The sequence below is a fragment of the Oryctolagus cuniculus genome, chromosome 19 (genome assembly GCF_964237555.1).
Source record: "Oryctolagus cuniculus chromosome 19, mOryCun1.1, whole genome shotgun sequence".
Taxonomy (NCBI): Eukaryota; Metazoa; Chordata; class Mammalia; order Lagomorpha; family Leporidae; genus Oryctolagus; species Oryctolagus cuniculus.
The window spans coordinates 4,496,437-4,568,525 of record NC_091450.1 but is presented as its reverse complement, the minus strand read 5'-3'; positions in this window follow the sequence as shown (position 1 = coordinate 4,568,525).

Genomic DNA, 72,089 nt, shown 5'->3' with positions numbered 1-72,089 from the left:
AGCAGGGAGCTTGTTCAGAAGTGGAGCAGCTGGGACTCAGGCAGTGGCTATACCTGCTATGCCACAGCGCTGAAATGGAGTTGACACTTTTGTACCCCAGGATGTTCACCAGCATAAAGTTGTAATCAGGGTCAGGTGGGACTAGAAGCCAGGCACCCTGAAATGGTCTGTAGGTGTCTAATCTCCTGGTTTAACTGCTAGGTGAGATTTGGGACCCACAAAGTCTTTGAAGTTCCCTTGAGTTCACAGAAACACACACACAGGAGTGACACCATGCAAGACCAACAGCACTAAGGTATGATGACGGCCCAGGTGTCCTCAGCTAAACTGTGGGTGCTGAGCACCTTCTACAGAATGTCCTGAGCTTCCAGGGTGACTAGGGAGATTGAGGTTGGGTCAGCTCCCCATGCAGCTGGAATTTTTCTGCAGAGAAATCCATGACTGATGAGATTTAAACACCCTCAGGTGGTGACCAATGAAGTTGTAACCAGACACCCTCAGATGATATCTCACTTATTCTAATTTGGCACATTGAAATGCCTTTTTCACTTTCTATATACCTTGAATATTAGGACTTACATTGCAACTTGTCACAATTGATTATTTTGATATGGTCATTACTGAGCAGCTAGGATTTCCTAGCTTGTGTAGATAAAATTTAATCTTGTTGATTATTTGATTCTCTTCATTTGGAAGACTTTTCTAAACATGGGTATAGGCTGTTTGATTCTGCAGCATGAGATCTAGGCAGGGCCTGAATAACACTTTTGAGTGGTGATTGGGCTGGAAATGAAATGGGGACCAGTGCCTACCTTTCAGTCTGTGTGCCCTCTAACACTGTGTGCCTGCAGTGGACACAATGATAGGACCTTACATCAGGGTCACATCAACACCACAAATGAAAACTTAAGCATGACTGGTGATCCACAGGAGAATGGAATTCCTCTCTCCAATAGGCATGAGCACCACCCTGAGGAGGGGCTTTAAAAGGCAGATGCAGCACATCTTTGAATACCTTGTTTCTACTTGTGGTTGTGTGATTTTCTTTTAAGATTTTCTTTATTTTACTTGGGAGGTAGAGTTTGAGACAGTAAGAGGGAGAGACAGAGAGAAATGTCTTCCCTACGTTGGTTCACTTCGCAAATGGCTGCAATAGCTAGAGCTGCACCAATCTGAAGCCAGGAGACAGGCACCTCTTTCTGGTCTTCCAAATGAGGGCAGAGGCCCAAGTATCCAGGCCATCCTCCACTGCTTTCCCAGGCCACAGCAGAGAGCTGCATTGGAAGTGGAGAGGCTGGGGCTAGAATCAGCGCCCATATGTGAAGCCTGCGCTGCAGGCAGAGGATTAACCTACTGCACCACTGTGCTGGGCCTGGCTGTGTGATTTTCATCATTTAGCATTGGAGCATGGGTGTGTCATGGTTGGCCATTCCCTAACACCATGGCTGATCTCTACTCAGGTTTGCAGTTTTAGGCAACATTTTGAGCTGCACACACAGAATTTTCCACATGAGGCTGCCCTTCTCACCTCATGGAACTTACAATTTAGACAAGGCAGGCTAGAAAATAAATCTTTCTAAAAACATGGGGCCGGCATTTTGGTGTAATGGGATGCCACCATCCCATTAGGGCACTGGTTCACATCCTGTCTGTTCCACTTCTGATCCAGAACCCTACTAATGAGCCAGGGTAAGCAGTGAAGGATGGCACATGTACTTGGACCTCTGCACCCACATGGGAAACTCAGATAACTCTCCTGGCTCCTGACTTCTGCCTGAACCATCACAGGTAATGGCAGCCATTTGGGAGTGAACCAGCAGAATGAAGACATCTCACCAACTCTCCCACTCTCTGTCTGTAACTCTTTTTCAAATAAACAAAAATAAATATTTCAATATAAAGAAATGGCAGGTATGAAATGCATTATTTCATAAAGAAGCTTTTTTTTTCATTCACTCTTCATTGCATAAGGTCAGAGTTAATGCATTGTGATGGTTCAGTGTGTAAGAACTGAAAATACTGAGAAAGCTCTCCAGGCATAAAATTCACCATGCAGCAAATGAAATTTTGTCTGGTATTTACTTTACAAGGAGAAAGGTGTGGGTGGCCACATGGCCCAACCACCAGTGTCAAGCTCCACCCCCTTCCTAATGGGATTCCTGTTCCTACTTCCCTCCCTGCCCCTGGGCAAAGTTTTAAAAGGACCTGTTCCTGAACATGTCTCTCTCTCTCTCCTTTGCTCTCACCAGGACCATATCCATCCCTATCGACATCTCCATCTCCTGACCACTGTCTCTGTCTGTATCTCTCCCTTATGCTTTCATACTACCTCGTTTCCTTTATTGCCCCTTCCCTCCAGTCTGTCAGGTTTCCCTGAATAAACTCTTTCTCTAAAAAAGAAAGAGAGAGAGAGAGAGGTAATTTATGAGAGAGAAGGCTGCCACAACAACAAAAAAGAAAGTTCTGAGCTTGCATGGAGGGTGATTGTGTTAGAGTGGAAATTAAATATCAGACTACTGTGGGACTCTCAAGTCCTGAATGTGTGTTTTTAACCAAATCTTGAGAACAATAAATTTCCTTTAAGGAACACAAGCATTTTTACATATTTACAGACTTAAATGTAGTCTCCATCAAAAATCATCAAAATAAGCTGGCTAGACATACATGAAACTGTTAAGTAATTTTATTAAACACTCAGGGAGCTCAGAAATGTATCTCAGCACAAATATTTTAAACCACATAACTGTTAAGGAGTAATAGCTGCCAGACTTAAGGACTGACAAAATTCAAAAGCAAAAATTTCCCTATTTGGCATCAGTGAAGTGCCCTCACGTGTGTTTTTCCTGATAAGACTTATGAATGTCTAACCAGTATCTCAAAAGGGATGAACATCACTCATCATCCGGGAGAGGCAAATTAGAACTATAGACAGAGTTTGTCACACTTCTTAAAATGGATGCCTGTTTATTTATTTTTAAAAAGACACATTAGTTTATTTAAGATTCGAAGAGAGAGAGAGAGAGAGAGAGAGCAGGCAGAAAGAGCAAGTCAAAGAGAGGCAGCTGGAGGTCTTGCACATAATCACTCATTCCTCCAAGTTCCTGCCCCAGCTGTGGCTGGGTTGGGCAGAAGTGGGAGCCAGGGATTCTTCAGGGATGCATGCATGGCAGGGATAAAAGATTTGACCAGCGTCAGCTGCCTTGCAGATGCATTCCCAGGAAGCTTGATTGGAAGGGGAGTGTCCGGGAGTCCAAGGGGCCCACTGCAGTGGATTGGGGCATCGCACACCACAGCCTCACCTGCTGCATCATGAATCTCACCCCAGGTGTTATTTTAAAATGTCAAAGACTGCTATAAATCGCCATCTTTGCATTGTTGTGGGGTCCAGCTCCCCACTCATCCACCGCCTCTGCTGCCATGGAATCCCGCAGCTTGGGCCCCAGTCTCTGCACTCTCGCCATGTCAAACCAGACCACCCTGGCCTGACACCCGCTCCCAGGTCACCACCAAGGACTTACAGAGAACAAGGACGTCCTGGACGAGGCTGGAAACTGAAGAGATACCCCTGCCAAATGGGATGCTCATGATGACAATGGGGAGTAGGAGACCCATAAGGAAGTAGAGGAAGAAGGTGGAGAGGAGGAGGGCATGGAGGAAGAGGGCCATGGAGAGGAAGAGGACAGAGATGAAGGGAAGGAGTCTGAGGCAGCTCAAGGAAACGGGCACCTGAAGATGATGAAGATGACTTGGCAGCACAAAAGGAAAACTAAAACATAAAAAAATAAGTAAATTAAAGGCAGCAGTGACCTTCTCCTCTTCCACTTCTGGTCTCAGAATCTCAACGTGATCACTTTGGAGCAGAGGCCGCAGCCTCCCACGGCAGCACCCCCTGCCTACCACGCGCTCTCTGTACCTCCCAACCAAGATCAAGTGTGTTTGCAACAGGGAGGGAAAAAAAAATTCAGCTCTGCTTGTATCTGAAAAGTACTTCAGGAAGGAAAGTTTGTATGTATTTTCCCTTTTTTATGATTTGTATTTGTGTACATTTTTAATGATCTTGGGATGAAAAAGCAGCCTGCAGGGTGTTCTCTGTATGCTTCTGACTGTACTTGTGTTGTGACCAGTTTCATTTATATCTCAAAGTAGAAAAAAAAAAACTGTAAAAGAGCAAAATCAACAACAACAGCAAATCTTGCATCAAGCGTTCCTGCTTTTTTGGTTTTTTGTTTGTTTGTTTGTTTGTACTTAGCTGTACAGTAAGTTTTTGGTTTGTTTGGTAGAATGGGCTAAGCATCTGCTTGTGGTGCCAGAATCCCATCTGCATGCCAGGTTCAAGTCCCACATACCCCTCTTCTAAGCCAGCTCTCTACTATGGCCTGGGAAAGCATTAGAAAGTGGCCCCAAAGCTCAGACCCTTGCACCTGCATGGGAGAGATGGGAGAAACTCCTGGCTCTCAGCTACAGCTCTTTAGGCCATTTCCAGAGGAACCAGCAGAATGAAGACCTTTCTCTCTGTCTCTCCCTCTGTCTGTAACTCTTTCTCTCAAATAAAGAGAATTCCCCCACCACAAGCCAAAGGATTGTTCTTTTTTTCTTTTTTTTGTCTATGAAGTTTCTGCTTACTTTTTGCTTTTGGTGTTTGATGGACTTGTGAAACATGTTATCCAACAAGAAACCAGAATTTTATTTTGCTGAGTTGTTCTAAAAAAAAAAAGATAAGACATGTAGACCAGGATGTGGGTAGAAGAGGACACTTATCCAGTGTTGCTGGAATATATGTTACTACATCCATTATGGAAAACAATGGAGAGGTTTTATCAAACTAAAAATTTAGCCTTCCTCAGAATACTATAACAAATAATTATGAAAGGAATAAGGCAATTTTAAATTAAAACTGCTAATCCAAATGGCCAACAGCCACATGAAAAAATGTTCAAGATCACTAGTAATCAGGGAAATGCAAATCAAAACCACAATGAGGTTTCACCTCACCCCGGTTAGAATGGCTCACATTCAGAAATCTACCAACAACAGATGCTGGCGAGGATGTGGGGAAAAAGGGACACTAACCCACTGTTGGTGGGAATGCAAACTGGTCAAGCCACTATGGAAGTCTGTCTGGAGATTCCTCAGAAACCTGAAGATAACCCTACCATTCAACCCAGCCATCCCAATCCTTGGAATTTAACCAAAGGAAATTAAATTAGCAAACAAAATTGCGGTCTGCACCCTAATGTTTATTGCAGCTCAATTCACAATAGCCAAGACCTGGAACCAACCTAAATGCCCATCAATGGTAGACTGGATAAAGAAATTATGGGATATGTACTCTTTACCATACTATACCACAGTAAAAAAAAAAAAAAAAACAATGAAATCCAGTCATTTGCAACAACATGGAGGAATCTGGAACACATCATGCTGAGTGAAATAAGCCAGTGCCAAAGGGACAAATACCATATGTTCTCCCTGATCGGTGACAACTGACTGAACACCAAAAAGGAAACCTGTTGAAGTGAAATGGACACTATGAGAAACAGTGACTTGATCAGCATAGCCTTGACTGTTAATGAACAACTTAATACATTATAACTCTTAGTATTTTTTGTCTGTTCTACTTAATACTACTGGTTTAATTCTGTAATTAATACACAGTTATTCTTAAGTGTTGAAATTTAACTGAAATGTGATCCCTGTTAAACATAAGAGTAGGAGTAAGAGAGGGAAGAGATGTACAATTTTGGACATGCTCAAGCTGACTTGCCCCAAATGGTAGAGTTAGAAATATACCAGGGGACCCCAATTTAATCCCATCAAGGTGGCATGTACCAATGCCATCTCACTAGTCCAAGTGATCAATTTCAGTACACAATTGATCATAATGAAAGGACTAAGAGTCAAAGGGATCACATAAACAAGTCTAGTGCCTGCTAATACTAACCGATAGAATAAATAAAGGGGAGAGTGAACCAACATGGGAAGCAAGATACTCAGCAGACTCATAGAATGGCAGATGTCCTAAACAGCACTCTGGCCTCAGTACCAGCCCTTTAGGCATTCAGATCCAGCTGAAAGCCCATGAGAGTATTTCAGGAATGGAAAGCCAAGACACTCTGGCAAAAAGAAAAAACCCTAAATGAAAGATCTCTGTGAGTGAGATCCCAGTGGAAAGAACAGGTCTTCAAAGAAGCAGGTACCTTTCTCTGAAGGGAGGAGAGAACCTCCACTTTGACTATGACTTTGTCTAAATTAGATAAGTGTCAGAGAACTCAAAAGGCTTCCATAGCCTTGGAAACTCATGACTGGAGCAAAGGGAGATTGCTGATGCCATAAACAGGAGCGTCAATTTGTAAAGTCAACAACAGGAGTCACTGTGCACTTACTCCTCATGTAGGATCTCTGTCCTTAACATGCTGTATATTGAGATTTAATGCTATAATGAGTACTTAAACAGTATATTTCACTTTGTGTTTCTATGGGGGTGCAAACTGTTGAAATCTTTACTTAATGTATACTAAACTGATCTTCTGTATATATAGAAAATTGAAAATGAATCTTGATATGAATGGAAGTGGAGAGAGAGTGGGAAAGGGGAGGGTTGTGGGTGGGAAGGAAGTCATCGGGGCGGGGGAGCCAATGTAGTCCATAAGCTGTACTTTGGAAATCTATATTCATTAAATAAAAGTTTAAAAGGCGGGGGGGCTTAAATCACAGTGCCGCAATGTGACCTACACTGTCACAATTTTTGAATCTATGCAGATATTTTGCAGAATGCATGTGTTTAACAGACATGTTTTAACCCTCTCTAATTAACTAATTTAGAGACCAGGGGAGAGAGAGAGGTGGGAGAAAGCAAGGGATTCACACAGAGACAGAGGGACAGAGAGGTCATATCTGGTGGTTCATTGTCTTAAGCCTCTTCAGTTAGAGTTGGGACATTGACTGCAGGAGCTGAAATCTCAATCTAGGTTTCTCGTAAGAGTGGCAGGGTTTCAACTACCTGAGTGTTCATTTCTTTGAAGAATTATATATTTTATTTCAAAGGCAGAGTTACAGAGAGAAAAAGGCAGAAACAGAGAGAGAGGGAGGGAGAGAGGGGGGGAGAGAGAGAGATCAATCATCAGCTGGCTTACTCCCTAACTGGTCATAATGGCCACAGCTTGGCTGCTCCAAAGCCAGGAGACAGGAGCTTCTTCTGGGTCTCCCATGAGGGTTCAGAGGCCCAAGTCCTTGGGCCATCCTCTGCTACTTTCCCAGGTGAACAAGCAGGGAGCTGGTTCAGAAGTGGAGCAGCTGGGACTCAGGCAGTGGCTATAGCTGCTATGCCACAGCGCTGAAATGGAGTTGACACTTTTGTATCCCAGGACAGGCATCAGCAGGAAGTTATAATCAGGGGTCTGATGGACTAGAAACTAGGCACCCTGACATGAGCTGGGGGTTTCTAATCTCCTGGTTTAACTTCTAGGTGAGATATCAGCCCCATAAAGGCTTTGAAGTTCCTTGAGTTTACAGATACACACACACACACACACACACAGGAAAACACAGTAGGAAGTCACAGAGCAATAAAGTGAGATCATGGCCAGGTTTCCTCCTCAGCCAGACTGTGGGTGCTGAGCCCCACTGCAGAGCATCGGGGGCTCCCAGGGTGAATGGGGAGAGTAAGTCTGGGGTTAGATACCCATCCCATACAGCTGGATATTCTGCTGCCCAGGTGACCAGGAATTAATGGCCGACAAGGTTTTTTTTTTTTTTTCCTTTAGGGATTTCTTTAATATTTGCAAGTCAGAGTTACACAGAGAGAGGAGAGACAGAGAGAGAGAGAGAGAGAGAAGAGAGAGAGAGAGAGAGAGGTCTTCCATCCAATGGTTTACTCTCCAATTGGCCACATGGCCCAGATATGGGACTATCTGAAGCCAGGAGCCAGGAGTTTCTACTGGGTCTCCCACGTGGGTATAGGGGCCCAAGGACTTTGGCCATCTTCTGCTGCTTTCCCAGGTCACAGCAGAGAGCTGGATAAGAATTGGAGAAGCCAGGTCTTGAAACGGTGCTCATGTGGGATGCTGGTGCTTCAGGCCGGGGTTTGAACCAGCTGAGCCACAGCACCAAGCCTGCACTGTATAAGTTTTTTTTTCCACAGGTAGAATTAGACAGTGAGAGAGAGACAGAGGAAAAGGTTTTCCTTTAAGATTGGTTCACCCCCTAAATGGCCGTTATGGCCGGCACGCTAGGACCGGTGTGCTACGCTGATCTGAAGCCAGGAGCCTGGTTCTTCCTCCTGGTCTCCCATGCAGGTGCAGAGCCCAAGCCTTTGGGCCATCCTCCACTGCCTTACCAGACCACAGAGGAGAGCTGGACTGGAAGAGGAGCAATGGGAAGGATCTGGAGCCCCAACTGGTACTAGAACCTGGGCTGCCAGCGCTGCAGGCAGAGGATTAGCCAAGTGAGCTAAGGCGGCTGCCCTGATGGATTTAAACAACTGTAACCATATCTTGAGGCCAATAAATACCCTTTAAAGAACACAAGCATAGAGAGCAGTGGCCTTACCAACAAAAATAAATGAACAACAACAACAAAAAACCACAGAAGCGTTTTTACATTTTACAGACTTAAATGTAGTCTCCATCAAAAATCATCAAAATAAGCTGGCTAGACATACATGAAACTGTTAAGTAATTTTATTAAACACTCAGGGAGCTCAGAAATGTATCTCAGCACAAATATTTTAAACCACATAACTGTTAAGGAGTAATAGCTGCCAGACTTAAGGACTGACAAAATTCAAAAGCAAAAATTTCCCTATTTGGCATCAGTGAAGTGCCCTCACGTGTGTTTTTCCTGATAAGACTTATGAATGTCTAACCAGTATCTCAAAAGGGATGAACATCACTCATCATCCGGGAGAGGCAAATTAGAACTATAGACAGAGTTTGTCACACTTCTTAAAATGGATGCCTGTTTATTTATTTTTAAAAAGACACATTAGTTTATTTAAGATTCGAAGAGAGAGAGAGAGAGCAGGCAGAAAGAGCAAGTCAAAGAGAGACAGATGGAGGTCTTCCACATAATCACTCATTCCTCCAAGTTCCTGCCCCAGCTGTGGCTGGGTTGGGCAGAAGTGGGAGCCAGGGATTCTTCAGGGATGCATGCATGGCAGGGATAAAAGATTTGACCAGCGTCAGCTGCCTTGCAGATACATTCCCAGGAAGCTTGATTGGAAGGGGAGTGTCCGGGAGTCCAAGGGGCCCACTGCAGTGGATTGGGGCATCGCAAGCCACAGCCTCACCTGCTGCATCATGAATCCCACCCCAGGTGTTATTTTAAAATGTCAAAGACTGCTATAAATCGCCATCTTTGCATTGTTGTGGGGTCCAGCTCCCCACTCATCCACCGCCTCTGCTGCCATGGAATCCCGCAGCTTGGGCCCCAGTCTCTGCACTCTCGCCATGTCAAACCAGACCAGCCTGGCCTGACACCCGCTCCCAGGTCACCACCAAGGACTTACAGAGAACAAGGACGTCCTGGACGAGGCTGGAAACTGAAGAGACGACCCTGCCACATGGAGGCGCTCATGAGGACAATGGGGAGTAGGAGGCGCACAAGGAGGTAGAGGAAGAAGGTGGAGAGGAGGAGGGCGTGGAGGAAGAGGGCCATGGAGAGGAAGAGGATGGAGACGAAGGTGAGGAGGCCGAGGCAGCTCCGGGAAACGGGCACCTGAAGATTTTGAAGACTCGACAGCAGAAAAGGAAAAATAAAACATAAAAAAAAATAAGTAAATAAGAGGCAGCAGTGACCTAGACCTCTTCCACTTCTGGTCTCAGTTCTCAACGTGATCACTTTGGAGCAGAGGCCGCGGCCGCCCGCGGCAGCGCCCCCTGCCGACGACACGCTCTCTGCACCTCCTAACCAAGATCAAGTGTGTTTGCAACAGGGTAGGGAAAAAAAAATTCAGCTCTGCTTGTATCTGAAAAGTACTTCAGGAGGGAAAGTTCCTTTGTATTTTTACTTTTTTTATGATTTGTATTTTTGTTCATATTGTTAGGGAGCATCCATTTTTAATGATCTTGGGATGAAAAAGCAGCCTGCAGGATGTTCTCTGTATGCTTCTGACTGTACTTGTGTTTTGACCATGTTCATTTACATTTCAGAGGAGAAAAAAAACTGTAAAAGAGCAAAATCAACAACAACAGCAAATCTTGCATCAAGCGTTCCTTTTTTTATTGTTTGTACTTAGCTGTACAGTAAGTTTTTGGTTTGTTTGGTAGAGTGGGCTAAGCATCTGCTTATGGTGCCAGAATCCCATCTGCATGCCAGGTTTGAGTCCCACATACCCCTCTTCTAAGCCAGCTCTCTGCTACGGCCTGGGAAAGCGTTAGAATGGGGCCCCAAAGTTCAGACCCTTGCACCTGCATGGGAGAGATGGGAGAAACTCCTGGCTCTCAGCTACAGCTCTTTAGGCCATTTCCAGAGGAACCAGCAGAATGAAGACTCTGTCTCTCCCTCTGTCTGTAACTCTCTCTCTCAAATAAAAAAATTCCCCCACCATAAGCCAGAGATTGTTCTTTTTATCTTTTTTTGTCTATGAAGTTTCTGTTTACCTTTTGCTTTTGGTCTTCGATGGACTTTTGAAACATATTATCCAACAAGAAACCAGAATTTTATTTTGCTGAGTTATTCTAAAAAAAGATAAGACATGTAGACCAGGATGTGGGTAGAAGAGGACACTTATCCAGTGTTGCTGGAATATATGTTACTACATCCATTATGGAAAACAATGGAGAGGTTTTATCCAAACTAAAAATTTAGCTTTCCTCAGAATAGTATAACAAATAATTATCAAAGGAATAAAGCCATTTTAAATTAAAACTGCTATAGATCCTGCAATCCCTATCCTGGGTATAAATCCAAATGAATGAAATCTCTGTGTAGAGAGAGAAGGCACCTCATGAATAATTGTACAGCAATGCTGACTCATAGTGCCAATGTATGGAAACAGTGTACGCATCGGCAGACAGATGAGGGAGTATGTGCTATCCATATGAAATATTATATTTCTAGGTTGCTATGTGGGCATGAGGCGTCCTCATAAGTTTATGGAAAAACAAGATTTACACAAATTAATTTCATATATAGAATTTCATTTGTCTATTTAGTTTTTGACACATAGTGATGAGAAGAAAGGAAGAGAGAGAGAGGGAGAGAGAGAAAATCTTTCATCTGCTGGATCCCTTCCAAATGGCTGAATGGCTGGGGCTTGTCAAGGCAGAAGTCAGGAGCCTGGAATTCCATGGAGAGCAATTACATGATTAATACGGGCGAATGAACTTGGATCATCATCTGATGCTTTGGTAGGCATAGTAGAAGGGAGCTGAATCAGAAGCAGAGCAGCCAGAACTTGAATGCACATCCCTTTATTCAATGATGCTGTTCCAAAATGGGGCTTAAATCACAGTGCAGTGAGAGAGAGTGAGCCAGAGAGAAAGTTCTTCCTTTTCCATTGGTTCACCCCCCAAATGGCCGCTATGCCAGCATGCTGGGGTCGGACCCTGAGCTGATCCAGAGCAAGGAGCTTCCTCCTGGTCTCCCATGCAGGTGCAGGGACCCGGGGCTTGGGCCATCCTCCACTGCCTTCCTAGTCCACAGCAGAGTGCTGGACTGGAAGAGGAGCAACCGGGAAAGAATCCAAAGCCCCAACTGGGTCTAGGACCTGGGGTGCTGGCACTACAGGCTGAGGATTAGCCAAGTAAGCCAGGGCTCCAGCCCTAATTAGGTTTTAAAAAACACCTTCAGGTGGTGACTGTTGAGATTGTAACCAGACATTGTAACCTGATGAGTGAATGTGCTATCCATAAGAAATATTATATTTCCAGGAGTAAGGAGATTCTTCCGGTGCTCCCCTGTGGGTGCAGGGGCCCAAGGTCTTGGGCCATTTTCTAATGCTTTCCCAGGTCACAACAGAGAGCTGGAAAAGTATTGGAGCAGCCAAGTCTTGAACCAGCACCCATAGGGGATGCTGGTGCTTCAGGCCAGGGTGTTAACCTGCTGAGCCACAGTGCCAGGCCTAGACTGATAAGGTGTGAAACAAAGACCTTCAGGCAGTGACTGATGAGAATGTACCCTACACTCTCAGGTGATCTCACTTAATCTAATTTGGCACAATGGAATGCCTTTTATCACATTTCACATACTTTTGAATATTAATATTTATGTTGTGATACAATTGATTATTTTGATATTGTGATTGCTGAACCACTAGGATTTCTTATATATCCTATATATATCCTGTCAATCACCAGTGTAAGCATCAGTTTTCACCTGTGGTGGTGGTGGTGGTGTGACACGGATGTAAGGTCCGTTTTTAGTGTCCAATGCAGAAATACAGTGTGAGAGGACACTGGGACAAAAGGCAGGGGACTGGACCCCATCTCTTCCAGCCCAATTAACACCCAAATGTGTCAATAAGACCCTGCCTAGATTTCCAGCTGCAGAATCAAACAAGCTGCATGTTAACATTTCTAGAACAGTTTTCCACTTGGATCCGGTGCTGTGGCATAGCCAGTAAAGCTGCCACCTGAAGTGCTGGCATGCCATATGGATGCCGGTTCCTGTCCCAGCTACTCCACTTCCTATCCAGCTCTCTGCTGTGCTCTGGCAGAGAAGTGGAGGATGGCCCAGGTCCTTGGGCCCCTGCACCCAAGTGGGAGACCAGGAGGAGGCTCCTGGCTCCTGGCTTCGGATTGGCTCAGCTCCTGCCATTGTAGCCATATGGGGAGTGCACCATCAGATGGAAGAACTTTCTCTGCCTCTGCCTCCACGTAGGTTTGCCTTTCAAATGAGTAAAGAAATCAGTAAAAGAAAGAAAGAGATAAAAGGAAACGTTTTCCATATGAAGAGAATAATCAAAAGGATTAAATTTTATAGACACAAGCTAAGACATCCTAGCCGTTCAGCAATGACAATATCAAAATAATCAATTGTGTCAGGTTCACAACATAAATGTTAAAATTCAAAGGTATGTGAAAAATGAAAAAAGGCATTCCATTGTGCCAAATTAGATTAAGTGAGATCACCTGAGGGTGTCTGGGTACACTCTCATCAGTCACCACTTGAAGTTGTTTGTTTCACAGCTTATCAGTCCAAGCCTGGCACTGTGGCTCAGCAGGTTAACACCCTGGCCTGAAGCACCAGCATCCCATATGTGTGCTTGTTCGAAACTTGGCTGCTCCAATACTTTTCCAGCTCTCTGCTGTTACCTGGGAAAGCTAGAAAATATCCCTAGTTTTGTGCCCTGCACATACGTGGGAGACCTGCAAGAATCTCCTTATTCCTGGAAATATAATATTTCTTATGGACAGCACATTCACTCATTAGTTACAATGTCTGGTTACAATCTCATCAGTCACCACAAGAAGATTTTTTTTTGGTAGGCAGAGTGGACAGTGAGAGAGAGAGTCAGAGAGAAAAGTCTTGCTTTTGCCATTGGTTCACTCTACAATGGCCGCCATGGCCAGCGCATTTCAGCCTGCGCACCGCGCTGATCCAATGGCAGGGGCCAGGTACTTATCCTGGTCTCCCCATGGGGTGCATGGCCCAAGGACTTGGGCCATCCTCCACTGCACCCCTGACCACAGCAGAGAGCTGGCCTGGAAGAGAGAGGGGCAACATGGACAGAATCGGGAAACCAGACCGGGACTAGAACCCGGTGTGCCTGCACCTCGAGGCAGAGGATTAGCCTAGTGAGCCACAGCACCAGCCCTGAAGCTGTTTTTTAAAAGCTAATTAGGGCTGGAGTCCTAGCTCACTTGGCTAATCCTCAGCCTGTGGCCCCAACACCCTGAGTTCTAGTCCTGGTTGGGGCTCTGGAGTTTGTCCTGGTTGCTCCTCTTCCAGTCCAGCTTTCTGCTGTGGACTGGGAAGGCAGTGGAGGATGACCCAAGTCCCAGGGCCCTGCACCTGCATGGGAGACCAGGAGGAAGCTCTTTGCTCTGGATCAGCTCAGGGTCCGACCCCAGCATGCTGGCATAGCGGCCATTTGGGGGGTGAACCAATGGAAAAGGAAGAACTTTCTCTCTGGCTCTCTCTCGCTCACTGTCTAACTCTGCCTTCCAAAAAAAAAAAAAAAAACCTAATCAGTGCAGACCTGGCACTGTGGCTCAGCAGGTTAACACCCTGGGCTGAAGGGCCAGCATCCCATTTGGATGCTGGTTCGAGACCTGGCTGCTCCAATTCTTATCCAGCTCTCTGCTGTGTCCTGGGAAAGCAGCAGAAGATGGCACAAGTCCTTGGTCCCCTATACCCTCATGAGAGACCCGGAAGAATCCCCTGACCTCTGGATTCCAATAGGCCTAGCTCCAGCCCTTAAGGCCAATTGAGGCATAAACTATTGGATGGAAGGCCTCTCTCTCTCTCTCTGCCTCTCCTCTCTCTGTGTAACTGACTTGCAAATATTAAAGAAATCCATAAAGAACAAAAATAAAACCTTGTCGGTCATTAATTCCTGGGCACCTAGGGAGCAGAATGTCCACCTGGATAAGATGGGTAGCTAATCACACACTTGCTCTCCCCAGTCACCCTGGGAGCCCACGATGTTCTACAGGGGTGTTCAGCACCCACAGTCTGGCTGAGGAGGAAACCTGGGCCATGATCATACCTTATTGGTCTGTGACTTCCTACTGTGTCCTGCCAGTGTGTGTATCTATAAACTCAAGGAACTTCAAAGCCTATATGGGGCTTATATCTCACCTAAAAGTTAAACCAGGAGAATAGAAAACCCCAGATCATTTCAGGATGCCTGGTTTCTAGTCCAATCAGACTCCTGCTTATAACTTCTTGCTGATGCATGTCCTGGCATACAAAAGTATCAACTCCATTTCAGCGCTGAGGTATAGCATGTATAGCCACTGCCTGAGTCCCAGCTGCTCCACTTCTGAACCAGCTCCCTGCTTCTTCACCTGGGAAAATAGCAGAGGATGGCCCAAGGACTTGGGCCTCTGAACCCTCATGGGAGACCAAAAAGAAGCTCATGTCTCCTGGGTTTGGAGCAGCCAAGCTGTGGCCATTATGGCCATTTGGGAGGTGAACCAGCTGATGGTTGATCTCTCTTTCTCCTGCTAGTTCGATCTCTCTTTCTTGCCCACTCTGTTTCTGCCTTTGTCTCTCTATAACTCTGCCTTTCAAAGAAAATAAATAATTCTTCAAATAAATGACCACTCGGGTAGTTGAAACACTGCCACTCTTATGAGAAACCTAGATTGAGATTTCAGCTCCTGGAGTCAATGTCCCAACTCTTACTGAAGAGGCTTAAGACAATGAACCAGCAGATATGACCTCTCTGTCCCTCTGTCTCTGTGTGCATCTCTTGATCTCCCTCTCCTTCTCTCTCTCTCCCCCATCTCTAAATTAGTTAATAAATTTGAGTTAAAATGAGTCTGTGGAACACAGGCATTCTGCAAAATATCTGCATAGATTCAAAAATGGTAACAGGGCAGGCCACATTGCGGCACTGTGATTTAAGCCCCATTTTGGAACAGCATCATTGAATAAAGGGATGTGCATTCAAGTTCTGGCTGCTCTGCTTCTGATTCAGCTCCCTTCTACTGGGCCTGCCAAAGCTTCAGATGATGATCGAAGATCATGCACCCATATTAATCATGTAATCGCCCTCCATGCAATTCCAGGCTCCTGACTTCTGTCTTGACAAGCTCCAGCCATTTGGGAGGAAAACCATCATATGAAAAATTATCTCTCTCTCTTTCTCTCTCTCTCTCTCTCTCTCACTCTCTGTCTCTCTCTCTTTCTCCCAAGCCTATGTGTCCATAAATTAAATAAATAAATGAAATTCCATATATGAAATCAATTTGTGTAACTTGTTTTTCCATAAACTTATGAGGAAGCCTCATGCCCACATAGCAACCTAGAAATATAGTATTTCATATGGATAGCACATACTCACTCATCTGTCTGCTGATGGGTACTTACATTGGCACTACTAGTGAGCATTTCTGTATGATTCATGGGGTGCCATCTCTCTCCACACAGAGATTTCATTCATTTGGATTTATACCCAGGATAGGGATTGCAGGATCCATAGCAGTTTAATTTAAAATTGTTTTATTCCTTTGATAATTATTTGGTTTTTTTTTTGACAGGCAGAGTGGACATTGAGAGAGAGAGACAGAGAGAAAGGTCTTCCTTTTGCCATTGTTTCACCCTCCAATGGCCGTTGCAGCCAGCGCACTGCGGCCTTCACATTGCGCTGATCCGAAGGCAGGATTCAGGTGCTTTTCTTGGTATCCCAAGCAGGTGCAGGGCCCAAGCACTTAGGCCGTCCTCCACAGCACTCCCAGGCCAGAGAGCTGGCCTGGAAGAGGGGCAACTGGCACAGAATCTGGCCCCCGACTGGGACTAGAACCTGGTGTGCCATCGCCCCAAGGCAGAGGATTAGCCTATGGAGCCACGGCGCCGGCCTTGATAATTATTTGTTATACTATTCTGAGGAAAGCTCAATTTTTAGTTTTGATAAAACCTCTCCATTGTTTTCCATAATGGATGTAGTAACATATATTCCAGCAACACTGGATAAGTGTCCTCTTCTACCCACATCCTTGTCTACATGTCTTATCTTTTATTTAGAACAACTCAGCAAAATAAAATTCTGGTTTGTTGCTGGATAACATGTTTCACAATTCCATGAAACACCAAAAGCAAAAGTAAACAGAAACTTCATAGACAAAAAAATAAAAAATAAATAAAAAAAGAACAATCCTTTGGCTTATGGTGGGGGAATTTTTTTTTTATTTGAGAGAGAGAGTTTCAGACAGAGGGAGAGACAGAGAGAAAGGTCTTCATTCTGCTCGTTCTTCTGGAAATGGCCTAAAGAGCTGTAGCTGAGAGCCAGGAGTTTCTCCCATCTCTCCCATGCAGGTGCAAGGGTCTGAGCTTTGTGGCCCCTTTCTAATGCTTTCCCAGGCCGTAGAAGAGAGCTGGCTTAGAAGAGGGGTATGTGGGACTCGAACCTGGCATGCATATGGGATTCTGGCACCACAAGCAGATGCTTAGCCCACTCTACCAAACAAACCCAAAACTTACTGTACAGCTAAGTACAACCAAACAACAAAAAAGTTAGAGGAATGCTTGATGCAAGATTTGCTGTTGTTGTTGATTTTGCTCTTTTACAATTTTTTTTACTCTGAAAAGTAAATGAACATGATCACAACACAAGTACAGTCAGAAGCATACAGAGAACACCCTGCAGGCTGCTTTTTCATCCCAAGATCATTAAAAATGGCTCCTCCCTACCAATATGTACACAAATACAAATCGTAAAAAAGGGAAAATACATACAAACTTTCCTTCCTGAAGTCCTTTTCAGATACAAGCAGAGCTGAATTTTTTTTTCCCTCCCTGTTGCAAACACACTTGATCTTGGTTGGGAGGTGCAGAGAGCGCGTCGTCGGCAGGGGGCGCTGCCGCGGGAGGCCGTGGCCTCTGCTCCATACTGATCACGTTGAGATTCTGAGACCAGAATTGGAAGAAGAATAGGTCACTGCTGCCTTTTATTTACTTATTTTTTATGTTTTATTTTTCCTTTTCTGCTGTCGAGTCATCTTCATCATCTTCAGGTGCCCGTTTCCTGGAGCTGCCTCGGCCTGCTCCTCTTCGTCTCCATCCTCTTCCTCTCCATGGCCCTCTTCCTCCACGCCCTCCTCCTCTCCACCTTCTTCCTCTACCTCCTTATGGGTCTCCTACTCCCCCTTGTCCTCATGAGCGCTCCCATGTGGCAGGGGCGCCTCTTCGGTTCCCAGCCTTGTCCAGGACGTCCTTGTTCTCTGTAAGTCCTTGGTGGTGATCTGGGAGTGGGTGTCAGGCCAGGGTGGTCTGGTTTGACATGGCGAGAGTGCAGAGACTGGGGCCCAAGCTGTGGGATTCCATGGCAGCAGAGGCGGTGGATGAGTGGGGAGCTGGACCCCACAATAATGCAAAGATGGCGATTTATAGCAGTCTTTGACATTTTAAAATAACACCTGGGGTGGGATTCATGATGCAGCAGGTGAGGCTGTGGCTTGCGATGCCCCAATCCACTGCAGTGGGCCTGTTGGAGTCCCGGACACTCCCCTTCCAATCAAGCTTCCTGGGAATGCATCTGCAAGGCAGCTGACACTGGTCAAATCTTTTATCCCTGCCATGCATGCATCCCTGATGAATCCCTGGCTCCCACTTCTGCCCACCCCAGCCACAGCTGGGGCAGGAACTTGGAGGAATGAGTGAGTATGTGGAAGACCTCCATCTGTCTTGCTCTAACTTGCTCATTCTGCCTGCTCTATTTCTCTCTCTCTCTCTCTCTCTCTCTCTCTCTCTCTCTTTCTCTCCCCGACTCTTAAATAAACTAATGTGTCTTTTTACTTTGGAAGTTTATATTCATTAAATAATAGTGAAAAAAAATAAAGTAAGCCAATAAAAATAAATAAATAAATAAATAAATAAAGAGGCATCCATTTTAAGAAGTGTGACAAACTCTGTCTATAGTTCTAATTTGCCTCTCCCAGATGATGAGTGATGTTAATCCCTTTTCAGATACTGGTTAGACATTCATAAGTCATATCAGGAAAAACACACGTGAAGGCAGTTTGCTGATACCAAATAGAGAAATTTTTTCTTTTGAATTTTGTCAGTCCTTAAGTCTGGCAGCTATTACTCCTTAAGAGTTATGTGGTTTAATATATATTTCTTATATATTTGCTTTGATTATATTGAGGAATGTTCCTTCTTTACCCAATTTGCTTAGAGTTTCCATCGTGAAAGGGTGTTGAATTTTATCGAATGCTTTCTCTGCATCAATTCAGATAATCATATGGTTTTTCTTCTGCAGTCTGTTAATGTGGTGAATCACATTGATTGATTTGCGAATGTTGAACCATCCCTGCATACCAGGGATGAATCCCACTTGGTCTGGGTGGATGATTTTTCTGATGTGTTGTTGTATTCTATTGGCGAGAATTCTATTGAGGATTTTTGCATCTATGTTCATCAGGGATATTGGTCTATAATTTTCTTTCAGTGTTGCATCTTTCTCTGGCTTAGGGATTAAGGTGATGCTGGCTTCATAGAAAGAATTTGGGGGGATTCCCTCTTTTTCGATTGTTCTGAATAGTTTGAGAAGAAATGGGATTAGGTCTTCTTTAAATGTCTGGTAGAATTCAGCAGTGAATCCATCTGGTCCTGGGCTTTTCTTTGTTGGGAGGGCCTTTGTTACTGTTTCAATTTCTGTTTCAGTTATGGGTCTGTTTAGGTTTTCTATGTCTTCATGGTTCAATTTAGATAGATTGCATGTGTCCAGGAATCTATCCATTTCTGATAGATTTTCCTGTTTGCTGGCATACAAGTCCTTGTAGTAATTTCTGATGATTCTTTTTATTTCTGTGGTGTCTGTTGTTATGTTTTCCTTTTTATCTCTGATTTTATTGATTTGGGTCTTTTCTCTTCTTTTTTTAGTTAGTTGGGCCAATGGGGTGTCAGTTTTGTTTGTTTTTTCAAAAAACCAGCTCCTCGCTTGGCTGATTTTTTGTAATTTTTTTTGGATTCAATCCTGTTAATTTCTCCTCTGATTTTAATAATTTCTCTTCTACTAGATTTGGGTTTGGTGTGCTGCAGTTTTTCTAGGTCCTTGAGATGCGCTGAAGGCTCATTTATTTGGTACCTTTCCAATTTCTTGATATAGGCACTTATTGCTATAAACTTGCCTCTCAATACTGCTTTTGCTGTATCCCATAAGTTTTGATATGTTTGTTGTTATCCTCATTTACTTCCAGAAAGTTTTTGATTTCTCTTTTGATTTCTTGAATGACCCATTGTTCATTCAGGAGCATGTTGTTCAGTCTCCATGTGTTTGCATACTTTCTGGGGTTTCCTGAGTTGCTAATTTCCAGCTTCATTCCGCTGTGGTCTGAGAAGCTGCATGGTAGGATTCTAATTCTTTTAAATTTGCTGAGACTTGCTTTATGGCCTAGTATGTGATCAATCCTAGAGAAGTTTCCATGCACTGCTGAGAAGAATGTAAAGTCTGTAGATGTAGGATTGAAAGTTCTGTAGATATCTGTTAGATCCATTTGGGCAATAGTGTCGATTAAATCTGCTGTTTCCTTGTTGATCTTCTGTCCGGATGATCTGTCTATTTCTGAGAGTGGAGTATTGAAGTCCCCAGTACTATTGTATTGGAATCTAAATCTCCCTTTAAGTCCCTTAACATATCTTTTAAATAGACCGGTGCCCTGTAATTAGGTGCGTATAAATTTATAATAGTTACATCTTCCTGTTGAACTGAACCCTTAATCATTATATAGTGCCCCTCTTTGTCTCTCTTAACAGTTTTTGATTTAACTTTATTTTGTCTGATATTAATATGGCTACACCTGCTTTTTTTGGTTTCTGTTGGCATGGAATATCTTTTTCCAACCTTTCACTTTCAGTCTGCATGCATCTTTGTTAAAGAGATGTGTTTCTTGTAGGCAACAAATAGTTGGATTTTGACCTTATGACAATCAGCCAGTCTGTGTCTTTTAACTGAAGAGTTAAGTCCATTAGTGTTTAATGTGACTATTGATACATACTGACTTTGCCCTGACATTTTCCTGGAGATATGTTCTAGTATATGCTTTGAGCTTCCCATGCTCTTTTACTGGTAGGTGTTCTTCCATTACCTTCTTTCATATTGATGGCCGTGTTTCTGTGTTTCTGAGTGTAGCACATCTTTAAGTATCTTTTGCAGGACTGCATGAGTGGCGGCAAAGTCTTTCAATTTCTGTTTGCTATGAAAGGTCTTTATTTCAACTTCATTCACAAATGAGAGTTTGGCAGGATATAATATTCTGGGCTGGCAATTTTTCTCTCTTAGCACCGGTTAAGCCCCATTTTAGAACAGCATCATTGAATAAAGGGATGTGCATTCAAGTTCTGGCTGCTCTGCTTCTGATTCAGTGCCCTTGTATTATGCCTGCCAAAGCATCAGATGATGATCCAAGTTCATGCACCTGTATTAATCATGTAATCGCCCTCCATGGAATTCCAGGCTCCTGACTTGTGCTTTGACAAGCCCCAGCCATTCAGCCATTTGGAAGGGAACCAGCAGATGAAAGATTTTCTCTCTCTCTCTCTCTCTCTTCCTTTCTTCTCATCACTATGTCTCAAAAATAAATAGATAAATGAATTCTATATATGAAATTAATTTGTGTAAATCTTGTTTTTCCATAAACTTATGAGGAAGACTCATGCCCACATAGCAACCTAGAAATATAATATTTCATATGCATAGCACATACTCACTCATCTGTCTGCCGATGGGTACTTACACTGTTTCCATACATTGGCACTATGAGTCAGAATTGCTGTATAATTATTCATGGGGTGCCTTTTCTCTCTACACAGAGATTTCATTCATTTGGATTTATACCCAGGATAGGGATTGCAGGATATATAGCAGTTTTAATTTAAAATTGCTTTATTCCTTTGATAATTATTTGTTATACTATTCTGAGGAAAGCTAAATTTTAGTTTGGATAAAACCTCTCCATTGTTTTCCATAAGGGATGTAGTAACATATATTCCAGCAACACTGGATAAGTGTCCTCTTCTACCCACATCCTTGTCTACATTTCTTATCTTTTTTTTTAGAACAACAGCAAAATAAAATTCTGGTTTATTGTTGGATAACATGTTTCACAAGTCCATCAAACACCAAAAGCAAAAAGTAAACAGAAACTTCATAGACAAAAAAAGAACAATCCTTTGGCTTATGGTGGGGGAATTTTTTTTTATTTGAGAGAGAGTTACAGACAGAGGGAGAGACAGAGAGAAAGGTCTTCATTCTGCTGGTTTTTCTGGAAATGGCCTAAAGAGCTGTAGCTGAGAGCCAGGAGTTTCTCCCATCTCTCCCATGCAGGTGCAAGGGTCTGAGCTTTGGGGCCCCTGTAGCAGAGAGCTGGCCTAGAAGAGGGGTATGTGGGACTCGAACCTGGCATGCATATGGGATTCTGGCACCACAAGCAGATGCTTAGCCCACTCTACCAAACAAACCAAAACCTAACTGTACAGTTAAGTACAAACAAAAAAAAAAAGTTAGAAGAACGCTTGATGCAAGATTTTCTGCTGTTGTTGATTTTGCTCTTTTACAGTTTTTTTTTCTCCTCTGAGATGTAAATGAACATGGTCACAACACAAGTACAGTCAGAAGCATACAGAGAACACCCTGCAGGCTGCTTTTTCATCCCAAGATCATTAAAAATGGATGCTCCCTAACAATATGAACAAAAATGCAAATCGTAAAAAAGGTAGAAATACAAAGGAACTTTCCCTCCTGAAGTACTTTTCAGATAAAAGCATAGCTGAATTTTTTTTCCCTACCCTGTTGCAAACACACTTGATCTTGGTTGGGAGGTGCAGAGAGCGCGTCGTCGGCAGGGGGCGCTGCCGCGGGCGGCCAAGGCCTCTGCTCCAAAGTGATCACGTTGAGATTCTGAGGCCAGAAGTGGAAGAGGTCTAGGTCACTGCTGCTTTTTATTTACTTATTTTTTTTTATGTTTTATTTTTCCTTTTCTGCTGTCGAGTCATCTTTATGATCTTCAGGTGCCCGTTTCCTGGAGCTGCCTCGGCCTCCTCCCCACGTAACCATCCTCTTCCTCTCCATGGCCCTCTTCCTCCACGCCCTCCTCCTCTCCACCTTCTTCCTCTACCTCCTTGTGCGCCTCCTACTCCCCATTGTCCTCATGAGGGCTCCTATTTGGCAGGGGCGCCTCTTCGGTTCCCAGCTTCATCCATTTCTGCCTTGACAAGCTCCATCCATTCAGCCATTTGGGAAGGGAACCAGCAGATGAAAAATTTTCTCTCTCTCTCCTTCACTCTCTCTCCCTCTCTCTCTATCTCTTTCTCCCTTTCTCCCCATCATTGTGTCAATAAATAAATTAAAGAAAGAAAGAAATGAAATTCTACATAGGAAATTAATTTGTGTTAAATGTTTTCCATAGACCTATGAAGTAGCCTCATGCATACAATGTCACATAGAAATATACTATTTCAAATGGATAACACATTCGGACTCATCCATCTGTCAATGGGTACTTACACTCTTTCCATACACTGGGATTACTAGTGAGCATTGCTGCACTATACATGTGGTTCCATCTCTCTCTACAAAGAGATTTGGTTTCTTTGGATTTATACCCAGGAGAGGGATTGTAGGATCTGTACCAGTTTTAATTTAAAATTGCTTTATACTCTCATAATCGTTTGCTATCATATTATGAGGAAAGCTAAATTTTTATTTTTGGTAAAACCTCTCCATCGTTTTCTGCAATGGCTGTAGTAACAAACATTCCCGCAAAGTACTTGGGTCTCTGAGCTTTTATAGCTATTTGGGGAGTGAGCCAGCTGATGGTTGATCTCTCTCTGTCTCTCTCTCTCTTTCTCTATCTCCTCTGCCTTTGTCTCTTTCTAACTCTGCCTTTCAAATAAAATCAATAAATCTTAAAAGAAGGTAGTTGAAACCCTGCCACTCTCACGAGCAATCTAGTTTGATATTTCAACTACTGGAATCTATATGTCCCATCTCTTTCTTTTTTTTTTTTTTGACAGGCAGAGTGGACAGTGAGAGAGAGACAGAGAGAGAAAGGTCTTCCTTTGCCGTTGGTTCACCCTCCAATGGCCGCCGCTGCAGCCGGCGCACCGCGCTGATCCGATGGCAGGAGCCAGGATCCAGGTGCTTTTCCTGGTCTCCCATGGGGTGCAGGGCCCAAGCACCTGGGCCATCCTCCACTGCACTCCCTGGCCATAGCAGAGAGCTGGCCTGGAAGAGGGGCAACCGGGACAGAATCCGGTGCCCCAACCGGGACTAGAACCCGGTGTGCCGGCGCCGCAAGGTGGAGGATTAGCCTATTGAGCCACGGCGCCGGCTCCCCATCTCTTTCTAAAAGGCTTTTGACCATGAACCAGCAGATATGACCTCTCTGTCCCTCTGGATGGAATTCCAGGCTCCTGATTTCTGCCTTGACAGACCCCAGCAATTCGACCATTTTGGAAGGGAAGCAGCAGATGAAATTTTCTCTCTTTCTCTCTCTCTCTCTTTTCTTTCTTTCTCCCCATCACTATGTGACAATAAATAAATATATTTAAATAAAGAAATGAAAATCTATATATGAAATTCATTTGTGTGAATCTTACTTTTCCATAAAGCTTATGAAGTATCCTCATGCACACATTTAATATAGAAACATAATATTTCATATGGATAGCACACTCTTCTGTACTAAAACTGTTTCCATACATTGGCAATACTGGTGAGCATTGCTGTATTAAACATGGGGTGACATCTCTGTCCACACAGAGATTTCATTTCCTTTGCATTTGTACTCAGAATAGGGATTGTAGCACTTATAATAGTTTTTATTTAAAATTCTTTTATCTATTTGATAATTATTTGTATAATATTCTGAGGAAATCTAATTTTTTATTTTTGGTAAAACCTCTCCATCATTTTCTGCAATGGCTGTAGTAACATATATTCCAGCAACACTGGATAAATGTCCACTTCTACCCACATGCTTGTCTACACAATTCATCTTTTATTTTAGAACAACTCAGCAAATAAAATTCCAGTAGAACATAGAAACACAAAGTGAAATATATTGTTTGAGTACTCATCATAGCATTAAGTCTCAATGTACAGCACATTAAGGACAGAGATCCTACATGAGGAGTATGTGCACAGTGACTCCTGTTGTTGACTTTACAAATTGACACTCCTGTTTATGGCATCAGTAATCTCCCTATGCACCAGTCATGAGTTTCCAAGGCTATGGAAGCCCCTTGAGTTCTCCGACTCTTATCTTGTTTAGACAAGGTCATAGTCAAAGTGGTGGTTCTCTCCTCCCTTCAGAGAAAGGTACCTGCTTCTTTGAAGACCTGTTCTTTCCACTGGGATCTCACTCACAGAGATCTTTCATTTAGGTTTTTTTTTTTTTTGCCAGAGTGTCTTGTCTTTCCATGCCTGAAATACTCTCATGGACTTTTCAGCCAGATCAGAATGCCTTTAGGGCTGATTCTGAGGCCAGAGTGTTGTTTAGGACATCCACCATTCTATGAGTCTGCTGAGTTTCTCGCTTCCCATGTTGGATCACTCTCCCCTTTATTTATTCTATCGGTTAGTATTAGCAGTTACTAGACTTCTTTATGTGCTTCCTTTAACTCTTAGTCCTTTCATTATGATCAATTGTGAACTGAAATTGATCACTTGGACTAGTGAGATGGCATTGGTACATGCCACCTTGATGGGATTAAATTGGGGTCCCCTGGTATATTTCTAACTCTACCATTTGGGGCAAGTCAGCTTGAGCATGTCCAAAATTGTACATCTCTTCCCTCTCTTACTCCTACTCTTATGTTTAACAGGGATCACATTTCAGTTAAATTTCAACACTTAAGAATAACTGTGTATTAATTACAGAATTAAACCAGTCATATTAAGTAGAACAGACAAAAAAATACTACTAAGAGAGATAATGTATTAAGTTGTTCATTAACAGTCAGGGCTATGCTGATCAAGTTACCGTTTCTCATAGTGTCCATTTCACTTCAACAGGTTTCCTTTTTGGTGTTCAGTCAGTTGTCACCAATCAGGGAGAACATATGGTATTTGTCCCTTTGGGACTGGCTTATTTCACTCAGCATGATGTGTTCCAGATTCCTCCATGTTGTTGCAAATGACTGGATTTCATTGTTTCTTACTGCAGTATAGTATTCTAAAGAGTACATATCCCATAATTTCTTTATCCAGTCTACCATTGATGGGCATTTAGGTTGGTTCCAGGTCTTGGCTATTGTGAATTGAGCTGCAATAAACATTAGGGTGCAGACCGCAATTTTGTTTGCCAATTTAAATTCCTTTGGGTAAATTCCAAGGAGGGGGATGGCTGGGTCGAACGGTAGGGTTATATTCAGGTTTCTGAGGAATCTCCAGACTGACTTCCACAGTGGCTTGACCAGTTTGCATTCCCACCAACAGTGGGTTAGTGTCCCTTTTTCCCCACATCCTCTCCAGCATCTGTTGTTGGTAGATTTCTGCATGTGAGCCATTCTAACCGGGGTGAGGTGAAACCTCATTGTGGTTTTGATTTGCATTTCCCTGATTGCTAATGACCTTGAACATTTTTTCATGTGCCTGTTGGCCATTTGGATTTCCTCTTTTGAAAAATGTCTATTGAGGTCCTTGGCCCATCTCTTAAGTGGGTTGTTGGTTTTGTTTTTGTGGAGTTTCTTGATCTCTTTGTAGATTCTGGTTATTAACCCTTTATCTGTTGCATAGTTTGCAAATATTTTTTCCCATTCTGTCGGTTGTCTCTTCACTCTCCTGACTGTTTCTATTGCAGTACAGAAACTTCTCAATTTGATGCAATCCCAATAGTTGATTTTAGCTTTGACTGCCTGTGCCTCCTGGGTTTTTCCTGAAATTCTTTGCCTGTGCCAATATCTTGAAGGGTTTCTCCAATGTTCTCTAATAACTTGATGGTGTCAGGTCGTAGATTTAGGTCTTTAATCCATGTTGAGTGGATTTTTGTGTAAGGTGTAAGGTAGGGGTCTTGCTTCATGATTCTGCACGTGGAAATCCAATTTTCCAAGCACCATTTATTGAATTGACTGTCCTTGCTCCAGGAATTAGTTTTAGATCCTTGTAGAATTATTTATTTTATTTGAAAGGCAGAGCTACAGAGAGAAAGGCAGAAACAGAGAGAGACACAGAGAGAGAGAGAGAGGGAGGGAGGGAGGGAGGGAGGGAAACCAACCATCAGCTGGCTCACTCCCCAAATGGCCATAATGGCCACAGCTTGGCTGATCCAAAGCCAGGAGACAGGAGCTTCTTCTGGGTCTCCCATGAGGGTTCAGAGGCCCAAGTCCTTGGGCCATCCTCTGCTACTTTCCCAGGTGAACAAGCAGGGAGCTGGTTCAGAAGTGGTGCAGCTGGCACTCAGGCAGTGGCTACACCTGCTATGCCACAGTGCTGAAATGGAGTTGACACTTTTGTATCCCAGGATGTTCACCAGCATAAAGTTGTAATCAGGGGTCAGGTGGGACTAGAAGCCAGGCACCCTGAAATGATCTGTAGGTGTCTTACCTCCTAGTTTAACTGCTAGGTGAGATTTGGGACCTATAAAGTCTTTGAAGTTCCCTTGATTTTACAGAAACACACACACAGGAGTGACACAGTAGCAAGGCCAACAGCACTAAGGTATGATCATGGGCCAGATGTCCTCAGCTAAACTGTGGGTGATGAGCACCTTTTACAGAGTGTCCTGAGCTAGAATTTTTCTGCAGAGAATTCAGTGACTGATGAGGTTTAAACACCCTCAGGTGGTGACCAATGAAGTTGTAACCAGACACCCTCAGATGATATCTCACTTATTCTAATTTGGCACATTGAAATGCCTTTTTCACTTTCTATATACCTTGAATATTAGGACTTACATTGCAACTTGTCACAATTGATTATTTTGATATGGTCATTACTGAGCAGCTAGGATTTCCTAGCATGTGTAGATAAAATTTAATCTTATTGATTATTTGATTCTCTTCATTTGGAAGACTTTTCTAAGAATGTGTACAGGCTGTTTGATTCTGCAGCATGAGATCTAGGCAGGGCCTTAATAACACTTTTGAGTGGTGATTGGGCTGGAAATGAAATGGGGACCAGTGCCTACCTTTCAGTCTGTGTGCCCTCTAGCACTGTGTCCCTCCATTGGACACAATGATAGGACCTCTCATCAGGGTCACATCACCACCACAAATGAAAATTTAAGCATGCACTAGTGATCCACAGGAGAATGGAATTCCTCTCTCCAATAGGCATGAGCACCACCCTGAGGAGGGGCTTTAAAAGGCAGATGCAGCACATCTTTGAATCCCTTTTTCTACTTGTGGTTGTGTGATTTTCTTTTTTTATGATTTTCTTTATTTTACTTGGGAGGTAGAGTTTGAGACAGTAAGAGGGAGAGATGGAGAGAAATGTCTTCCCTATGTTGGTTTGCTCCCCAAATGGCTGCAATAGCTAGAGCTGCACCAATCTGAAGCCAGGAGACAGGCACCTCTTTCTGGTCTTCCAAATGAGGGCAGAGGCCCAAGTATCCCGGCCATCCTCCACTGCTTTCCCAGGCCATAGCAGAGAGCTGGATTGGAAGTGGAGCAGCTGGGGCTAGAATCAGCGCCCATATGTGAAGCCTGTGCTGCAGGCAGAGGATTAACCTACTGCACCACTGTGCTGGGCCTGGCTGTGTGATTTTCATCATTTAGCATTGGAGCATGGGTGTGTCATGGTTGGCCATTCCCTAACACCATGGCTGATCTCTACTCAGGTTTGCAGTTTTAGGCAACATTTTGAGCTGCACACACAGAATTTTCCACATGAGGCTGCCCTTCTCACCTCATGGAACTTACAATTTAGACAAGGCAGGCTAGAAAATAAATCTTTCTAAAAACATGGGGCCGGCATTTTGGTGTAATGGGATGCCACCATCCCATTAGGGCACTGGTTCACATCCTGTCTGTTCCACTTCTGATCCAGAACCCTACCAATGAGCCAGGGTAAGCAGTGAAGGATGGCACATGTACTTGGACCTCTGCACCCACATGGGAAACTCAGATAACTCTCCTGGCTCCTGACTTCTGCCTGAACCATCACAGGTAATGGCAGCCATTTGGGAGTGAACCAGCAGAATGAAGACATCTCGCCAACTCTCCCAGTCTCTGTCTGTAACTCTTTTTCAAATAAACACAAATAAATGTTTCAAAATAAAGAAATAGCAGGTATGAAATGCATTATTTCATAAAGAAGCTTTTTTTTTTCCCATTCACTCTTCATTGCAGAAGGTCAGAGTTAATGCATTGTGATGGTGCAGCCTGTAAGAACTGAAAATACTGAGAAAGCTCTCCAGGCATAAAATTCTCCATGTAGCGAATGAAATTTTGTCTGGAATTAACTTTACAAGGAGAAAGGTGTACAACATCTTAACTTTACAAGGAGAAAGGTGTACAACATCTTCGAAGGCATGGAGTGCCGCGGCTCTCCACTGGTGGTCATCAGCCAGGGGAAGATCGTCCTGGAGGATGGCACGCTTCATGTCACCGAAGGCTTTGGGCGCTACATCCCCCGGAAGCCCTTCCCTGACTTTGTTTACAAGCGTATCAAGGCCAGGAGCAGGCTGGCGGAGCTAAGAGGAGTGCCCCGCGGTCTGTACGACGGACCCGTGTGCGAGGTGTCCGTGACGCCCAAGACGGCCACTCCCCCTCCTGGGCCAAGATGTCGCCCGCCAAGCAGCAGGCCCCGCCTGTCCGCAACCTGCACCAGTCTGGATTCAGCTTGTCTGGCGCACAGATCGATGACAACATTCCCCGCCGCACCACCCAGCGCATCTTGGCGCTCCCCGGCGGCCGTGCCAACATCACCAGCCTGGGCTAGAGCTCCTGGCCCCACCGGCTGCCTGGGGACGGGGATGGTACACCTGAGGACATTCTGAGACTTCCTGCCTTCCTTTTCTTTCCTTTTTTTTTTTTTTAAAGAGCCTGTGATAGTTACTGTGGGGCAGCCAGTTCATGGGGCGCCCTGTGGGGCCCTGCTCCGCCGCCACGCGGAGCTCCCGGTGTGGCTCACCGCTTCCCTAGGCATCCACCCACCCGTACACAGAACCGCATCCAACACTCAGACATGCACCACAAAGCAAATCACCAAGAGGGGTCTGCATCGCGAACCTCTGCTGTACTCCGTAGCATCTGCCTTTCACTGAGGGAAGAGAAAGTGAACTGCCCAGAGCTGCCTTCTGCTTTTCTTTAAAAATATATATATATTTTTTTAATTAAAAGTTTTCTTTGTGGGGATGGGGAGGTTCTGGGAGTGGGAGAGTTATCTTTTTTTGTTTAATAGTCCATTGGAAAGTCTAATTTAATGTTAACACAGGGGTTTGAACTGGACATCCTAATGATACAATTACATAACCATCGCGCTGAGTCAGGGGGTTGGCAGAGGGGTCGCGTGGGGCCTCCACACGTCCCCTGCCATCATTTTCTGGATCAGATGTGTTCAATGGGCACGTGTTCTTTTTTTGGCCTCGTTTTTGCTGCATACCGAATCTTTTGAGGATTCTCTTCTCTCTCCACCATTTTCTTGTGTGTGTGTACTGCATTCTCTCTCTGCCTCTAGCTTTTTCATTCATGAACATTTTCACGTCTCTCTTCCCGTTGTGTTTTCTTTGGCCCTCATCTCTGAGACAGTGGATGTCTCTTCTCTGGCTGTCTTTCCACCTCACCCAGTCTCCCATTTTACGGTGGTCCCAGGAACTGCCTGGAAGGACTCCAGCTTTGCCACTGTTGCCATGGTAATCTGTCATCCTAGTCCATGTAAGACTGGTGCTACCCTCTGCCATCGCGAGGCCACACATTTGAATCCGAGACCCTGGTCAGGCGCAGGGTCAGGCGCAGGGCCAGGCTGGGTTGCACTGCCCACGCGATCGCACATGGGCCTAGAATGGAACCGCAAACAGCGCCCAGATGCGGAAGTTGGAGGCTGCACACCTTGCGCAGGTTTTCTCTGGGCAATGCTGATTGGCTGAAGTCACAGACCCTTAGGTCCAGCCTTGTAACCCAGTTGAGTCAACGGCCACTGGCGACTACCTGCTTAGAGTGCTAAGCCAGCAGGGGTCTGGCTCCCCAGTCCTGCAGTTTCCTGGGCATGTATCTAGACCACACTGAGGCTCCTCACCTTGGGGAGAACAAAAAGTTTTTTTTGTTTTGTTTTGTTTTATCCAATTATTTCTAAAGACATAATGCAATATAGGGAGGCCTTATAAATTCAGAAAACCCTTGGATATTTTGACCTAAGTTCGTTTTACTTTGCAAGAGGAAAAGTCAGTTTTAGCACTGCTACTATGTCACATCGGCTCTGTTTTGGGGAGAAAACGTTACCAGTTAGACGTGTGTGCCCCTCAGAGACCTAGGGTGACCCCGGCTCCTTGTCTCAGTGACGCTTTCCCACCGGCTCCCTCCTCCGTGTCCAGTCCTGTCCTTGCTGACTTGTGTGGCAGGGCCTTCCAGCTGTGCCCGCGGGTTGTTAGGAACAATGCTGTGCTCGCAGGCTTCTGTAAAGCCAGATCCGCTGTCCTAAAGCGTAACATCCCAAAGTAGGCCATCACACCATCCACTCGCCTCTCCTCACGTTATGCCTTTGGGGTTATGGTTGGGGTGTGGAACTTTGTTGTTATTGTTTTATTTGTTATTTTAAAGGTAAATTGCACTTTTTAAAAAATAATTGGTTGACAATATATTTGCTTCTTTTTTTCCTCACCTGCACTTAGAGAAAATTTGAACAAGTTGGAAAAAAAGTTTTGTTTCAATTCTAAGAAACACTTGCAGCTCTTCAGTATTCACTTGAGTCTTCCTATTTTTTTTCCTGTACCAGATCATGGCAATTTTGGTTGTTCAATTGTTTTCTTAAGAAATGATGGCCGGCGCCGCGGCTCACTAGGCTAATCCTCCGCCTAGCGGCGCCGGCACACCGGGTTCTAGTCCCGGTCGGGGCGCCGGATTCTGTCCCGGTTGCCCCTCTTCCAGGCCAGCTCTCTGCTGTGGCCAGGGAGTGCAGTGGAGGATGGCCCAGGTGCTTGGGCCCTGCACCCAATGGGAGACCAGGAAAAGCACCTGGCTCCTGGCTCCTGCCATCGGATCAGCGCGGTGCGCCGGCCCCAGCGCACGGGCCGCGGCGGCCATTGGAGGGTGAACCAACGGCAAAGGAAGACCTTTCTCTCTGTCTCTCTCTCTCTCACTGTCCACTCTGCCTGTCAAAAAAAAAAATGATTTAAAACCTGAAAATTCCCCAGGCTGTGTAAGCATGTTTACTTGTTGGCTTGCTTTGTGTGTGGTGTTCAATGAATGTCATATGTAAATGCTAAAATGCTAAAATAAACTGACAGTGTCTCAGAACTGATTAACTGCAGTGACTTGGTGCTCTAAAACAGTGTAGGATTGAATAATAGATGGTTTTTAATCCTTGAAATTGAAATTGTGATGTGACCCCTGAGTGGAGGAACTTCCAGTGCTAACGCTAATAATGTGTGTAGCCTGAAGAGTACTTTTTTTTTTGTAACCACTGTCTTAATGTCAAAATAATTATGGTAAATACAAGTCTCGTGTTTATGATTCTTAAGAACTCTGTGTTATATTACCATGGAACACCTAATAAAGCAAAACGTGGTTGTTAAAAAAAAAAAGACTGAAAATACTGAGAAAGCTCTCCAGGCATAAACTTCTCCATGCAGCAGATGAAATTTTGTCTGGAATTAACTTTACAAGGAGAAAGGTGTGGGTGGCCACATGGCCCAACCACCAGTGTCAAGCTCCACCCCCTTCCTAATGGGATTCCCTGTTCCTACTTCCCTCCCTTCCCCTGGGCTGAGTTTTAAAAGGACCTGTTCCTGAACATGTCTCTCTCTCCTTTGCTCTCTCCAGGACCATCTCCATCCCTATCCACATCTCCATCTCCTGACCTCTGTCTCTGTCTCTGTCTCTGTCTCTCCCTTATGCTTTCATACTGCCTCTTTTCCTTCATTGCCCCTTCCCTCCAGCCTGTCAGGTTTCCCCTAATAAACTCTTTCTATAAAAAAAGAGAGAGAGAGAGAGAGGAAATCTATGGGAGAGAGAGAAGGCTGCCACAACAACAAAAAAGAAAGTTCTGAGCCTGCATGGAGGGTGATTGTGTTAGAGTGGAAATAAAATGTCAGCCTACTGTGGGACTCTCAAGTCCTGAATGTATGTTTTTAACCATATCTTGAGAACAATAAATTTCCTGTAAGGAACACAAGCGTTTTTACATTTTACTGACTTAAATGTAGTCTCCATCAAAAATCATCAAAATAAGCTGCCTAGACATATATGAAACTGTGAAGTAATTTAATTAAACACTCAGGGAGCTGAGAAATGTATCTCAGTACAAATATTTTAAACCACATAACTCTTAAGGAGTAATAGCTGCCAGACTGACAAAATTCAAAAGAAAAAAATTTCTCTATTTGGTATCAGCGAAGTGCCTTCACGTGTGTTTTTCCTGATACGACTTATGAATCTATAACCAGTATCTGAAAAGGGATTAACATCATTCATCATCTAGGAGAGGCAAATTAGAACTATAGACAGAGTTTGTCACACTTCTTAAAATGGATGCCTCTTTATTTATTTATTTATTTATTTTCATTGGCTTACTTTATTTTTTTCACTTTTATTTAATGAATATAAACTTCCAAAGTAAAAAGACACATTAGTTTATGTAAGAGTCGGGGAGAGAGAGAGAGAGAGAGAGAGAGAGAGAGAGAGAGAAATAGAGCAGGCAGAATGAGCAAGTCAAAGAGAGACAGATGGAGGTCTTCCACATAATCACTCATTCCTCCAAGTTCCTGCCCCAGCTGTGGCTGGGTTGGCAGAAGTGGGAGCCAGGGATTCTTCAGGGATGCATGCATGGCAGGGATCCAAGATTTGACCAGCGTCAGCTGCCTTGCAGATGCATTCCCAGGAAGCTTGATTGGAAGGGGAGTGTCCGGGACTCCAACAGGCTCACTGCAGTGGATTGGGGCATCGCAAGCCACGGCCTCACCTGCTGCATCATGAATCCCACCCCAGGTGTTATTTTAAAATGTCAAAGACTGCTATAAATCGCCATCTTTGCTTTGTTGTGGCGTCCAGCTCCTCACTCATCCATCGCCTCTGCTGCTGCGGAATCCCGCAGCTTGGGCCCCAGTCTCTGCACTTTCGCCATGTCAAACCAGACCACCCTGGCCGGACACCCGCTCCCAGATCACCACCAAGGACTTACAGAGAACAAGGACGTCCTGGAGGAGGCTGGGAACCGAAGAGACGCCCCTGCCAAATGGGAGCGCTCATGAGGACAATGGGGAGTAGGAGGCGCACAAGGATGCATTGGAAGAAGGTGGAGAGGAGGAGGGCGTGGAGGAAGAGGGCCATAGAGAGGAAGAGGATGGAGACGAAGGGGAGGAGGCCGAGGCAGCTCCAGGAAACGGGCACCTGGAGATGATGAAGATGACTCGACAGTAGAAAAGGAAAACTAAAACATAAAAAATAAGTAAATAAGAGGCAGCAGTGACCTGTTCCTCTTCCACTTCTGGTCTCAGAATCTCAACGTGATCACTATGGAGCAGAGGCCGCCGCCACCCGCGGCAGCGCCCCCTGCCGACGACGCGCTCTCTGCACCTCCCAACCAAGATCAAGTGTGTTTGCAACAGGGTAGGGAAAAAAAAAATTCAGCTCTGCTTGTATCTGAAAAGGACTTCAGGAAGGAAAGTTTGTATGTATTTTCCCTTTTTTACGATTTGTATTTGTGTACGTATTGGTAGGGAGCAACCATTTTTAATGATCTTGGGATGAAAAAGCAGCCTGCAGGGTGTTCTCTGTATGCTTCTGACTGTACTTGTGTTGTGATCATGTGATCATGTAAATACATTTCAGAGTAGAAAAAAAAACTGTAAAAGAGCAAAATCAACAACAACAGCAAATCTTGCATCAAGCATTCCTCTAACCTTTTTGGTTGTTTGTTTGTACTTAGCTGTACAGTAAGTTTTTGGTTTGTTTGGTAGAATGGGCTAAGCATCTGCTTGTGGTGCCAGAATCCCATCTGCATGCCAGGTTCGAGTCCCACATACCCCTCTTCTAAGCCAGCTCTCTTCTACGGCCTGGGAAAGCATTAGAAAGGGGCCCCAAAGTTCAGACCCTTGCACCGGCATGGGAGAGATGGGAGAAACTCCTGGCTCTCAGCTACAGCTATTTAGGCCATTTCCAGAAGAACCAGCAGAATGAAGACCTATCTCTCTGTCTCTCCCTCTGTCTGTAACTCTCTCTCTCAAATAAAAAAAAAATTCCCCCACCATAAGCCAAAGGATTGCTCTTTTTTTCCTTTTTTTGTCTATGAAGTTTCTGTTTACTTTTTGCTTTTGGTGTTTGATGTACTTGTGAAACATGTTATCCAACAAGAAACCAGAATTTTATTTTGCTGAGTTGTTCTAAAAAAAAGATAAGACATGTAGACAAGGATGTGGTAGAAGAGGACACTTATCCAGTGTTGCTAGAATATATGTTACTACATCCATTATGGAAAACAATGGAGAGGTTTTATCAAAAATAAAAATTCAGCTTTCCTCAGAATAGTATAACAAATAATTATCAAGGCCAGCGCCGTGGCTCCATAGGCTAATCTTCTGCCTTGGGGTGATGGTACACCAGGTTCTAGTCCCAGACGGGGGCCAGATTCTGTCCCAGTTGCCCCTCTTCCAGGCCAGCTCTCTGCTATGGCCTGGGAGTGCAGTGGAGGATGGCCCGAGTGCTTGGGCCCTGCACCTGCTTGGGAGACCTAGAAAAGCACCTGAATCCTGCCTTCGGATCAGCGCGATGTGAATGCTGCAGTGCGCTGGCTGCAACGGCCATTGGAGGGTGAACCAACGGCAAAAGGAAGACCTTTCTCTCTGTCTCTCTCTCTCAATGTCCACTCTGCCTTTCAAAAAAAAAAAAAAAACAAATAATTATCAAAGGAATAAAACAATTTCAAATTAAAACTGCTATAGATCCTGCAATCCCTATCCTGGGTATAAATCCAAATGAATGAAATCTCTGTGTGGAGAGAGATGGCACCCCATGAATCATACAGAAATGCTCACTAGTAGTGCCAATGTAAGTACCCATCAGCAGACAGATGAGTGAGTATGTGCTATCCATATGAAATACTATATTTCTAGGTTGCTATGTGGGCATGAGGCTTCCTCATAAGTTTATGGAAAAACAAGTTACACAAATTAATTTCATATATGGAATTTCATTTATTTATTTAATTTATGGACACATAGGCTTGGGAGAAAGAGAGAGAGACAGAGAGAGAGAGAGAGAGAGAGAGAAAGAGAGAGAGATAATTTTTCATATGATGGTTTTCCTCCCAAATGGCTGAAAGGCTGGAGCTTGTCAAGACAAAAATCAGGAGCCTGGAATTGCATGGAGGGTGATTACATGATTAATATGGGTGCATGATCTTGGGTCATCATCTGATGCTTTGGCAGGCCCAGTAGAAGGGAGCTGAATCAGAAGCAGAGCAGCCAGAACTTGAATGCACATCCCTTTATTCAATGATGCTGTTCCAAAATGGGGCTTAAATCACAGTGCCGCAATGTGGCCTGCCCTGTTACAATTTTTGAATCTATGCAGATATTTTGCAGAATGCATGTGTTCCACAGACTCCTTTTAACCCAAATTTATTAAGTAATTTAGAGATGGGGGAGAGAGAGAGAAGGAGAGGGAGATCAAGAGATGCACACAGAGACAGAGGGACAGAGAGGTCATATCTGCTGGTTCATTGTCTTAAGCCTCTTCAGTTAGAGTTGGGACATTGAGTCCAGGAGCTGACATCTCAATCTAGGTTTCTCATGAGAGTGGCAGGGTTTCAACTACCCGAGTGGTCATTTCTTTGAAGAATTATTTATTTTATTTGAAAGGCAGAGTTATAGAGAGACAAAGGCAGAAACAGAGTGGGCAAGAAAGAGAGATCGAGCTAGAAGGAGAAACAGAGATCAACCATCAGCTGGTTCACCCCCCAAATGGCCATAATGGCCACAGCTTGGATGATCCAAAGCCAGGAGACAGGAGCTTCTTTTTGGTCTCCCATGAGGGTTCAGAGGCCCAAGTGCTTGGGCCATCCTCTGCTACTTTCCCAGGTGAAGAAGCAGGGAGCTGGTTCAGAAGTGGAGCAGCTGGGACTCAGGCAGTGCCTATACATGCTATACCTCAGCGCTGAAATGGAGTTGATACTTTTGTATGCCAGGACATGCATCAGCAAGAAGTTATAATCAGGAGTCTGATTGGACTAGAAACCAGGCATCCTGAAATGTCTGGGGTTTTCTATTCTCCTGTTTTAACTTTTAGGTGAGATATAAGCCCCATATAGGCTTTGAAGTTCCTTGAGTTTATAGATACACACACTGGAAGGACACAGTAGGAAGTCACAGACCAATAAGGTATGATCATGGCCCAGGTTTTCTCCACAACCAGACTGTGGGTGCTGAGCCCCACTGCAGAGCATTGTTGTCTCCCAGGGTGACTGGGGAGAGCAAGTTTGTGGTTAGCTACCCATCTTATCCAGGTGGACATTCTGCTGCCCAGGTGCCCAGATATTAATGGCCGACAAGGTTTTATTTTGTTCATTATGGATTTCTTTAATATTTGCAAGTCAGAGTTACACAGAGAGAGGAGAGGCAGAGAGAGAGAGAGAGAGAGAGAGAGAGAGTCCATCCATCCAATAGTTTATGCCTCAATTGGCCTTAAGGCTGGAGCTGGGCCTATTGGAATCCAGAGGTCAGGAGATTTTTCCGGGTCTCTCACAAGGGTACAGGGGACCAAGGACTTGTGACATCTTCTGCTGCTTTCCCAGGTCACAGCAGAGAGCTGGATAAGAATTGGAGCATCCAGGTCTCGAACCAGCACCCAAATGGGATGCTGGACCTTCAGGCCAGGTGTTAACCTGCTGAGCCACAGTGCCAGGCCGGCACTGATTAGGTTTTTTTTTTTTTTTTTTTTGGAAGGCAGAGTTAGACAGTGAGCGAGAGAGAGCCAGAGAGAAAGTTCTTCCTTTTCCATTGGTTCACCCCCCAAATGGCCGCTATGCCAGCATGCTGGGGTCGGACCCTGAGCTGATCCAGAGCAAAGAGCTTCCTCCTGGTCTCCCATGAAGGTGCAGGGCCCCGGGACTTGGGTCATCCTCCACTGCCTTCCCAGTCCACAGCAGAAAGCTTGACTGGAAGAGGAGCAACCAAGACAAAATCCAGAGCCCCAACTGGGACTAGAACTCAGGGTGTTGGTGCCACAGGCTGAGGATTAGCCAAGTAAGCCAGGGCTCCAGCCCTAATTAGCTTTTAAAAAACACCTTCAGGGTTGGAGCTGTGGCTCACTAGGCTAATCCTCTGCCTCGAGGCGCAGGCACACGGGTTCTAGTCCCGGTCCGGGCGCCCGATTCTGTCCATGTTGCCCCTCTTCCAGGCCAGCTCTCTGCTGTGGTCAGGGAGTGCAGTGGAGGATGGCCCAAATCCTTGGGCCATGCACCTCATGGGAGACCAGGATAAGTACCTGTCCCCTGCCATTGGATCAGCGCGGTGCGCAGGCTGAAATGCGCTGGCCACGGCAGCCATTGTAGAGTAAACCAATGGCAAAAGGAAGACTTTTCGCTCTGACTCTCTCTCTCACTGTCCACTCTGCCTACCAAAAAAAAAAAAATCTTCTGGTGGTGACTGATGAGATTGTAACCAGACATTGTAACTAATGCGTGAATGTGCTATCCATAAGAAATATTATATTTCCAGGAGTAAGGAGATTCTTCCAGGTCTCCCACGTGGTTGCAGGGCACAAAACTTGGGATATTTTCTAGCTTTCCCAGGTAACAGCAGAGAGCTGGAAAAGTATTGGAGCAGCCAAGTCTCGAACCAGCACACATATGGGATGCTGGTGCTTCAGGCCAGGGTGTTAACCTGCTGAGCCACAGTGCCAGGCTTGGACTGATAAGCTGTGAAACAAACAACTGCAAGTGGTGACTGATGAGAGTGTACCCAGAAACCCTCAGGTGATCTCACTTAATCTATTTGGCACAATGGAATGCCTTTTTTCACTTTTCACATACCTTTGAATATTAACATTCATGTTGTGAACCTGACACAATTTTTAATTTTGATATTGTCATTGCTGAATGGCTAGGATTTCTTAGCTTGTGTCTATAAAATTTAATCCTATTGATTACTCTCTTCATATGGAAAACATGTCATTTTATCTCATTCTTTCTTTTACTGATTTCTTTACTCAGTTGAAAGGCAAACCTACATGGAGGCAGAGGCAGAGAGAGAAAGTTCTTCCATCTGATGGTGCACTCCCCATATGGCTACAATGGCAGGAGCTGAGCCAATCCGAAGCCAGGAGCCAGGAGCCTCCTCCTGGTCTCCCACTTGGGTGCAGGGGCCCAAGGACCTGGGCCATCCTCCACTTCTCTGCCAGAGCACAGCAGAGAGCTGGATAGGAAGTGGAGTAGCTGGGACAGGAACCGGCATCCATATGGCATGCCAGCACTTCAGGTGGCAGCTTTACCGGCTATGCCACAGCACCGGATCCAAGTGGAAAACTGTTCTAGAAATGTTAACATGCAGCTTGTTTGCTTCTGCAGCTGGAAATCTAGGCAGGGTCTTATTGGCACATTTGGGTGGTAATTGGGCTGGAAGAGCTTGGGTCCAGTCCTCTGCCTTTTGTCCCAGTGTCCTCTCACACTGTATTTCTGCATTGGATACTAAAAAGAGACCTTATATCCACATCACACCACCACCACCACCACAGGTGAAAACTGATGCTTGCACTGGTGATTGACAGGAGAAAGGAATTCCTCCCTCCAATAGGCATGAGCCCCACCCTCCGGAGGGGCTTTAAAAGGCAGATGGAGCAGGGCTATCCTCCCTCTCTGCACACTTGAGCCTGGAACCTTGAACTTCAGGATGGCACAGGAAAGTGCAGACCAGGAAGCTCTTGGGCTGTCAGTTGAGCTGCCCTCTTCCCCACTAAGGTCTTTTCAAGATGGGGGCACAGATGAAGAGGAGCAACCACCACAAGGACAAGGTGAGATACTGTTTTCTGATTTCCCTGAGAGCTGCCTGTAAAGTCAAGGTAGGTCCTTGGGATGTCAGGGTGAGTGTGGAAGGTGGTTTGGAACCTGGCAACTGGTCTCTGTGTGTGTGTGACGGAGGGTTTCATTTCGAAGTGGGAAATGGGAAGTAGCTGGTAGCTCCAGGGGCCTATTGAGAAATGTGGCAGCAATGAACCTATGGAACTCTAATGTGCTCATTATCCTTTGATCCTGGCTTAACTGGCTCAGCCAACAGGATGCCAGAAACATGAAATCTGAGACAAAATGGGGGCCGGTGGGATAAAATGCATACATGTTATTAGGTTTTCATTCTCATGACAAATATCTGAGACATGTTACTAAAGAAGGAACGTTTATTTCAAACCACATTTTGGAAATTCACAAGAAAAGCCTTCATGTCCCTAATAGTTCATGACCCAAATGCTCTGGCATTTTATGAGGGTAGGGGAGGATTCAGAAGGAGTATGGAGGAAAACTCACATGACAACCCAATCTGTCAGGGAGCTTTCTGTGCACGTGATCTCTCCTTATTCAGATACCAAGATTTCAACAGCCGGGCTCCCCCTTCCCAACATCACCCAGTCTAAACATTGTCCACATCTCAGGTTATTCCCCACCCTTGATCCATTTCTATTTTCATTAGTTTTCCCCTTAATACTTTTTATTAAAGAGATTTATTTATTTATCTGAAAGAGGTACACAGAAGGAGAAGGAGAAGCAGAATTTGAGAGAGATCTTCCACCTGCTGGTTCACTCCCCAATTAGCCGCAACAGCCAAAGCTGTGCTGGTCTGTAACCAGGAGCCAGGAGCTTCTTCAACAGCTCCTTCAAGGGTGCAGGGGCTCAAGAATTTGAGCTATCTTCCACTGCTTTCCCAGGCCATAGCAGAGAGCTGGATTGGAAGTGGAGCAGCTGGGACTCGAACCAGTTCTGTAATGGGATGGCAGCACTGCAGACCGTGGGTTTTCCTACTATGCCACAGAGCTGGCCCCTTCCCCTTAATACTTGAAATATTAAGTTACAATTTTGTAGACAAAGAGATTCACAAACAACCTTTGGAGGACACAAATTTTATATACATGGGGAATTTTTATTTTATTTCATGGGGAAACTCAGTCATACGTACTCTCTTTTGCTGTAGGATCCAAGCCCAGTCCACATGAGGAGAAGTCCCAGGAAAGGAAGCTCAGAGGCAGAAGCAGCATTGCCAGAGCAGGTAAGTTCAGACTCACCCGGAGCGAGAAGGTCATAGGGTGCTGTGGCACAGTCTTCTCTGGGAGACAGGGGCCCTGAGACCAGATGGGTCAGCAGCACCTCAGAGATGCTGGGGTACGGGGACCAGAGGGGAAGGGAGCACTGGTGGGAGGCGCTGCTCCCTGTGTCCTGGGTAGACCTGGGCTGTGGCTGTGCCTTTGGAGGCAGGCACTCCAACTCCCTGTGTTTTGCAGAATCAGAGTCCAGCTGTGACGGGGTGAGTTCCAGCAAGAAGACAATCAGTTCCGAGGACAGCAGCCACACGGGGACAGGTAGCATCGTGCTTTCTCTACCTCGAGGGTCAGGACCAGCGAGCTTATCCAAGGTTGGGAAGGGAGGGGTTGTCAGAGATTGAGAGCAGTTTCGAGATCCTGAGAGCATGTGAGGGGGAGGATGGGTGCTGCCTGGGTTCCTGCTGGAGTCCATTGTGGGGAAGGAAGTGCAGGATTCGGTGGGGTTCACGTGAAGGGGGCAGGACTTAGGTTTTAGGGCCCAAGGAGCTGTGCTGAGTGTCTCCCGTGTGTCTGCAGGCAGCTGTGTGCATGAGCTCAGCGTGACTTTGCAAAAGAAAGCAAAACCTTCGGACGATGGAAATGACAGAGGAATTGAGGAGGCGCATGCGGAACCTCGCAGGGGATCCTCCAGGGCCCGCTCTGGGCACAAGAGGAGGCGCAGGTCCAAGACCCAGCAGACCACCCACCGCCCCTTCGGAAGAGCCTGGTAACCTCCCTGCGCTCTCTGAGGCCATTTATGAAGATTTAGCCAAGGTGCAGGCGCAGCAGGCACAGTTCCTGCTGACCCAGGACCAGCTGTTTGCGCTGGCACAGCTCCGCGGGCCTCCATGCAGCGCCATGCAGAGCTGCTATGCGCTGGCCTCGCAGGCGGCCTGGGCCTTCCCTGCCCAGGGCTGGCTCCTCCCGGCCCAGGCCCAGGTCCCGGGCGAGACACCGGCCCCTGCCCCGGCCTCGGAGTTCATGCCTGCTGTCCAGTCGCTGGCACCGGCTCAGACCTACTCCCAGGAGGGGGAAGGCCAGCCCTCTGCAGAGCAAGAAGAACCTGAGGCTCACAGGGCATCAGACTAATCTTGTGCTGGGGAGCCCGCATGGTGGACACTAGAGGGCGCATCTCTGACACACAGAAAGACTTGCTGCTGCTACTTCTGCGCAAGCCCAGCAGAGACCCTGTCGTGGGGATGAGCTGAGGCCTGAGGGAATCTGGGTGGCCATAGGAAAGGAACTCGAGCGACTTCCTCGGAATCAGGAACCTGTTCTTTCCTTGAGGATGTCATGACAGAAGAATGTCGGTTTTCACATTACCAATCTGAATCCTTGTAACTGATTTGAATTTTTAAATGAAGCACATATTAAGAGGTCATCATTGACACTTGTGCATTTTTGTCAATGTAAAGTTTTCTACCTGGAGAAGTTCTGGGGAGGTGGGAGGAGCAATGCCCAGGAGGACTCTGAGGGGAGATGACAGGGTGGGCCTGCGTTTAAAAGTGTATTAGAAGGGTGTGCCTTTGTTCTATTTTTACGTTTTCTATTTTTGTGCATATTGGTAGGGGTTAGCCAATTTTAATGATTTTGGGATGACCAAACTAGCATTCAATTTGTTTTTGTATGCTTTTTCTGTACTTGTGGTGTGAATTCTTCATTAACATATCAAAGGAGAAAAAATCTTTGTAAAATATCTAAAGCAACAACAGAAAACCTTGTGTCAAGCATTCCTTTTTTTTGTATGTACTAGCTGTACTGTAAGTAGTTGTTTAGTATGAGATAGTTAAAAAGGCCAAAGGTAGGGGCCAGCAATGTGGTAGAGTGGGCTAAGTGTCTGCCTGTTGTGCCAGAATCCCATATGGGTACCAGGTTGGTGTCCCAGATGCCCCTCTTCTAAACCAGCTCTCTGCTATGGCCTGGAAAAGCAGTAGAACATAGCCCAGATGCTTGGGCCTCTTCACCTGCATGGGAGACCTGCAAGAAACTTCTGGCTCTCAGCTACTGCCATTTAGGCCATTTCCTGAGGGACCAGCAGGTGGAACCTTTCTGTTTCTCCCTCTGTCTGTCTATAATTCTATCATCAAATAAATAAATAAAATCCCCTCCACACAAAAGCCAAAGGTTTCCCTTTTTTTTGTCTATGTAGTAGTTTTTGAGTTTTTTATTTTTCACATTCTTGACATAGGTGTGAAACATTTTATCTTAAAATAACTGGAATTTATTTTGCTGAGTTGTTCTAAAATAAATGATAAGATGTGTAGACAAGGATGTGGGTAGAAATGGACACTTATCCAGTACTGCTGGAATATATGTTACTACAGCCATTGCAGAAAGTAATGGGGAGGTTTTACCAAAAATAAAAATTGAGCTTTCCTCAGAATATTATACAAATAATTATCAAATAGATAAAACAATTTGAAATAAAAACTATTATAAATGCTACAATCCCTATTCTGGGTACAAATGCAAAAGGAAATGAAATCCCTGTGTAGAGAGAGATGTCACCCCATGTTTAGTACAGCAATGCTCACCAGTAGTGCCAATGTATTGAAACAGTTCAAGTACCTATTGGCAGACAGATGAGTATGTGCTATCCATATGAACTATTATATTTCTATATTAAATGTGTGCATGAGGATACTTCATAAGCTTTATGGAAAAGTAAGATTCACACAAATGAATTTCATATATAGATTTTCATTTCTTTATTTAAATATATTTATTTATTGTCACATAGTGATGGGGAGAAAGAAAGAAAAGAGAGAGAGAGAGAGAGAGAGAGAGAGAGAGAAAATTTCATCTGCTCCTTCCCTTCCAAAATGGTCGAATTGCTGGGGTCTGTGAAGGCAGAAATCAGGAGCCTGGAATTCCATCCAGAGGGACAGAGAGGTCATATCTGCTGGTTCATGCTCAAAAGCCTTTTAGAAAGAGATGGGACATATAGATTCCAGTAGTTGAAATAACAAACTAGATTGCTCATGAGAGTGGCAGGGTTTCAACTAACTTCTTTTAAGATTTATTGATTTTATTTGAAAGGTAGAGTTAGACAAAGGCAGAGGAGATGGAGAAAGACAGAGAGAGAGAGAGAGAGAGAGAGATCAACCATCAGCTGGCTCACTCCCCAAATAGCTATAAAAGCTCAGAGGCCCAAGTACTTTGCTGGAATGTTTGTTACTACAGCCATTGCAGAAAACGATGGAGAGGTTTTACCAAAAATAAAAATTTAGCTTTCCTCAGAATATGATATCAAACAATTCTCAGAGTATAGAGCAATTTTAAATTAAAACTGGTCCAGATCCTACAAACCCTCTCCTGGGTATAAATCCAAAGGAACCAAATCTCTTTGTAGAGAGAGATGGAACCACATGTATAGTACAGCAATGCTCACTAGTTATCCCAGTGTATGGAAAGAGTGTAAGTACCCATTGACAGATGGATGAGTCCGGATGTGTTATCCATTTGAAATAGTATATTTCTATGTGACATTGTATGCATGAGGCTACTTCATAGGTTTATGGAAAAACAGATTCACACAAATTAATTTCCTATGTAGAATTTCATTTCTTTCTTCCTTTAATTTATTTATTGACACAGTGATGGGGAGAAAGGGAGAAAGAGAGAGAGAGAGAGGGAGAGAGAGAGAGAAAATTTTTCATCTGCTGGTTCCCTTCCCAAATGGCTGAATGGATGGAGCTTGTCAAGGCAGAAATCAGGAGGTGGGAATTCCATTCAGGGCTCTTTCAAGATTAATGCAAGCTCAAAATTTTGGATCATCATCTGATGCTTTGGTGGGCACAGTAGAAGGGAGCTGAAACAGAAGCAGAGCAGTCAGAACTTGAATGTGAATCCCTTTATTCAATGATGCTGTTCCAAATTGTGGCTTAACTCACAGTGCTGCCATGTGGCCTACCCAGTTACAATTTTTGAATCAAAGCAGATGTTTTAAATAATGCATGTATTCCACAGACTCATTTTAACCTTCACTAATTAATTAATTTAGAGACCAGGGGAGAGAGAGAGAGAGAGAAGGAGAGGGAGATCAAAAGATGCACACAGCGGCAGAGGGATGGAGAGGTCACATCTGCTGGTTCATTGTCTTAAGCCTCTTCAGTTAGAGTTGGGACATTGACTCCAGGAGCTGAAATCTCAATCTAGGTTTCTCAGGAGAGTGGCAGGTTTTCAACTACCTGAGTGGTCATTTCTTTAAAGAATTATTTATTTTATTTGAAAGGTAGAGCTACAGAGAGACAAAGGCAGAAACAGAGAAAGCGAGAGAGAGAGAGAGGGAGAGAGAGGGAGGGAGGGAGAAAGAGAGATGAACCATCAGCTGACTCATTCTCCAAATGGCCATAATGGCCACAGTTTGGCTGATCTGAAGCTGGGAGACAGGAGCTTCTTCTGGGTCTCCCATGAGGGTTCAGAGGCCCAAATCCTTGGACCATCCTCTGCTACTTTCCCAGGTGAACAAGCAGGGAGGTGGTTCAGAAGTGGAGCAGCTGGGACTCAGGCAGTGGCTACACCTGCAATGCCACAGTGCTGAAATGGAGTTGACACTTTTGTATCCCAGGATGTTCACCAGCATAAAGTTGTAATCAGGGGTCAGGTGGGACTAGAAGCCCGCCACCCTGAAATGATCTGTAGGTGTCTAATCTCCTGGTTTAACTGCTAGGTGAGATTTGGGACCCATAAAGTCTTTGAAGTTCCCTTGAGTTCACAGAAATACACACACAGGAGTGACACAGTGGCAAGGCCAACAGCACTAAGGTATGATCATGGCCCTGGTGTCCTCTGCTAAACTGTGGGTGCTGAGCACCTTCTACAGAGTGTCCTGAGCTTCCAGGGTGACTAGGGAGATTGAGGTTGGGTCAGCTCCCCATGTGGCTGGAATTTTTCTGCAGAGAAATCAGTGACTGATGAGGTTTAAACACCCTCAGGTGGTGACCAATGAAGTTGTAACCAGACACCCTCAGATGATCTCACTTATTCTAATTTGGCACATTGAAATACCTTTTTCACTTTCTATATACCTTTGAATATTAGGACTTACATTGCATCTTGTCACAATTGATTATTTTGATATGGTCATTACTGAGCAGCTAGGATTTCCTAGCACGTGTAGATAAAATTTAATCTTTGTGATTATTTGATTGTCTTCATTTGGAAGACTTTTCTAAACATGTGTACAGGCTGTTTGTTTGATTCTGCAGCATGAGATCTAGGCAGGGCCTTAATAACACTTTTGAGTGGTGATTGGGCTGGAAATGAAATGGGGACCAGTGCTTATCTTTCAGTCTGTGTGCCCTCTAGCACTGTGTCCCTCCATTGGACACAATGATAGGACCTCTCATCAGGGTCACATCACCACCACAAATGAAAACTTAAGCATGACTGGTGATCCACAGGAGAATGGAATTCCTCTCTCCAATAGGCATGAGCACCACCCTGAGGAGGGGCTTTAAAAGGCAGATGCAGCACATCTTTGAATACCTTGCTTCTACTTGTGGTTGTGTGATTTTCTTTTTTTTATGATTTTCTTTATTTTACTTGGGAGGTAGAGTTTGAGACAGTAAGAGGGAGAGACAGAGAGAAATGTCTTCCCTACGTTGGTTTACTCCCCAAATGGCTGCAATAGCTAGAGCTGCACCAATCTGAAGCCAGGAGACAGGCACCTCTTTCTGGTCTTCCAAATGAGGGCAGAGGCCCAAGTATCCAGGCCGTCCTCCACTACTTTCCCAGGCCATAGCAGAGAGCTGGATTGGAAGTGGAGCAGCTGGGGCTAGAATCAGCGCCCATATGTGAAGCCTGTGCTGCAGGCAGAGGATTAACCTACTGCACCACTGTGCTGGGCCTGGCTGTGTGATTTTCATCATTTAGCATTGGAGCATGGGTGTGTCATGGTTGGCCATTCCCTAACACCATGGCTGATCTCTACTCAGGTTTGCAGTTTTAGGCAACATTTTGAGCTGCACACACAGAATTTTCCACATGAGGCTGCCCTTCTCACCTCATGGAACTTACAATTTAGACAAGGCAGACTAGAAAAGAAATCTTTCTAAAATTATGGGGCCAGCATTTTGGTGTAATGGGATGCCACCGTTGCATTAGGGCACTGGCTCACATCCTGTCTGTTCCACTTCTGATCCAGAACCGTACTAATGAGCCGGGGTAAGCAGTGAAGGATGGCACATGTACTTGGACCTCTGCACTCATGTGGGAAACTCAGATAACTCTCCTGGCTCCTGACTTCTGCCTGAACCATCAGAGGTAATGGCAGCCATTTGGGAGTGAACCAGCAGAATGAAGACATCTCGCCAACTCTCCCACTCTCTGTCTGTAACTCTTTTTTAAATAAACAAAAATAAATGTTTCAAAATAAAGAAATGGCAGGTATGAAATGCATTATTTCATAAAGAAGCTTTTTTTTTTCCCATTCACTCTTCATTGCAGAAGGTCAGAGTTAATGCATTGTGATGGCACAGCCTGTAAGAACTGAAAATACTGAGAAAGCTCTCCAGGCATAAAATTCTCCATGTAGCAAATGAAATTTTGTCTGGAATTAACTTTACAAGGAGAAAGGTGTGAGTAGCCACATGGCCCAACCACCAGTGTCAAGCTCCACCCCCTTCCTAATGGGATTCCCTGTTCCTATTTCCCTCCCTGCCCCTGGGCTAAGTTTTAAAAGGACCTGTTCCTGAACATGTCTCTCTCTCTCTCCTTTGCTCTCTCCAGGACCATCTGCATCCATATCTCCATCTCCATCTCCTGACCTCTGTCTCTGTCTCTGTCTCTATCTCTCCCTTATGCTTTCATACTGTCTCTTTTCCTTCATTGCCCTTCCCTCCAGCCTGTCAGGTTTCCCCTAATAAACTCTTTCTCCAAATGAGAGAGAGAGAGAGAGAGAGAGGAAATATATGAGAGAGAGCGAAGGCTGCCACAACAACAACAAAAAACAAAGTTCTGAGCCTGCATGGAGGGTGACTGTGTCAGAGTGGAAATAAAATGACAGACTACTGTGGGACTCTCAAGTCCTGAATGTGTGTTTTTAACCATATCTTGAGAACAATAAATGTCCTGTAAGGAACACAAGCGTTTTTACATTTTATTGACTTAAATGTAATCTCCATCAAAATTCATCAAAATAAGCTGGCTAGACATACAAGAAACTGTGATATAATTTTTTAAACCATCACATAGCTGAGAAATGTATCTCAGTACAAATATATTAAACCACATAACTGTTAAGGAGCAATAGCTGCCAGACTTAAGAACTGACAAAATTCAAAAGAAAAAATTTCCCTATTTGGTATCAGCAAAGTGCCTTCATGTGTGTTTTTCCTGATAAGACTTATGAATGTCTAACTGGTATCTGAAAAGGGATTAACATCACTCATTATCTGGGAGAGGCAAATTAGAACTATAGACAGAGTTTGTCACACTTCTTAAAATGGATGCCTCTTTATTTATTTATTTATTTTTATTGGCTTACTTTATTTTTTTTTCACTTTTATTTAATGAATATAAACTTCCAAGGTAAAAAGACACATTAGTTTATTTAAGAGTCTGGGAGAGGGAGAGAAAGAGAGAGAGAGAGAGAGAGAGAGAGAGAGAGAAATAGAGCAGGCAGAATGAGCAAGTTAGAGATAGGCAGCTGGAGGTCTTCCACATAATCACTCATTCCTCCAAGTTCCTGCCCCAGCTGTGGCTGGGTTGGGCAGAAGTGGGAGCCAGGGATTCTTCAGGGATGCATGCATGGCAGGGATCCAGGATTTGACCAGCATTAGCTGCCTTGCAGATGCATTACCAGGAAGCGTGATTGGAAGGGGGAGTGTCCGGGACTCCAACAGGCTCACTGCAGTGGATTGGGGCATCGCAAGCCACAGCCTCACCTGCTGCATCATGAATCCCACCCCAGGTGTTATTTTAAAATGTCAAAGACTGCTATAAATCGCCATCTTTGCTTTGTTGTGGCGTCCAGCTCCTCACTCAACCATCGCCTCTGCTGCTGCGGAATCCCGCAGCTTGGGCCCCAGTCTCTGCACTCTCGCCATGTCAAACCAGACCACCCTGGCCTGACACCCGCTCCCAGATCACCACCAAGGACTTACAGAGAACAAGGACGTCCTGGACAAGGCTGGGAACCGAAGAGACGCCCCTGCCAAATGGGAGCGCTCATGAGGACAATGGGGAGTAGGAGGCGCACAAGGATGCATTGGAAGAAGGTGGAGAGGAGGAGGGCGTGGAGGAAGAGGGCCATGGAGAGCAAGAGGATGGAGACGAAGGGGAGGAGGCCGAGGCAGCTCCAGGAAACGGGCACCTGAAGATGATGAAGATGACTCGACAGCAGAAAAGGAAAACTAAAACATAAAAAATAAGTAAATAAGAGGCAGCAGTGACCTGTTCCTCTTCCACATCTGGTCTCAGAATCTCAACGTGATCACTATGGAGCAGAGGCCGCCGCCACCCGCGGCAGCGCCCCCTGCCGACGACGCGCTCTCTGCACCTCCCAACCAAGATCAAGTGTGTTTGCAACAGGGTAGGGAAAAAAAAAATTCAGCTCTGCTTGTATCTGAAAAGTACTTCAGGAAGGAAAGTTTGTATGTATTTTCCCTTTTTCACGATTTGTATTTGTGTACATTTTTAATGATCTTGGGATGAAAAACCAGCCTGCAGGGTGTTCTCTGTATGCTTCTGACTGTACTTGTGTTGTGACCATGTTCTTTTACATCTCAGAGGAAAAAAAAAACTGTAAAAGAGCAAAATCAACAACAGCAGAAATCTTGCATCAATCGTTCCTCTTTTTTTTTTTTTGTTTGTGCTTGGCTGTATAGTAAGTTTTTGGTTTGTTTGGTAGAGTGGGCTAAGCATCTGCTTGTGGTGCCAGAATCCCATATGCAAGCCAGGTTCTAGTCCCACATAACTCTCTTCGAGCCAGGTCTCTGCTACGGCCTGGGAAAGCATTAGAAAGGGGCCCCAAAGTTCAGACCCTTCCACCTGCATGGGAGAGATGGGAGAAACTCCTGGCTCTCAGCTACAGCTGTTTAGGCCATTTCCAGAGGAACCAGCAGAATGAAGACCTTTCTCTCTGTCTCTCCCTCTGTCTGTAACTCTCTCTCGCAAATAAAAAAAATGCCCCCACCATAAGCCAAAGGATTGTTCTTTTTTTCTTTTTTTGTCTATGAAGTTTCTGTTTACTTTTTGCTTTTGGTCTTTGATGGACTTGTGAAACATGTTATCCAACAAGAAACCAGAATTTTATTTTGCTGAGTTGTTCTAAAAAAAGATAAGCCATGTACAAGGATGTGGTAGAAGAGGACACTTATCCAGTGTTGCTGGAATATATGTTACTACATCCATTATGGAAAACAATGGAGAGGTTTTATCCAAACTAAAAATTTAGCTTTCCTCAGAATATTATAACAAATAATTATCAAAGGAATAAAGCAATTTTAAATTAAAACTGCTATAGATCCTGCAATCCCTATCCTGGGTATAAATCCAAATGAATGAAATCTCTGTGTAGAGAGAAAAGGCACCCCATGAATAATTGTACAGCAATGCTGACTCGTAGTGCCAATGTATGGAAACAGTGTAAGTACCCATCGGCAGACAGATGAGTGAGTATGTGTTATCCACATGAAATATTATATTTCTAGGTTGCTATGTGGACATGAGGCTTCCTCATAAGTTTATGCAAAAACAAGATTTACACAAATTAATTTCACATATAGAATTTCATTTATCTATTTATTTTTTGACACATAGCGATGAGAAGAAAGGAAAAGAAGGAGAGAGGGAGAGAGAGAAAATCTTTCATCTGCTGGTTCCCTTCCAAATGGCTGAATGGCTGGGGCTTGTGAAGGCAGAACTCAGGAGCCTGGAATTCCATGGAGGGCTATTGCATGATTAATACGGGCACATGAACGTGGATCATCATCTGAAGCTTTGGCAGGCATAGTAGAAGGGAGCTGAATCAGAAGCAGAGCAGCCAGAACTTGTAAGCACATCCCTTTATTCAATGATGCTGTTCCAAAATGGGGCTTAAATCACAGTGCCGCAATGTGGCCTGCCCTGTTACAATTTTTGAATCTATGCAGATATTTTGCAGAATGCATGTGTTCAACAGACTCATTTTAACCCTCACTAATTAACTAATTTAGAGACCAGGGGATAGAGAGAGTTGGGAGAAAGCAAGGGATTCACACAGAGACAGAGGGACAGAGAGGTCACATCTGCTGGTTCATTGTTTTAAGCCTCTTCAGTTAGAGTTGGGACATTGACTCCAGGAGCTGACATCTCAATCTAGGTTTCTCATGAGAGTGGCAGGGTTTCAACTACCCGAGTGGTCCTTTCTTTGAATAATTATTTTATCTGAAAGGCAGAGTTATAGAGAGACAAAGGCAGAAACAGAGAGAGACAGAGAGCGAGATCAACCATCAGCTGGCTCACTCCCCAAATGGCCATAGCTTGGCTGATCCAAAGCCAAGGAGACAGGAGCTTCTTCTGGGTCTCCCATGAGGGTTCAGAGGCCCAAGTCCTTGGGCCATCCTCTGTTACTTTCCCAGGTGAACAAGCAGAGAGCTGGTTCAGAAGTGGAGCAGCTGGGACTCAGGCAGTGGCTATACCTGCTGTGCCACAGTGCTGAAATGGAGTTGACACTTTTGTAACCCAGGACATGCATCAGCAGGAAGTTATAATCAGGGATCTGATTGGACTAGAAACTAGGCACCCTGACATGAGCTGGGGTTTCTAATCTCCTGGTTTTTAGTTTTAGGTGAGATATCAGCCCCATAAAGGCTTTGAAGTTCCTTGAATTTACAGATACACGCACACAGGAAAACACAGTAGGAAGTCACAGAGCAATAAGGTGAGATCATGGCCCAGGTTTCCTCCTCAGCCAGACTGTGGGTGCTGAGCCCCACTGCAGAGCATCATGGGCTCCCAGGGTGAATGGGGAGAGTAAGTCTGGGGTTAGATACCCATCCCATACAGGTGGACATTCTGCTGCCCAGGTGGCCAGGAATTAATGGCCGACAAGGTTTTTTTTTTTTTTTCCTTTAGGGATTTCTTTAATATTTGCAAGTCAGAGTTACACAGAGAGAGGAGAGGCAGAGAGAGAGAGAGAGAGAGAGAGAGAAGAGAAGACAGAGAGAGAGGTCTTCCATCCAATGGTTTACTCCCCAATTTGCCCTCATGGCCCAGATATGGGACTATCTGAAGCCAGGAGCCAGGAGTTTCTTCTGGGTCTCCCACGTGGGTATAGGCGCCCAAGGACTTGACTTTGGCTATCATCTGCTGCTTTCTCAGGTCACAGCAGAGAGCTGGATAAGAATTGGAGCAGCCAGGTCTTCAAACAGTGCCCAAATGGGATGCTGGCGCTTCAGGCCAGGGTTTGAACCAGCTGAGCCACAGCACCAAGCCTGCACTGAATAGGTTTTTTTCTTTCTTTCTTTGTTTTTTACAGGTAGAGTTAGGCAGTGAGAGACAGAGAAAAAGGTCTTCCTTTAACCTTGGTTCACCCCCCAAATTACCACTACGGCCGGCAAGCTGGGGCCGTCATGCTACGCTGATCTGAAGCCAGGAGCCTGGTTCTTCCTCCTGGTCTCCCATGCAGGTGCAGAGCCCAAGCCTTTGGGCCATCCTCCCCTGCCTTACCAGACCACAGAGGAGAGCTGGACTGGAAGAGGAGCAATGGGAAGGATTTGGAGCCCCAACTGGTGCTAGAACCTGGGGTGCCAGTGCTGCAGGTGGAGGATTAGCCAAGTGAGCTAAGGCGCCTGCCCTGATGGATTTAAACAACTGTAACCATATCTTGAGGGCAATAAATATCCTTTAAAGAACACAAGCATAGAGAGCAGTGGCCTTAAAAACAAAAACAAATGAACAACAACAAAAAAGAACCACAGAAGCGTTTTTACATTTTGCAGACTTAAATGTAGTCTCCATCAAAACTCATCAAAATAAGCTGGCTAGACATACATGAAACTGTGAAGTAATTTTTTAAACCATCACATAGCTGAGACATGTATCTCAGTACAAATATTTAAAACCTCATAACTGTTAAGGAGCAATAGCTGGCAAACTTAAGGATTGACAAAATTCAAAAGCAAAAATTTCCCTATTTGGCATCAGTGAAGTGCCCTCACGTGTGTTTATCCTGATAAGACTTATGAATGTCTAACCGGTATCTGAAAAGGGATTAACATCACTCATCATCTGGGAGAGGCAAATTAGAACTATATACAGAGTTTGTCACACTTCTTAAAATGGATGCCTCTTAATTTATTTTTAAGAAGACACATTAGTTTATTTAAGAGTCGGAGAGAAAGAGAGAGAGAGAGAGAGAGAGAGAGAGAAATAGAGCAGGCAGAATGAGTAAGTCAAAGAGATACAGCTGGAGGTCTTCCACATAATCACTCATTCCTCCAAGTTCCTGCCCCAGCTGTGGCTGGGTTGGGCAGAAGTGGGAGCCAGGGATTCTTCAGGGATGCATGCATGGCAGGGATCCAAGATTTGACCAGCGTCAGCTGCCTTGCAGATGCATTCCCAGGAAGCTTGATTGGAAGGGGAGTGTCCAGGACTCCAACAGGCTCACTGCAGTGGATTGGGGCATCGCAAGCCACAGCCTCACCTGCTGCATCATGAATCCCACCCCAGGTGTTATTTTAAAATGTCAAAGACTGCTATAAATCGCCATCTTTGCTTTGTTGTGGCATCCAGCTCCCCACTCATCCACCGCCTCTGCTGCTGTGGAATCCCGCAGCTTGGGCCCCAGTCTCTGCACTCTCGCCATGTCAAACTAGACCACCCTGGCTTGACACCCACTCCCAGATCACCACCAAGGACTTACAGAGAGCAAGGACGTCCTAGAGGAGGCTGGGAACCGAAGAGACGCCCCTGCCAAATGTGAGCGCTCATGAGGACAATGGGGAGTAGGAGGCGCACAAGGAGGTAGAGGAAGAAGGTGGAGAGGAGGAGGGCATGGAGGAAGAGGGCCATGGAGAGCAAGAGGATGGAGACAAAGGGGAGGAGGCTGAGGCAGCTCCAGGAAACGGGCACCTGAAGATGATGAAGATGACTCGACAGCAGAAAAGGAAAACTAAAACATACAAACATAAGTAAATAAAAGGCAGCAGTGACCTAGTCCTCTTCCACTACTGGTCTCAGAATGTGAATGTGATCACTTTGGAGCAGAGGCCGCCGCCACCCGCGGCAGCGCCCCCTGCCGACGACGCGCTCTCTGCACCTCCCAACCAAGATCAAGTGTGTTTGCAACAGGGGAGGGAAAAAAAAAATTCAGCTCTGCTTTATCTGAAAAGTACTTCAGGAAGGAAAGTTTGTATGTATTTTCCCTTTTTTACGAATTGTATTTCTGCACATTTTTAATGATCTTGGGATGAAAAACCAGCCTGCAGGGTGTTCTCTGTACGCTTCTGACTGTACTTGTGTTGTGACCATGTTCATTTACATTTCAGAGGAGAAAAAAAAAAACTAAAAGAGCAAAATCAACAACAGAAAATCTTGCATCAAGCGTTCCTCTAACATTTTGTTTGTTTGTACTTAGCTGTACAGTAAGTTTTCTGTTTGTTTGGTAGAGTGGGCTAAGCATCTGCTTGTGGTGCCAGAATCCCATCTGCATGCCAGGTTTGAGTCCCACATACCCCTCTTCTAAGCCAGGTCTCTGCTACGGCCTGGGAAAGCATTAGAAAGGGGCCCCAAAGTTCAGACCCTTGCACCTGCATGGGAGAGATGGGAGAAACTCCTGGCTCTCAGCTACAGCTGTTTAGGCCATTTCCAGAGGAACCAGCAGAATGAAGACCTTTCTCTCTGTCTCTCCCTCTGTCTGTAACTCTCTCTCACAAATAAAAAAAATGCCCCAACCATAAGCCAAAGGATTGTTCTTTTTTTCTTTTTTTGTCTATGAAGTTTCTGTTTACTTTTTGCTTTTGGTCTTTGATGGACTTGTGAAACATGTTATCCAACAAGAAACCAGAATTTTATTTTGCTGAGTTGTTCTAAAAAAAGATAAGACATGTACACAAGGATGTGGGTAGAAGAGGACACTTATCCAGTGTTGCTGGAATATATGTTACTACATCCATTATGGGAAACAATGGAGAGGTTTTTATCCAAACTAAAAATTTAGCTTTCCTCAGAATATTATAACAAATAATTTTCAAAGCTGGTGGCATGGCTCAATAGGCTAATCCTCTGCATTTTGGCAATGAAACACTGGGTTCTAGTTCTGGTCTGGGTGCCGGATGCTGTCCCGGTTACCCCTCTTCCAGGCCAGCTCTCTGCTATGGCGTGGGTTTGCAGTGGAGGATGGCCCAAGTCCTTGGGACCTGCACCTGCATGGGAGACCAGGAAAAGCACCTGAATCCTGGCTTCGGTTCAGCACAATACACCGGCTGCATTCAATGGCAGCGGCATCATTGGAGGATGAACCAACGGCAAAAGGAAGACCTTCTCTCTGTTTCTCTCTCACTGTCCACTCTGCCTGTCAAAAAAAAATAATTATCAAAGGAATAAAACAATTTTAAATTAAAACTGCTATAGATCCTGCAATCCCTATCCTGGGTATAAATCCAAATAAATGAAATCTCTGTGTAGAGAGAGATGGCACCCCATGAATCATACAGAAATGCTCACGAGTAGTGCCAATCTAAGTACCCATCGGCAGACAGAGGAGTGAGTATGTGCTATCCATATGAAATATTATATTTCTAGGTTGCTATGTGGACATGAGGCTTTCTCATAAGTTTATGGAAAAACAGGATTTACACAAATTAATTTCATATATGGATTTTCATTTATTTATTTAATTTACGGACACACAAGCTGGGGAGAAAGAGAGAGAGACAGAGACGGAGAGAGAGAGAGAGAATCTTTTATGTGCTGGAGTGTGTCAAGGCAATATTCAGGGACCTGGAATTCCATGGAGGGCTTTTGCATGATTAATACGGGCAGGTGAACATGGATCATCATCTGATGCTTTGGCAGGCATAGTAGAAGGGAGCTGAATCAGAAGCAGAGCAGCACATCCCTTTATTATTATTCAATGATGCTGTTCCAAAATGGGGCTTAAATTACAGTGCCGCAATGTGGCCTGCCCTGTTACAATTTTTGAATCTATGCAGATATTTTGCAGAATGCATGTGTTCCACAGACTCATTTTAACTCAAATTTATTAACTAATTTAGAGATGGGGGAGAGAGAGAGAAGGAGAGGGAGATCAAGAGATGCACACAGAGACAGAGGGACAGAGAGGTCATATCTGCTGGTTCATTGTCTTAAGCCTCTTCAGTTAGAGTTGGGACATTGACTCCAGGAGCTGAAATCTCAATCTAGGTTTCTCATGAGAGTGGCAGGGTTTCAACTACCTGAGTAGTCATTTCTTTGAAGAATTATTTATTTTATTTGAAAGGCAGAGTTACAGAGACACAAAGGCAGAAACAGAGTGGGCGAGAAAGAGAGAGCGAGCGAGAAACAAAGATCAACCATCAGCTGGTTGACCCCCCAATGGCCATAGTGTCCACAGCTTGGATGATCCAAAGCCAGGAGACAGGAGCTTCTTCTGGGTTTCCCATGAGGGTTCAGAGGCACAAGTACTTGGGACATCCTCTGCTACTTTCCCAGGTGAACAAGCAGGAAGTTGGTTCAGAAGTAGAGCAGCTGGGACTCAGGCAGTGGCTATACCTGCTATGCCACAGTGCTGAAACGGAGTTGACACTTTTGTAACCCAGGACATGCATCAGCAAGAAGTTATAATCAGGGGTCTGATTGGACTAAAAACCAGGCACCCTGAAATGAGCTGCAGGTTTCTAATCTCCTGGTTTAACTTTTAAGTGAGATATAAGCCCCATATAGGCTTTGAAGTTCCATTGATTTTACAGATACACACACTGGAAGGACACAGTAGGAAGTCACAGAACAATAAGGTATGATTATGGCCCAGGTTTCCTCCTCAGCCAGACTGTGAGTGCTGAGCCCCACTGCAGAGCATCGTGGGCTCCCAGGGTGACTGGGGAGAGCAAATTTGTTGTTAGCTACACATCTTACACAGGTGGACATTCTGCTGCCAAGGTGCCCAGGAATTAATGGCCAACAAGATTTTATTTTTGTTCATTATGGATTTCTTTAATATTTGCAAGTCAGAGTTACACAGAGAGAGGAGAGTCAGAGAGAGAGAGGCCGTCCATCCAATAGTTTATGCCTCAAGTGGCCTTAGGCTGGAGCTGGGCCTATTAGAATCCAGAGGTCAGGAGATTCTTCTGGGTCTCCCACGAGGGTACAGGGAACCAAGGACTTGTGCCATCTTCTGCTGCTTTCCCAGGTCACAGCAGAGAGCTGGATAAGAATTGGAGCATCCAGGTCTCGAACCAGCACCCAAATGGGATGCTGGCCCTTCAGCCCAGGTGGTAAGCTGTTGAGCCACAGTGCCAGGCCTGCACTGATTAGGGTTTTTTTTTTTGACAGACAGAGTTAGACAGTGAGAGATAGTTAGCCAGAGAGAAAGTTCTTCTTTTTCCATTGGTTCACCCACCAAATGGCCGCTATGCCAGCATGCTGGGGTCGGACCCTGAGCTGATCCAGAGCAAGGAGCTTCCTCCTGGTCTCCCATGCAGCTGCAGGGCCCTGGGGCTTGGGCCATCCTCCACTGCCTTCCCAGTCCACAGCAGAGTGCTGGACTGGAAGAGGAGCAACTGGGACAGAATCCAGAGTCCCAACTGGGACTAGAACCTGGGGTGCTGGTGCCACAGGCTGAGGATTAGCCAAGTGAGCCAGAGCTCCAGCCCTGATTAGGTTTTAAAAAACACCTTCAGGTGGTGACTGAAGAGATTATAACCAGACATTGTAACCTGATGAGTGAATGTGCTATCCATAAGAAATATTATATTTCCAGGAGTAAGAAGATTCTTCTGGTGCTCCCATGTGGGTGCAGAGGCCCAAGGACTTGGGCCACTTTCTAATGCTTTCCAAGGTCACAGCAGAGAGCTGGAAAAGTATTGGAGCAGCCAAGTCTCCAACTAGTCGCATAGGGGATGCTGGTGCTTCAGGCCAGGGTATTAACATGCTGCGCCAAAGTGCCAGGCCTGGACTGATAAGGTGTAAGACAAACACCTTCAGGCAGTGACTGATGAGATTGTACCCTACACCCTCAGGTGATCTCACTTAATCTAATTTGGCACAATGGAATGCCTTTTATCACTTTTCACATATATTTGAATATCAACATTTATGTTGTCATACAATTTATTATTTTGATATTGTCATTGCTGAACAGCTAGGATCTTGGTTGTTTCTATAAAATTTAATCCTATTGATTATTCTCTTCATATGGAAAACATTTCCTTTTATCTATTTCTTTCTTTTACTGATGTCTTTACTCATTTGAAAGGCAAACCTACGTGGAGGCAGTGGCAGAGAGAGAACATTCTTCCATCTGATGGTGCACTCCCCATATGGCTTCAATGGCAGGAGCTGAGCCAATCTGAAGCCAGGAGCCAGGAGCCTCCTCCTGGTCTCCCACTTGGGTGCAGGGGCCCAAGGACCTGGGCCATCCTCCACTTCTCTGCCAGACCACAGCAGAGAGCTGGATAGGAAGTGGAGTAGCTGGGACAGGAACCAGCATCCATGTGCCATGGCAGCACTTCAGGTGGCAGCTTTACTGGCTATGCCACAGCACCGGATCCAAGTGGAAAACTGTTCTAGAAATGTCAACATGTAGCTTGTTTGATTCTGCAGCTGGAAATCTAGGCAGGGTCTTATTGACACATTTGGGTGGTAATTAGGCTGGAAGAGATGGGGTCCAGTCCCCTGACTTTTGTCTCAGTGTCCTCTCACACTGTATTTCTGCACTGGACACTAAAAACAGACCTTACATCCACATCACACCACCACCACCACCACAGGTGAAAACTGATGCTTGCACTGGTGATTGACAGGAGAAAGGAATTCCTCCCTCCAATAGGCATGAGCCCCGCCCTCTGGAGGGGCTTTAAAAGGCAGATGGAGCAGGGCTATCCTCCCTCTCTGCACACTTGAGCCTGGAACCTTGAACTTCAGGATGGCACAGGAAAGTGCAGACCAGGAAGCTCTTGGGCTCTCAGTTGAGCTGCCCTCTTCCCCACAGAGGTCTTTTCAAGATGGGGGCACAGATGAAGAGGAGCAACCACCACAAGGACAAGGTGAGACTCTGTTTTCTGATTTCCCTGAGAGCTGCCTGCAAAGGCAAGGTAGGTCCTTGGGATGTCAGGGTGAGTGTGGAAGGTGGTTTGGAACCTGGCAGCTGGTCTGTGTGTGTGATGGAGGGTTTCATTTCGAAGTGGGAAATGGGAAATAGCTGGTAGCTCCAGGGGCCTATTGAGAAATGTGGCAGCAATGAACCTATGGAACTCCAATGTGCTCATTTCCCTTTGATCCTGGATTAACTGGCTCAGCCAACAGGATGCCAGAAACTTGAAATCTGAGACAAAATGGGGGCCAAGGGGATAAAATGCATACATGTTATTAGTTTTTCATTCTCATGACACATATCTGAGACATGTTACTAAAGAAGGAACGTTTCTTTCAAACCACATTTTGGAAATTCACAAGAAAAGTCTTCATGTCCCTAATAGTTCATGACCCGAATGCTCTGACATTTTATGAGGGTAGGGGAGGATTCAGAAGGAGTATGGAGGAAAACTCACATGACAATCCAATCTGTCAGGGAGCTTGCTGTGCAAGTGATCTCTCCTTATTCAGATACCAAGATTCCAACAGCCGTGCTCCTCCTTGCCAACATCACCCAGTCTAAACATTGTCCACGTCTCAGGTTATTCCCCAACCTTGATCCATTTCTATTTTCCGTAGTTTTCCCCTTAATACTTTTTATTAAAGAGATTTATTTATTTATCTGAAAGAGGTACACAGAAGGAGAAGGAGAAGCAGAGTTTGAGAGAGATCTTCCATCTGCTGCTTCACTCCCCAATTGGCAGCAACAGCCAGAGCTGTGCTGGTCTGTAACCAGGAGCCAGGAGCTTCTTCCACATCTCCTTCAAGGGTGCAGGGGCTCAAGAACTTGAGCTATCTTCCACTGCTTTCCCAGGCCATAGCAGAGAGCTGGATTGGAAGTGGAGCAGCTGGGACTCGAACCAGTACCATAATGGGATGGCAGCACTGCAGACCGTGGGTTTTCCTACTATGCCACAGAGCTGGCCCCTTCCCTTTAATACTTGAAGTATTAAGTTCGAGTTTGTAGACAAAGAGATTCACAAACAACCTTTGGAGGACACAAATTTTAGACACATGGGGAATTTTTATTTTATTTCATGGGGAAACTCAGTCATACGTACTCTCTTTTGATGTAGGATCAAAGCCCAGTCCACATGAGGAGAAGTCCCAGGAAAGGAAGCTCAGAGGCAGAAGCAGCGTTGCCAGAGCAGGTAAGTTCAGACTCACCCGGAGTGAGAAGTTCATAGGGTGCTGTGGCACAGTCTTCTCTGGGAGACAGGGACCCTGAGACCAGTTGGATTAGCAGCACCTCAGAGATGCTGGGGTACGGGGACCAGAGGGGAAGGGAGCACTGGTGGGAGGCGCTGCTCCCTGTGTCCTGGATAGACCTGGGCTGTGGCTGTGCCTTTGGAGGCAGGCACTCCAACTCCCTGTGTTTTGCAGAATCAGAGTCCAGCTGTGACGGGGTGAGCTCCAGGAAGAAGACTATCAGTTCCAAGGACAGCAGCCACACAGGGACCGGTAGCATCGTGCTTTCTCTACCTTGAGGGTCAGGACCAGGGAGCTTATCCAAGGTTGGGAAGGGAGGGGTTGTCAGAGATTGAGAGCAGTTTCGAGATCCTGAGAGCATGTGAGGAGGAGGATGGGTGCTGCCTGGGTTCCTGCTGGAGTCCATTGTGGGGAAGGAAGTGCAGGATTCGGTGGGGTTCACGTGAAGGGGGCAGGACTTAGGTTTTAGGGCCCAAGGAGCTGTGCTGAGTGTCTCCCGTGTGTCTCTGCAGGCAGCTGTGTGCAAGTGCTCAGCTTGAATTTGCAAAAGAAACCAAAACCTTCCGAGGATGGAAATCACAGAGGAATAAAGGAGGCGCATGCGGAACATCTCAGGGGATCCTCCAGGCCCTCTCTGGGCACAAGAGGAGGCGCAGGTCCAGGTCCCCAGCAGACCACCCACCGCCCCTTCGGAAGAGCCTGGTGACCTCCCTGCGCTCTCTGTCTGAGGCCATGAAGATTTAGCCCGGGTGCAGGCGCAGCAGGCGCAGTTCCTGCTGACCCAGGAGCAGCTGTTTGTGCTGGCACAGCACCGCGGGCCTCTATGCAGCGCCATGCAGAGCTGCTATGCGCTGGCCTCGCAGGCGGCCTGGGACATCCCTGCCTAGGGCTGGCAACTCCCTGCCTCCTCCCGGGCCCCGGCCCCTGCCCCAGACCCGGAGCACATGCCTGCTGTACAGTCGCTGGCACCTGCTCAGACCTCCTCCCCGGAGGGGGAAGGCCAGCCCTCTGCTGAGCAGGAAGAACCTGAGGCACACAGGGCATCAGACTAATCTTGTGCTGGGGAGCCCGCATGGTGGACACTAGAGGGCGCTTCTCGGACAGACAGAAAGACTTGCTGCTGCTACTTCTCTGAAATCCAAGCAGAGACCCTGTGGTCAGGATGAGCTGATGCCTGAGGGAATCTGGGTGGCCATAGGAAAGGAACTCGAGCGACTTCCTGGGAATCAGGAAGCTGTTGTGTCCTTGAGGACGCCATGACAGAAGAATGTCGGTTTTCACATTACCAATCTGAATCCTTGTAACTGACTTGAAGTTTTAAATGAAACACATATTAAGAGGTCATCATTGACACTTGTGCATTTTTGTCAATTTAAAGTTTTTTGTCTGGAGAAGTTCTGGGGAGGTGGGAGGAGCAGTGCTCAGGAGGACTCTGAAGGGAGATGACAGGGTGGGGCGGCTTTTCAAAGTGCATTAGAAAGTATGTCCCTTTGTTTTATTTTTATGTTTTTTATTTTTGTATATATTGGTAGGGGTTAGCCAATTTTAATGATCTGGGATGACCAAACTAACCTTCAATTTTTTTTTTCTGTATGCTTTTTCTGTACTTGTTTTGTGAATTCTTCAGTAACATATCAAAGCAGAAAAAATCTTTGTAAAATATGTAAAGGAACAACAGAAAACCTTGTGTGAAGCATTCCTTTTTTTGTATGTACTTAACTGTACTGTAAGTAGTTTTTTAGTATGTGATAGTTAAAAAGGCCAAAGGTAGGGGCCAGCAATGTGGTAGAGTGGGCTAAGTGTCTGCCTGTTGTGCAAGAATCCCATATGGGTACCAGGTTCGAGTCCCAAATGCCCCTCTTCTAAACCAGCTCTCTGCTATGGCCTGGAAAAGCAGTAGAACATAGCCCAGATGCTTGGGCCTCTTCACCTGCATGGGAGACCTGCAAGAAACTTCTGGCTCTCAGCTACTGCCATTTAGGCCATTTCCTGAGGGACCAGCAGGGGGAACCTTTCTGTTTCTCCCTCTGTCTGTCTATAATTCTATCATCAAATAAATAAATAAAATCCCCTCCACACAAAAGCCAAAGGTTTCCCTTGTTTTGTCTATGTAGTTGTTTTCGAGTTTTTTATTTTTCACATTCTTGACATATGTTTGAAACATTTTATCTTAAAATAACTGGAATTTTATTTTGCTGAGTTGTTCTAAAATAAAAGATCAGATGTGTAGACAAGGATGTGGGTAGAAGTGGACACTTATCCAGTGTTGCTGGAATATATGTTACTACAGCCATTGCAGAAAATGATGGGGAGGTTTTACCAAAAATAAAAATTGAGCTTTCCTCAGAATATTATACAAATAATTATCAAGTAGATAAAACAATTTGAAATAACAACTATTATAAATGCTACAATCCCTATTCTGGGTACAAATGCAAAAGGAAATGAAATTCCTGTGTAGAAAGAGATGTCACCCCATGTTTAGTACAGCAATGCTCACTAGTAGTGCCAATGTATCGAAACAGTTCAAGTACCTATCGGCAGACAGATGAGTATGTGCTATCCATATGAACTATTATATTTCTATATTAAATGTGTGCATGAGGATACTTCATAAGCTTTATGGAAAAGTAAGATTCACACAAATGAATTTCATATATAGATTTTCATTTATTTATTTAAATATTGATTTATTGTCACATAGTGATGGGGAGAAAGAAAGAAAAGAGAGAGAGAGAGAAAATTTCATCTGCTGCTTCCCTTCCAAAATGGTCAAATTGCTGGGGTCTGTCAAGGCAGAAATCAGGAGCCTGGAATTCCATCCAGAGGGACAGAGAGGTCATATCTGCTGGTTCATGGTCAAAAGCCTTTTAGAAAGAGATGGGACATATAGATTCCAGTAGTTGAAATATCAAACTAGATTGCTCGTGAGAGTGGCAGGGTTTCAACTACCTTCTTTTAAGATTTATTGATTTTATTTGAAAGGCAGAGTTAGACAAAGGCAGAGGAGATGGAGAAAGAGAGAGAGAGAGAGAGAGAGAGAGAGAGATCAACCATCAGCTGGCTCACTCCCCAAATAGCTATAAAGGCTCAGAGGCCCAAGTACTTTGCTGGAATGTTTGTTACTACAGCCATTGCAGAAAACGATGGAGAGGTTTTACCAAAAATAAAAATTTAGCTTTCCTCATAATATGATACCAAATAATTATGAGTTTATAAAGCAATTTTAAATTAAAACTGGTACAGATCCTACAATCCCTCCCCTGGGTATAAATCCAAAGAAACCAAATATCTTTGTAGAGATAGATGGAACCACATGTATAGTACAGCAATGCTCACTAGTAGTCCCAGTGTATGGAAAGAGTTTAAGTACCCATTGACAGACGGATGAGTCCGCATTGTTATCCATTTGAAATATTATATTTCTATGTCACATTATATGCATGAGGCTACTTCATAGCTTTATGGAAAAACAGATTCACGCAAATTAATTTCATATGTAGAATACTTTATTTTTTCATTCTTTAATTTATTTGACACAGTGATGGGGAGAAAGGGAGAAAGAGAGAGAGAGAGAGGGAGAGAGAGAGAGAACATTTTTCATCTGCTGGTTCCCTTCCCAAATGGCTGAATGGATGGAGCTTGTCAAGGCAGAAATCAGGAGCTGGGAACTCATTCAGGGCCCTTACAAGGTTAATACAAGCTCAAAATCTTGGATTGTCATCTGATGCTTTGGCGGGCACAGTAGAAGGGAGCTGAAACAGAAGCAGAGCAGTCAGAACTTGAATGTGAATCCCTTTATTCAATGATGCTGTTCCAAATTGTGGCTTAACTCACAGTGCTGCCAAGTGGCCTACCCAGTTACAATTTTTGAATCAAAGCAGAAATTTTAAATAATGCATGTGTTCCACAGACTTGTTTTAACCCTCATTAATTAACTAATTTAGAGACCAGGGGGGATAGTGAGGTAGAGAAGGAGAGGGAGATCAAAAGATGCACACAGAGGTAGAGGGATGGAGAGGTCATATCTACTGGTTCATTGTCTTAAGCCTCTTCAGTTAGAGTTGGGACATTGACTCCAGGAGCTGAAATCTCAATCTAGGTTTCTCATAAGAGTGGCAGGGTTTCAACTACCCGAGTGGTCATTTCTTTGAAGAATTATTTATTTTCTTTGAAAGGCAGAGTTACAGAGAGACAAAGGTAGAAACAGAGAGAGACAGACAGACAGAGAGAGACAAAGAGGGAGGGAGGGAGAGAGATCAACCATCAGCTGGCTCACTCCCCAAATGGCCATAATGGCCACAGCTTGGATGATCTGAAACCGAGAAACAGGAGCTTCTTCTAGGTCTCCTATGAGGGTTCAGAGGCCCAAGTCCTTGGGACATCCTCTGCTGCTTTCCCAGGGGAACAAGCAGGGAGCTGGTTCAGAAGTGGAGCAGCTGGGACTCAGGCAGTGGCTACACCTGCTATGCCACAGTGCTGAAATGGAGTTGACACTTTTGTATCCCAGGATTTCACCTCCATAAAGTTGTAATCAGGGGTCAGGTGGGACTAGAAGCCAGGCACCCTGAAATGATCTGCAGGTGTCTAATCTCCTGGTTTAACTGCTAGGTGAGATTTGGGACCCATAAAGTCTTTGAAGTTCCCTTGAGTTCACAGAAACACACACACAGGAGTGACACAGTGGCAAGGCCAACAGCACTAAGGTATGATCACGGCCCAGGTGTCCTCAGCTAAACTGTGGGTGCTGAGCACCTTCTACAGAGTGTCCTGAGCTTCCAGGGTGACTAAGGAGATTGAGGTTGGGTCAGCTGCCCATGCGGCTGGAATTTTTCTGCAGAGAAATCAGTGACTGATGAGGTTTAAACACACTCAGGTGGTGACCAATGAAGTTGTAACCAGACACCCTCAGATGATCTCACTTATTCTAATTTGGCACATTGAAATGCCTTTTTCACTTTCTATATACCTTTGAATATTAGGACTTACATTGCAAACTTGTCACAATTGATTATTTTGATATGGTCATTACTGAACAGCTAGGATTTCCTAGCATGTGTAGATAAAATTTAATCTTTTTGATTATTTGATTCTCTTCATTTGTAAGACTTTTCTAAACATGTGTACAGGCTGCTTGTTTGATTTTGCAGCATGAGGTCTAGGCAGGGCCTGAATAACACTTTTGAGTGGTGATTGGGCTGGAAATGAAATGGGGACCAGTGCCTACCTTTCAGTCTGTGTGCCCTCTAGCACTGTGTGCCTGCATTGGACACAATGATAGGACCTCTCATAAGGGTCACATCACCACCACAAATGAAAACTTAAGCATCACTGGTGATCCACAGGAGAATGGAATCCCTCTCTCCAATAGGCATGAGCACCACCCTGAGGAGGGGCTTTAAAAGGCAGATGCAGCACATCTTTGAATACCTTGTTTCTACTTGTGGTTGTGTGATTTTCTTTTTTTTTAGGATTTTCTTTATTTTACTTGGGAGGTAGAGTTTGAGACAGTAAGAGGGAGAGACAGAGAGAAATGTCTTCTCTACATTGGTTTACTCCCCAAATGGCTGCAAGAGCTAGAGCTATTTGCAGAGGAACTAGCAGAACCAAGAACTTTCTGTCTCTCCCTCTGTCTGTAACTCTATCTCTCAAATAAAGAAAATTCCCGCAACACAGGCCAAAGTATTGTCCTTTTTTTCTTTTTTTGTCTATGAAGTTTCTGTTTACTTTTTGCTTTTGGTCTTTGATGGACTTGTGAAACATGTTATCCAAAAATAAACCAGAATTTTATTTTGCTGTTGTTCTAAAAAAAAGATAAGACATTTAGACAAGGATGTGGGTAGAAGAGGACACTTATCCAGTGTTGCTGGAATATATGTTACTACATCCATTATGGAAAACAATGGAGAGGTTTTATCCAAACTAAAAATTTAGCTTTCCTCAGAATATTATAACAAATAATTATCAAAGGAGTAAAGCCATTTTAAATTAAAACTGCTAATCCAAATGGCCAACAGGCCCATGAAAAAATGTTCAAGAACACTAGCAATCAGGGAAATGCAAATCAAAACCACAATGAGGTTTCACCTCACCCCGGTTAGAATGGCTCACATACAGAAATCTACCAACAACAGATGCTGGTGAGGATGTGGGGAAAAAGGGACACTAACCCACTGTTGGTGGGAATGCAAACTGGTCAAGCCACTATGGAAGTCAGTCTGGAGATTTCTCAGAAACCTGAATATAACCCTACCGTTCGACCCAGCCATCCCACTCCTTGGAATTTACCCAAGGAAATGAAATTGGCAAACATACAAGCAGTCTGCAGCCTAATGTTTATTGCAGCTCAATTCACAATAGCCAAGACCTGGAACCAACCTAAATGCCCATCAACGGTAGACTGGATAAAGAAATTATGGGATATGTACTCTTTAGAATACTATACCGCAGTAAAAAACAACAATGAAATCCAGTCATTTGCAACAAAATGGAGGAATCTGGAACACATCATGCTGAGTGAAATAAGCCAGTCCCAAAGGGAAAAAGATCATATGTTCTCCCTGATTGGTGACAACTGACTGAACACTAAAAAGGAAACCTGTTGAAGTGAAATGGACTCTATGAGAAACGGTGACTTGATCAGCATAGACCTGACTGTTAATGAACAACTTAATACATTATCCCTCTTAGCAGTTTTTTTGTCTGTTCTACTTAATACTACTGGTTTAATTCTGTAATTAATACACAGTTATTCTTAAGTGTTGAAATTTAACTGAAATGTGATCCCTGTTAAACATAAGAGTAGGAATAAGAGAGGGAAGAGATGTACAATTTGGGACATGCTCAAGCTGACTTGCCCCAAATGGTAGAGTTAGAAACATACCAGGGGATTCCAATTCAATCCCATCAAGGTGGCATGTACCAATGCCATCTCACTAGTCCAAGTGATCAATTTCAGTTCACAATTGATCATAATGAAAGGACTAAGAGTCAAAGGGATCACATAAACAAGTCTAGTGCCTGCTAATACTAACCAATAGAATAAATAAAGGGGAGAGCGATCCAACAGGGGAAGCGAGATACTCAGCAGACTCATAGAATGGCGGATGTCCTAAACAGCACTCTGGCCTCAGAATCAGCCCTGAAGGCATTCCAATCTGGCTGAAAAGCCCATGAGAGTATTTCAGGCATGGAAAGCCAAGACACTCTGGCAAAAAAAAAAAAAAAAGGACGTAAATGAAAGATCTCTGTGAGTGAGATCCCAGTGGAAAGAACAGGTCTTCAAAGAAGGAGGTACCTTTCTCTGAAGGGAGGAGAGAACCTCCACTTTGACTATGACCGTGTCTAAACAAGATAAGAGTCGGAGAACTCAGAGGGCTTCCATAGCCTTGGAAACTCATGACTGGAGCATAGGGAGATTACTGATGCCATAAACAGGAGCATCAATTTGTAAAGTCAACAACAGGAGTCACTGTGCACTTACTCCTCATGTAGGATCTCTGTCCTTAACATGCTGTACATTGAGATTTAATGCTATATTGGGTACTTAAACAGTACTTTTCACGTCTATGTGGGTGCAAACTGTTGAAATCTTACTTAATGTTTACTAAACTGATCTTCTGTATATATAGAAAATTGAAAATGAATCTTGATATGAATGGAAGGGGAGAGAGAGTGGAAAACAGGAGGGTTGTGGGTGGGAGGGAATTCATTGGGAGGGGGGAGCCAACGTAGTCCATAAGCTGTACTTTGGAAATCTATATTCATTAAATAAAAGTTAAAAAAATACAAACCCAGACTAAAACTCAGCTGCTTTGCACTTATTATCAGGATTTCTTAGCGTACATACACAGTGTAGAATGTTTGCTATGAATGAAGAAAAGAAGCACCACTGAGCACTACTGGAATTACAATTTAGTAGCTAAAGGAAAGTCAGTTTCTTATAAACCTTTGTTAATCTTGGGGCTTGGTAAGAATAGAACTAAGCAAACCAATAATTTTTAAAAATTTTTTTCTCAAAAATTCAATTTAAGCCCATCGCCTGAAAAGAGGAAAAACCAGGGTAAAGAATTGGCATGGTACATTTAACTGCAGTATTCTCTATGCAAATACAAGCATTTGAGTGCACTGAGAGCTGTTTGGCAAGGTAATATCACTTTAATTTTTACAATTATGTAACAAGGATAATGACACTTCCTATGAGATGTGGAAACTGCAGTAACTGTTCCTCTTCCCGCTTCATATATATATAAATATATGTGTAATATATATTTATGTAAATGTTACATAGGGAGAACTCAGAGTATAAGATTTAGTAGAGATGGATTACTGAATGAAAGAGCACACTGCATTTCATTTGATATCACATAAGCAACATCAGTATTTTCAGTACATCTCTACTGTGGTGAATAGTTACACAAAACACACTTCTCTCTACAATACATTGAGAAATTGAAAGTATAAGAACAGGAAAGTCAGACAGGTGTTTGGCACAATGGTTAAGACACCACTTGGGATGCCTACATCCCTATAGGAGTGCCTCTGCTTTAGTCTCAGCTCTGCTCCCTATTCTAGCTCCCACAAACACACACTCTGGAAACAGCAGATGATGGTTCAAGTACTCAGATCTTCGCCATCCATGAGGAAGCCCCATTTTGAGTTCTGGGCTCCTGGCTTCAGCTATTGTGCGAATTTGGAGAGTGAACTAGTAGATTAAAGATTCTCTCTCTCTCTAATTCTGCCTTTCAAATAAATAAATCCTTTTTTAAAACAAAAATTAAAACTGCTATAGATCCTGCAATCCCTATCCTGGGTATAAATCCAAATGAATGAAATCTCTGTGTAGAGAGAGAAGGCACCCCATGAATAATTGTACAGCAATGCTCACTAGTAGTGCCAATGTATGGAAACAGTGTAACCCATTGGAAAGACAGATAAGTGAGTATGTGCTATCCATATGAAATATCATATTTCTAGGTTGCTATGTGAGCATGGGGCTTCCTCATAAGTTTATGGAAAAGCAAGATTTACACACAAATTAATTTCATATATAGAATTTCATTTATCTATTTATTTTTTGACACATAGTGATGAGAAGAAAGGAAGAGAAGGAGAGAGGGAGAGAGAGAAAATCTTTCATCTGCTGGTTCCCTTCCAAATGGCTGAATGGCTGGGGCTTGTCAAGGCAGAAGTCAGGAGCCTGGAATTCCATGGAGGGCAATTACATGATTAATACGGGCACATGAACTTGGATCATCATCTGATGCTTTGGCAGGCATAGTAGAAGGGAGCTGAATCAGAAGCAGAGCAGCCAGAACTTGAATGCACATCCCTTTATTCAATGATGCTGTTCCAAAATGGGGCTTAAATCACAGTGCCGCAATGTGGCCTGCCCAGTTACAATTTTTGAATCTATGCAGATATTTTGCAGAATGTATGTGTTTCGAGACCAGGGGAGAGAGAGAGGTGGGAGAAAGCAAGGGATTCACACAGAGACAGAGGGACAGAGAGGTCATATCTGGTGGTTCATTGTCTTAAGCCTCTTCAGTTAGAGTTGGGACATTGACTCCAGGAGCTGACATCTCAATCTAGGTTTCTCATGAGAGTGACAGGGTTTCAACTACCTGAGTGTTCATTTTTTGAAGAATTATCTAATTTATTTGAAAGGCAGAGTTACAGAGAGACAAAGGCAGAAACAGAGAGAGAGAGAGAGAGTGTGTGTGGGGGGGAGAGAGAGAGATCAACCATCAGCTGGCTCACTCCCCAAGTGGTCATAATGGCCACAGCTTGGCTGATCTGAAGCCGGGAGACAGGAGCTTCTTCTGGGTCTCCCATGAGGGTTCAGAGGCCCAAGTACTTGGGCTATCCTCTGCTACTTTCCCAGGTGAACAAGCAGGGAGCTGGTTCAGAAGTGGAGCAGCTGGGACTCAGGCAGTGGCTATACCTGCTATGCCACAGTGCTGAAATGGAGTTGACACTTTTGTAACCCAGGACATGCATCAGCAGGAAGTTATAATCAGGGGTCTGATTGGATTAGAAGCCAGGCACCCTGATATGAGCTGCAGGTGTCTAATCTCCTGGTTTATCTTCTAGGTTAGATATCATCCCCATAATGGCTTTGAAGTTCCTTGAGTTTACAGATACACACACACACACACACACACACAGGAAACACAGTAGGAAGTCACAGAGAAATAAGGTGAGATCACAGCCCAGGTTTCCTCCTCAGCCAGACTGTGGGTGCTAAGCCCCACTGCAGCCATCGGGGGCTCCCAGGGTGAATGGGGAAAGTAAGTTTGGGATTAGATACCCATCCCATACAGCTGGACATTCTGCTGCCCAGGTGCCCAGGAATTAATGGCTGACAAGGTTTTTTTTCCTTTAGGGATTTCTTTAATATTTGCAAGTCAGAGTTACACAGAGAGAGGAGAGACAGAGAGAGAGAGAGAGGGAGAGAGAGAGAGAAGAGTGAAAGAGAGAGGTCTTCCATCCAATGGTTTACTCCCCCAATTGGCCACATGGCCCAGATATGGGACTATCTGAAGCCAGGAGCCAGGAGTTTCTTCTGGGTCTCCCACGTGGGTATAGGGGCCCAAGGACTTTGGCCAACTTTTGCTGCTCTCCCAGGTCACAGCAGAGAGCTGGATAAGAATTGGAACAGCCAGGTCTTGAAACAGTGCCCAAATGGGATGCTGGCGCTTCAGGCCAGGGTTTCACAGCTGAGCCACTGCACCAAGCCTGCACTGAATAGGTGTTTTTTTTTACAGGTAGAGTTAGACAGTGAGAGAGAGACAGAGAAAAAGGTCTTCCTTTAACATTGGTTCACCCCCCAAATGGCCATTATGGCTGGAACGCTGGGGCCGTCATGCTACGCTGATCTGAAGCCAGGAGCCTGGTTCTTCCTCCTGGTCTCACATGCAGGTGCAGAGCCCAAACATTTGGGCCATCCTCCACTGCCTTACCAGACCACAGAGGAGAGCTGTACTGGAAGAGGAGCAATGGGAAGGATCTGGAGCCCCAACTGGTACTAGAACCTGGGATGCCAGCACTGCAGGCGGAGGGTTTGCCAAGTGAGCTAAGGCGCCTGGCCTGATGGATTTAAACAACTGTAACCATATCTTGAGGGCAATAAATATCCTTTAAAGAACACAAGCATAGAGAGCAGTGGCCTTAAAAACAAAAACAAATGAACAACAACAACAAAAAACCCACAGAAGTGTTTTTACATTTTACAGACTTAAATGTAGTCTCCATCAAAACTCATCAAAATAAGCTGGCTAGACATACATGAAATTGTGAGGTAATTTTTTTAAACACTCACGTAGCTGAGAAATGTATCTCAGTACAAATATATTAAACCACATAACTGTTAAGGAGTAATAGCTGTCATACTTAAGGACTGACAAAATTCAAAAGCAAAAATTTCCCTATTTGGCATCAGTGAAGTGCCCTCACATGTGTTTTTCCTAATAAGACTTATAATGTCTAACTGGTATCTGAAAAGGGATTAACATCACTCATCATCTGGGAGAGGCAAATTAGAACTATAGACAGAGTTTGTCACACTTCTTAAAATGGATGCCTCTTTATTTATTTTTAGAAAGACACATTAGTTT